The sequence below is a fragment of the Helianthus annuus genome, chromosome 16 (genome assembly GCF_002127325.2).
Source record: "Helianthus annuus cultivar XRQ/B chromosome 16, HanXRQr2.0-SUNRISE, whole genome shotgun sequence".
NCBI classification, from domain to species: Eukaryota; Viridiplantae; Streptophyta; class Magnoliopsida; order Asterales; family Asteraceae; genus Helianthus; species Helianthus annuus.
Window position 1 is genome coordinate 111,357,536 of NC_035448.2, and position 72,089 is coordinate 111,429,624.

General features: G+C 36.2%; 4 protein-coding genes and 1 non-coding gene across 11 annotated transcripts; all 5 read left to right on the forward strand.

Annotated features, from left to right (window-relative positions):
• Window positions 1-5,304: 5,304 nt before the first annotated feature.
• Window positions 5,305-16,016, forward strand: LOC110916658. 7 transcript variants are annotated; one of them, XM_035985568.1, is made up of 12 exons: window positions 5,336-5,431; window positions 5,677-5,757; window positions 6,572-6,921; window positions 7,012-7,205; window positions 7,708-7,793; window positions 7,884-8,242; window positions 8,886-9,365; window positions 10,161-10,785; window positions 11,303-11,533; window positions 12,097-12,221; window positions 12,314-12,648; window positions 15,287-16,016. In XM_035985568.1, exons 3-12 carry the CDS (start codon window positions 6,666-6,668, stop codon window positions 15,869-15,871), a joined length of 3,276 nt encoding a protein of 1,091 aa, XP_035841461.1. In that variant the 5' UTR covers window positions 5,336-5,431; window positions 5,677-5,757; window positions 6,572-6,665; the 3' UTR covers window positions 15,872-16,016. The 7 variants fall into 7 exon arrangements, with proteins under 7 accessions (XP_022017050.1, XP_022017047.1, XP_035841461.1 ...); XM_022161358.2 differs by lacking the exon at window positions 5,677-5,757 and having other exon boundaries at window positions 5,305-5,431; XM_022161355.2 differs by lacking the exon at window positions 5,677-5,757 and having other exon boundaries at window positions 5,315-5,431; window positions 6,988-7,205.
• Window positions 16,017-17,552: 1,536 nt separating this feature from the next.
• On the forward strand, window positions 17,553-17,659 carry LOC118488606. The gene has a single exon (XR_004885150.1). It is a non-coding gene; the product is annotated as a small nucleolar RNA R71 (small nucleolar RNA).
• Window positions 17,660-28,370: 10,711 nt separating this feature from the next.
• On the forward strand, window positions 28,371-30,204 carry LOC118488276. Its single transcript, XM_035985569.1, has 2 exons — window positions 28,371-29,652; window positions 29,964-30,204. The coding sequence occupies exons 1-2, from the start codon at window positions 29,178-29,180 to the stop codon at window positions 29,996-29,998; spliced, it is 510 nt and encodes a 169-aa protein (XP_035841462.1). The 5' UTR covers window positions 28,371-29,177; the 3' UTR covers window positions 29,999-30,204.
• Window positions 28,624-29,088, forward strand: LOC118488236. The gene has a single exon (XM_035985480.1). The coding sequence runs from the start codon at window positions 28,624-28,626 to the stop codon at window positions 29,086-29,088; it is 465 nt and encodes a 154-aa protein (XP_035841373.1).
• Window positions 30,205-45,001: 14,797 nt separating the features above from the next.
• LOC110919471 lies at window positions 45,002-45,957 on the forward strand. The gene is made up of 2 exons (XM_022163737.1): window positions 45,002-45,322; window positions 45,460-45,957. Exons 1-2 carry the CDS (start codon window positions 45,002-45,004, stop codon window positions 45,955-45,957), a joined length of 819 nt encoding a protein of 272 aa, XP_022019429.1.
• Window positions 45,958-72,089: the final 26,132 nt, after the last annotated feature.

Consider the following 72,089-nt stretch of genomic DNA (forward strand, 5'->3'; position numbering starts at 1 on the left):
ATTACAAAAGATTTTAAAAATCTGAAAAACAGACCTCTCGCGACCCGCGTGAAGGTTAGGCTTAAGTTGAGGCGGGCCGCGAGCCACCTCAATTACGCGTCTGATTTGTTAAACTCAGGCGACCCGCGTAAAAGTGCATGGGAACTCCCATGCGGGTCGCGTAAAGTGCCCAGATGCAGAAACATTGTAGTTTCTTGCCTTTTGAACATTGTGAACGATCAAACCTCAATAAATGAGGCATGGGCACCCTACACTTGACCCATACACCTTAGGAGACATCTACCCATCATCATGATCAGTGTAGGTTGTTGTGTAGTGATCTAGAGAGCTTTCCTTGGCTATAAATAGCCACATTATGTGCATAACATTCACACAACACAAAACACATTCATCTGATCATTTCAAGAGCTCTCTAGCATCCATCTCTGCTCTATAAGCAAGAACACACTTCTGTAAGTCGTTCATAACCATTTTGATCATACATTTCCATAGTTTTAGCCTATAAACACAACCGTCGTAACTAACGGTTGTCATTACCATAACTTGCAAATGGTTCAGTCTTATGACGGATCAAAAGTAGTTTTGAGAAGGTAATTATGTGGGTAATAAACCTCTAAAAGGGTTCCCCCTGATCACCACTCTAACTATGTCAAATATCGAGTCAAACGTGCGGTTAAAAAGTCAACAGAAAGCTATTTTAGCGATTTATGCATGATCTGTAATGTACATGTTATGAAACCTGTTTTGACACTTATAAAACATGATATTAAGTATATAAACTTGTTTGCGCTCGTTTGAATCGATCATTTGCTATATTGAACCGGTTCGGAGCCGAATGTCGCAAAAGTTTGACTTTTGCTTTGACTTCAGTTCTGACCCGTTTTAGTGAGGTATAAATATACCTTAGGACTCTCTTAGGACCAGGTCACATGTTGATATAAACCTCTGTGATCGGTTCACGAGTTATCCGAGTCTTTTGCGCATTTCCGTCATTCGCCTAAAAGTTGACCGTAACGGCCTTTTGAAATAAAAACGAGTATTTCGGACATGTGAACGGACCAGAACCTTGCTTATTAAATTATAAGCATGTCCTTAAAGTTTCACGTCAATCCGAGGTCTAGAATGAGAGTTATGCTAAATGGCGCATTTAAAGTAAACTTTAGTAATTAACGGCGCAATTAGCATAACACCTATCTAAACCAAGATTTCGTCACCAAAACTTTTACCCACTGTATTAAAATAATATTTTGGGAATTTTAAAGATTTTTAATAATTTTTACCTCGCTCATAACCTGCGGTTATGGCTACGGTTCGGTAAATACCGAATATGCCCTTTTCGGCCAAAACATGAGTTCTACAAGGTCTTTTGACCCGATTCCAGTTGCTACTGATTTTAAATAATAAATAAAGTATTTTAAGCTTTATAAGCTGTTCGGGAAACTCAGATTTCCTGTAGAACTCGAAAAGCTCTTTAAAAGTCTTTAAAATGACCGAAAAGCCCCTACGGGGCATAATATTAACTTAAACTCGTTACGGGCATCACGGGAGGTATCCTACTGATACCACAACCTCTTTAAGGCATATTGACTTAGGAAATAAGTGTACGACTCTCATGGTTAACCGTTTCGCCTATTGCGCGCACGGTTCGGCTTATGAAACTAGTTTTCATAAATTAGCCGATACGGGTCAAATTATATTATTTGAACCCCAAAATCCAGAGTGTGAACCATAAACTCATATAAAACAAGTCTCTGAACTTGTTGGGTCAGAATCACACTCCATTCTCGGTTTTCGCCTTTTCGCGCGATTAAACCATATCTACATATAACGGAACCAACCGGTCTAGGCTACGGCCATTATAACGACTCGTTAGGATTCTAAGAGGTTAATTAAAACCTTCGTTCCAGATTAGGAGCCCCAGTAAAAGCTATCGGTGATTTAATCCAAATTAAGGAAATATACTTGCAAAGGTAAATACTTTAACTTATTTCCCCTATATGGGCTTGGGTTACGGTATATTAATACCGCTTGATTGAGCATTATATTCTTCCATCGCTTAGGTGGTTAATTAAATAATATGATCGGCTCATTTAAACAGTTTTGTTGCTTATAAGCCTTTGGGGGGTTTAATGACCGTTGTCCCAGATATCCTTGGCATCATTTTACGAAATGACCACGACCATCGACATCCCGGTGTAGGCGTACACCCGGTATAAAGTGTCGACATTAAATTAAAAGACGTAGCCGTTGGTTTTTATACTACGGTTTTACGCAAACGTGGTGTGTCTATAAATCTTTAACCCGGCACGACCCGGGCTACTGAACGCATAAAAGAACATGTAAAACGTTCACAAGATTTTATTATAATTTTCCCAAGTTATAAAAGAGTTTGTGCCTTGTGCATTCAAATCAATTTTAATAAACATTTTCAAATGTGTCAGTTGAATGTATTTACCAGTGTAAACTGACGTATTTTCCCCAAAAAGATTAAGTGCAGGTACCTAAACGTAAATTGGCTGGTATTAGCTCCCTAGCGTCGTGATAAGTCTCGCAAGCTTGATTGCAGTATCTGATGGAACAATACTTTATGTTTATTTACGATCCACTGTGGATATATTCAACCCCTGTAATACATTTGATATTACAACCAGAGGTTGAAGTTTATATATTTTTCTTATGCTTCCGCTGTGCATTATATAATTGTGTGGTTTGACTATATTGTTGCCAACATCGTCACGGTAATCCCCCACCGGGCCCACCGGTGAGACACGTGGAAATCGGGGTGTGACAATTTCTCATACATTAACAGGACAAGCGATCAGGATAAGCCTACAAATCACTAATGAGAAACGCCAATGTAAGTGGCACATGGTGTCACAACCCCGAATCATTAATCATGCCTTTCAAATGTCGAGCTAATAATTATGCATGAAGTTCATGCTTATACATTGACATGACATGTAGATCATGATGACCAAGCCTATTACATGCTTTTGGCATTTGACTATAGAATTTAATATCATATAAATTATATATATATATATATATATATATATATATATATATATATATATATATATATATATATATATATATATATATATATATATATATATACCAGTTTTGCGAGAACACTTAGAACAAACCAAATCATTTTTTTTCCAATTTTGAATTATAAGAACAAAAAGGTTGAACACAATATATATTTCTTATCATTACAAAAATGAACAATTTCTGTTTATTTATTCAACCAAGACATGTGTAGGTAAGCTAAACAAACATATAAACAAATTAGTTTGATGGTTTTTATGTACATAGTATGGATATTTGTGTTTAAATAGCACAAAATATAAAAATTACGAACCATTAATATAAAAATAAACGATTTAGGTTTGTTCCTTTTGTTTTTATAAAAGTTAGTGCTTTGTAATGAACCTAAAATATAATATATATTGTTATATGACACAGTGACCGTATTTCTTTCTAAATAACAGTATTTTGATATAGAAATTGAAATGGTTAAATCAAATTGACTAAGGTAGGAGTGTTCCTTATCTAACACAGACTCAAAAAAACGATAATGGTTTAAACCAATTTCGAATATGGTTTTCGAATGTTCATAACAAGTTAGCATCTAAGCAATTTCTTTGAATCTCCGTTTTTGAATTAACCTTTTCTGACTTTTGAACCAAACGAATTTTTCAAAGTTTTGAAACTACTTTTTTCTAGTTAACTTTGAATTTCTGAGTTTTGAATCAAACGAATTTGATTTATGCCTTTCATATTTCTTTTTGAAGTATATACATACATGTATTATATACACATATCATTATTTAACCTTTCTTACGACATTCGGTTTATTTGAATCGACCCAAACATGAACCGAAACTTTAACTTTGAATTTCTGAGTTTTGAATCAAACGAATTTGATTTATGCCTTTTATGTATCTTTTTAAAGTATATACATACATATATTATATACTCATATGATTATTTAACCTTTCTTATGAAATTCGGTTTATTTGATCGACCCAAACATGAACCGAATTCCAGTTCTAGTTCAAATGTACATCCACTTTTAATTAATCAACCTACAAACATTTCGATTCGAACAACACAAAAATTTATTATTTAAATCCTCATGATAATGAAAAAAAAACTATTTAAGTTTTCTAAAAATCTACATTTTCAGTCACACGTTTTCGCATGGGATATAATCATATGTCATCTTCACTATTACAATTTTATATAATCTGATAACAACTTTACACCTCATAATTTATAAAGGAAAAAACATCACTTCAAATAAAGAGAAACATTTACTCAAATTATATAAGAAAAAAATTTGATCAGTTTGATAGTGATTAAACACACAAAAAAAATATTATTACCCCCTTTTCATTTTTTGTGTAATTATTATTTTATTTCAAATACTCCAATCCTAGTAACCCACAAAATTAATTATTTAAACCTTCTTACAAAAACTAATGAGTTAATTACTGTTTTCGTCCCTGTGGTTTGTCAAAAATCACTATTTCAATTCATTAGTTTAAAAATTGCGATTTAGGTCCCTATGGTTTCACTTTCGTAACCATTTCAGTCCCTGTGGTTTCACTTTCGTAACCATTTCAATCCATTTATTCTGTTAGTACATGGACTGAAATGGTTACGAAAGTGAAACCACATGGACTGAAGTCGCAATTTTTAAACTAATGGACTGAAAGTGTGATTTTTGACAAACCACGAGGACGAAAACAGTAATTAACTCAAAACCAATTTAATAACTTTTCAAAATTTTTGTTTAGATAAGTTGGTTTAGTGGTTAGTCACTTGGTTTCGCTTCTTGAGGTCTCAAGTTCAATTTTCACTAGGCCTCTCTGAAGGTCGCTAGTTCGAAACCTAGTCAAATCGGGTTTTATCACAGTGGGTCCTTAGACGACCGGGTTTTCGCTAAAACTGCTGGCTTGGTGGCTCGTTTATGCACCCAACTCTGACCGTTATAGAGGAGGAGATGCATTTGCTCGATCGAGAGCATTCTAGGATCTTATCCGATGATTTATTTGACGTTAAAAAAATAACTTTTCAAAATTTTCTAGAAATCTACATTTTCAGTCAAACGTTTTTCGCATGGGACAAAAAATAATATGTAATAACTTCCCTATTTTCAAAGATTACAATTTCATCTGATAACAACTTTACATCTCATTATTAATTATTTTCTTTTTCCAAAAAAAAAGAAAAAAAAATCTACACATTTATGATATAACTACAGTATTTAAGTCACATTAAACACCATCCATAAATAATAATGAAATGAATTTCAACAGTGAAATTTGGGGAAAACAATTTATCTTGAAAGCAACCAAACACTGAGTGGTGATTTTCGTTTCGTGCCCTAGTTTAGCCCTAGATTCATCGCTTTCACAAATCTGTAAGAATCAATCCTTTATCTTTCGTCATTAATTTCTTCTTCTCCTAAATCTCCATTATCAAAACACCTATTGCACCTCTTATTTGACTCTTTTGTACCTTCGTTTGCGTGTGAAATTAGATATACAAATATTAGGGCTATACATCCTCCGATTGATGATGTTTCAGTTTTACACACAGCATGATGTGAAATTGCTGTTTTGAATTGGTGAAAAGTGTTTGTGTTTGATCGGTTGTTGTTTGCAGATGGTGAAATATATACAAGGATCCGTTGATTAAGAGGTGTATAAGTTATATAATGCGATTGTGATTGTTCAGTTTTTCGAGGTGTGTTGCGTTGTGTGTTTGTTTGGTTGATTGGGTTTATCTAGTTAATTGATTGATTTTAGGGTTATTAACTTGTTATTGATTGATTTTTTATTTGTTTAGGTTTTTTTTTTGAAGGAGTGTGGGGTGGACTGATGGATGGGTTAATTTAGGTTTTTGAAGTGTGTTGGAATATGCATTTGCTAGTTTTGTTGTTTTAGATTACTATTGCTTGAAATGATGCTCTTATTGATTGGGTGTGTTACTACTTTTGTGATCCATGAAGCTTTTGATGATGCCTTTAATGCTAATAGCCTATTAGCATTGCTTGTTCTCTAATGAAGCTTTCAGTATAACATGCTTGGTTTTAAAAAGCGAGAAGCGCAAGTGCTCGCTTTGCGTACATGAGGCACAACTTATATGATAAATCTTTACATGTTCCTATAGGTTTCTAGCATCATTAACTCAATATTTAGACACAAAAAAGCTTTATATATGTTTTAACGTATCAATTACTTACATGTACAACCTGAAAAGCATGCTGTACTACATCCTGCTGCATAAAAGTATGGCATGTGCCTCAAGTTCATATTTTTGCCAAAAAAATGTGCCTTAGTGTGTTTTAGCATGGCCTACATCTTTGTTATTAAACTGCGATATTTTTTTTAATTGACATGCATGGCCTGTTAGCATAAGGCCCTGAAATTAGAAGCATTATACATGGCCTACTTTATACATCAGTTTTTGCTATTTGGTTAATATGCTATTATTTCTGGTTGTTTGGATAATAGTCTTAACTGATTTTTGTTTACTGGTGTTGTTAATGCGTGTTTAGGTGTTTTTCAAGTTGATAGAGGAGATAAGAGACTGCTAATAGTGACTTGTGTGTTGATCTGTATTCATCCTGTGTGCATGTTAAGCGAGATCCAATGAAAAAGGCTGATGTAATTTCCGATAAACTTAACGGTGTTAAAACTTTGGTTAAGGATAAAACACGTGAATACAAACAGAAAACAACTAGTGAAACAAGCAACTCAGAGAGTACAAGTTCAAGCTACAATGCTTTATTACCTGAAAATGCTAAAAATAAAGCTAATATGAAGGCTAGTCGTATAAACAAGTTCAATGATGGAGCAACCATGTCTGATGATGCTGATGACGATAACAGATTAAGAAACAATGAAGGTACATTCTTTGTTACACAGTGTTTTTATTTTCTTGATTATAAATTAATTATATTGAACTTGATAGGGTCACGTAATTATCTCCATGCAGAAAAATCTTCACTTAGATCTGATGAATATGAGAATAAAAAGGTTAGTGTAGGAAAACGCCAAGATAAAGAAGTGGGACCCATTAGTGATGGTGATGATCCACATGAAGAACATTCAAAACCTCAAGAAGAAGAAACATCTTCGCAAAGTCCTCATACAGATGGCAGTGATGAATCAGATGTTGTGGAGCATGATGTGAGTATTAACTATTAATCCTACTTTTTATTTGAGTTAAATGCCATTTTCGTCCCTGAGATTTGACCAGTTTTGTGACTTTCGTCAAAGGTTTGTTTTTCCGCATCTGATCCAAAAGGTTTGAAATCTTGCCATTTTCATCCGGCACGTTAACTCCATCTATTTTTCTCTGTTAAGGCAGGGGTATTTTTGTCTTATTTGTTAACTTTATGTACAAGCATTTAGCATAATGTACAAGTATTCAAAAAAGATGAAAATACTCATAAGTTAACAAAAAGAGCAAAATAGCCCTGTCTTAACGGAGAAAAATGGATGGAGTTAACGAGCCAAATGAAAATGGTAAGATTTTAAACCTTTTGGATCCAGATGCGGAAAAACAAACCTTTGGACGAAAGTCGCAAACTGGCCAAACCTCAGGGACGAAAATGGCATTTTACTCTTTTTTTTTTTCTGCAAAATTGTTAAAATGCATGTTATTTGATAAAACATTTGTTGATGACAGGTTAAAGTGTGTGATATATGTGGAGATGCGGGGCGTGAGGACTTACTTGCTATATGTTGTAGGTGCCCTGATGGTGCTGAGCACACGTAAGTCTATCTGTTGGTTTTTAGTGGAATTTTTTTTTGTATTAATAAAGATAGTAAATCGTTAATTTTTGGACATTTTGCCTTCTCCAGCTATTGCATGAAAGTAATGATAGATAAAGTTCCCGAAGGTGATTGGTTATGTGAAGAATGCGAAATGGAGGAAACTAAAATCACAAATCGACAAAAGAACAACACAGAGACTTCATTCGAAAAAGACCAGTCTTCCGATTCAGCAGTTGTGAAAGCATCTGGAAAAAGACGTGCGGACGAATTAGAGTCTTCTTCGTCGTTTAAAAAACCAACTCTTGAGATCCCAGGGTCAAGTAAAGACGTTGAGCGTGGGAAAGTGAAACCGAGCCATCAGTTTTCTTCTGATTCTCATATTGGTAGTGAGTCTACAGAAGGGTCACATTCTCCCGCTAAACGCCCACGGTTACAATCTTTACGAGGTATGTAACCTATTTTAAGGTCTGTTTGGTTACAATCTTTACGAGGTATGTAACTGAAAATACGTGAAACGGGTTGTGTAAACCTAACGATTTGTGTTTAAATATGTTCTTGACGGAAGTTTTAGTATAATAAACAAATTCGGTAGAAATTTTGGCTGCATAACCATGTCATCACAGATTTTATTAATACCGAAAGAGTTTACATCTTTAAACTCAGGGAGAGAACACTCAGTTCGATCTCCTCTCAAATCTAAAACTTCTAAAACTTAATACTAACAACACATGTCTCATCTATATATGGCTTAGACTCATGCGTTGGGAGCTACAACGCATGACACATGCGTTTCATATCTATCAACGTATGACACATACGTTGTACATCACACAACTTATGGCCACAAGTCAAACGCAACATTCATGCGTAATGCGTTGACTTAATTAAACTCACGCGTTACAACTATCTAACATATACATAGACAACACACTCTATCTAGCCTATTTGCACAGTAATGGACACACAAATATGTATTAACAGTAACCTATCATACCAAATGTGGCCTTGATTCTTTAGAAATTTGTATTTTATTTTCTTATATAAATATAAATTGCAGATACCGTATAGTGTACTAATATTCTCTTTCAGGTGCGTTTTCCAAGTCGAGCTCTTTCAGTTTCCCAAACGCAAAGTCGAAAACTAAACTTGTAGATGAAGCTGTTCTCAAAAGGCAGAAATCAACAAAAGAACGTTCTTTTCACGATACAATAGCACCCAAAGAAATGTCAAAATCTGTGTCATTTAGATCTACAAACTTGGGGGGGCGTTTTGGTCCAAGTGGTTCTAAAGTTAAAATGCTATCTCCAAATTCGGCTCATGTTCAGGATCTTAGAAGTCCAATAAACAAAAAAGAAAGGAGTTTCGAAAGGACTAGTTCAGTAAAGTCAAATACTTCCAGTTCTGCTGCTTTGACTCCAAAAGGTGATAGGATGTTATCATCTCGTGGTGAAACTAATTCGGTTTCCAACTCTGAAGCAAAAGTGTCGAAGGGTGACTGTAAAACTACTTCGGGATTGAAATCAAACAACCGTTTGGTTAATATAGGTGCAGAAACTTTGGTTTCTCAAGGTATGCTTTCTGTTTCTTTAAATTGGATACAACTTATGAAATAGAGACGCACAAAAGGCTCATTAAGGCCTACGCTTATGTAAATTGTTACACTCACATATTTCATTTTGGAGCCTGTTTAAATGGGCCACTGGATTTCAAAGAAAATATAATATACGTCTATACGATCCAAGAAATTACACTATAGAAGTTTTATCTTTACATATATTATGCTATGGGTTTTTAATCAGGGGTGCTAAGTGGGTCGGGTTGGTGGGTTCAACCCGACCCAGACCCGAAAATTTTAGACGAACCCGGATCCGAAAATCGTGTCATACATATGAACCCGAACACTACCTGAATGGGTTGACACGAACTCGACCCGTTTAGCTAAACGGGTTCACTGGTTTAACCAGAAACTGACCCAAACCCGTTTAGACTTTACCCAAACCCATGAATTTCGCGTTAGGTTCATGTCGTGTTAGAAATTCACACCCTTAGTTTTGATCCCAAAGCTGTTGTATCTTATCATTATTATTGTATGTCTCCTTATGATGATGATGATGATTTTATTTCTTCTGTTAAGAGGAAATATTTATTTCCGTTAATTGTCCCTTTTATGTCAATTCTTTTTTTTTTTTTTTGCAAATGAAACTATTTAATTATAATTATTTAGGGAATATGCACAATAAACATTCATTTCTGCTTACTGCCATAGTTCTGAATGCATCTCTAGCTACAAAGATTAAGTTACGTTTGCTTAATATTTCTTTTGCAGCACTTTAATGTATTTTTAATTTTTTTTTTTTGCATTAGGTCAACTTGACAAGCAGTTGCCGTCATCCCCCACTAAGGTTGTAACTGCGTCTAGTGGAGCTATCAGTTCTGTTGAAGATAAGCCTACTGACAATTCATCAAAAGCAACATCTAAAGAATCAACTAATCTTGCTGAAACGGTTAAGGAAAATACAACAGGTGTAACTGTAAACGCTGGCACATCTGGTGTTTCTGGCCAGAACAATAAACAAACGAAAATTTCAAAAGATGGGAAAAACGGAGAGAACAAGTTAAAGGACGCAATCGAAGCCGCATTGCTTAAAAAGCCCGGAATATATAGAAAGAACAAAACATCTGATCAACCTGATGAATCGTCCATCCCGACCGTGAATAATGAAGCAGCCATTGTTGACCGTGCACCACATTTAAGAAATGCAGGGAGTTTGACTTCTGCTGAGGTGTCACCACCTGATTGGCATGGACAAATTTCACGAAATTCCAGTGTTGATCATTCTAAACAGTCAAATGGTAACAACCATAAGCCGTCCATGATACTCCCTGCTGAAGGAAGGCATTCGACAACTGGACTCTTCAACTATGATAATGTGGCATTGTCTTCTCTGTCAAAGAATTCAGCTATTCCCGATCATGAATGCATCTGGCAGTATGGTTTCTTCTTCTATTCTAAAGTAAAATGCCTTTTTTCGGCCCCGAGGTTTGGCCAGTTTTGCGACTTTCGTCCAAAGGTTTGTTTTTCCGCATCTGGATCCAAAAGGTTTGTAAACTCGACATTTTCATCCGGCTCGTTAACTCCATCTATTTTTCTCGCTAAGTCAGGGTTATATCCATCTTTTTTGTTAACTTAAAGGGCAGTTCTGTCTAACGGATTCGACCAAGGGTATTTTAAACGCTTGTAGATGAAGTGAAAAAGACCACATTGCTCATTAAGTTAACAGAAAAAGACGAAAATACCTCTGACTTAACGGAGAAAATAGATGGAGTTAACGAGCCGGATGAAAATGGCAAAATTTCAAACCTTTTGGATCTAACAAACCTTTGGACGAAAGTCTCAAAACTGGCCAATTGTCAGGGCCGAAAATGGCATTTTACTCTCTATTCTATTTGTTCTTTTCTTCTTCTTCTTTGGATTGGGTTCTAAAATATGTTTTTTTTTTTTGTAGGGGAAGTTTTGAGATTAATAGAAGTGGTAAAATGGCTGAATTTTGGGATGGTTTACAGGCTCATTTGTCAACTTGTGCATCACCTAGAGTCTTTGAAGCCGTGAACAAATTTCCCCATAAAATTCTTTTAAATGGGGTATCACGTGTTAGTGCCTGGCCCACACAGTTTGAAAATAGTGGCGTAAAAGAGGACAATATTGCAATATATTTCTTTGCTAAAGATCTTGAGAGGTAACAATAAGTTTTATTCCCTATATTTAGTTATGCATGGTCGATCTAGGCTACGTTTTATATAGTTAAATATATATGGTTCAAATGGGTTAGAAGCAACCTGAAGTTTATGTTTGATGCGTAAGACCTCCTTAACCATTTTATTTTAAAAGTTAGTTATTAAATATGGCACTCCCTCGTCCCAACGCTATTATTCGCAGTAGTAAAACACAATTTTAGATATGTATCAATAAAGCATTTTTAGTTAATGGAATACCGATTTTACCTTTAATCGATTTAATATACCATTTTATTGGTATATTTATGATGAAGGTGGTTGGGGTTAAAACGAGAGGGAGGCGGGAAAACAAAACAGCAGTTGGCCTAGAATGATGACATGTGTCCCCAAACATTTTCTTTTATTATATAGTATAGAGTATTTATGAAAATAGTATTCTTTCCAACAAAATGTGCTCCGGGCCAACTTGTATGGTCTGTTCTGACCTGCCTACTTGTTTAGTTGGCTACCTGTACATGTAATCTTGATTTGTGTTTGATGTTTTATTTCTATCCTTATGACACAGCTATGAGAAAAGCTACCAAGTTTTATTAGATGATATGATAAAGGGTGATTTAGCGCTTATTGGAAGTATCAACGGGGTTGAACTTTTAATATTTCCATCCAATCAGCTTCCAGAAAAGTCCAACCGTAAGAAGAAACACCCTTTTGTAATAAATACTTATACATGTGTGTATGCACAAATGCATGTGACTTACATTTGCCATATCCATTATATATAGGTTGGAATATGTTGTTCTTCCTTTGGGGTGTGTTCAGAGGAAAGAAAAAGAATCCATCGAATCAGATTCTTGATAAATCAGAAAAAAGTTGTGTTCCTCAATCTGTTTCGTCAATCTCAACTGATAAAATACCAGTGGCTGAGAATGCAAGTTTGATCGGGCTGAATCAAATTCCAAATAATCCAGCAAAAAGTTGTGCTCAGAATGCAAGTTTGATCGGGCTGAATCAAATTCCTAATAATCCAGCAAAAAGTTGTGCTCAATCCGTTTCATCAACCGCAACTGGTAAAATACCATTGGCTGAGAATGCAAGTTTGATTGGATCTATTGAAAAGGTATTATACGTCTTTAGAAAAAAAAAATTAGTTCACATACAATAAAGCAAGCATTGGGTTATGTTGTACGTCTGACAGGTCAAGCGTGTAAAGGAAATGGGTTGAACCGGTTGAAAGTTGCCTAAAGTGTACTTTCTAATTCACAGAGTAAAATGCCAAAATCGTCCCTAAGGTTTGGGCTGATTTGCCTGTTACATCCCAAATAAGTTTTTTTTTTTGTATCTGGACACCTGACGTTTTGATTTTGTTGCCATTTCCATCCAAGTCACAAACCCAGTTAAAATGTATAGTTAACTCAGAGACGATTTTGGCAATTTACCCATTTATTTTTCTGTTTTTAATTTTCTTTTTTACCTTTAAATAAAAAATTAAAATTAATTATAATTATAATATATGTACACATACACGCACATTTATATATACACACACACATTTATTTTAATTTTCTTTTTTACCTTTAAATAAAAAGGTGTGTGTATATATGTACACATTTTTTTACCAATTTGGTACAACTCTATATGCAATGAAATTTTACACTAAAGTGTAATACCAACTTATTTAACATAGATAATTGTATATATACATTTCTGTTTTAATTTAGTAAGTTATTTAAAATAAATGGATTCATTTATAAAATTATCACCAACATTTTTTTAACATAGATAATTGTATATATACATTTGAGTTTAATTTAATAAGTTATTTTATAGGGGCAATTTCATATCTACCCCTACAAACTTGCAAAATATCATATATACTCCTGCAAAATTGTAAATATCATATATACCCTTGCAAAGTAGTTGAAATATCATATATACCCTTACAAAGTAGTTGAAATATCATATATACCCAATTCATTAAAAACAATTTAATAAAAGACAGTTTTATCTTTATTTTTTATAACTTTGAAATCTCATATATGACCTTTAACTTCAAATATTATATTTACTCTTTTCTAGCTTAATTTATTTAGCTTAAATATTATATATATGGTGAATACTATTGTTTATGGAAAGAATAAAAAGTAAAACAGAAATAGGTAAAAATAAATTTAAGCTTAAAATGTGTTATATAAAAATATGAAGTTAAAAGATAAGCATATATGAAAACTTAGAAGTTAAAAAAATAAGTGTAAAATGATTATTTATTAGATTGTTTTTAATAAATTGGGTATATTTGATATTTTAACTATTTTTAAAGGGCATGTACGATATTTTTAGTTTTTGTAAGTGCATATATGATATTTTTCGTTTTCATTGGGTATATATGAATTTTTTCAAGTTTGTAAGGGTATATATGAAAATATTCCTATTTTATATATAGAAATAAATAAATTTATTTATAATATTAATCATAAACTGTAACAGCTTCAAATATTAATCATAAACCATAACTGATTCAAATATTAATCCTATATAATTAATACTCTTGCAACAATAAATAAAAACTGTACGCTTTATGTCCAAAAGATACTTGAAATTTAGTTGTGTCCCCTTTAATTAATGTAACTTCATATTGTTGTTTCAACCATAGTTTAAAAGCCATGGCCTCTTGCGCCTAGGCCCATTTTTCAGGCGAGGCGAGGCAAATGCGCTTTAAGTCGAGGCAATTGCGCTTTAATTCTCAAAGTTATGGTTCAGACGTAGATTCCAGCCAGATTTCTACTTTTATCTAATGAAAACTACTTTTCTACATCGATACACTAATATTTTAGAACTTTTGGTACTAAATAGATGATATTAAATTTTAACATAATAACTTTTGCTTTTTTATTTGAAGAATATTATTATATTTTAATACATAAAATATTTTTAAATTCTTTTTCATTGTGCGCTTTTTCTCTCAGGCCCTCGCTTTTTTTGCACCTTGCGCCTAGGCCCCAGGCAAGGCCTATGCGCCTTGAGTGCGCCTGGCGCCTTTAATGACTATGGTTTCAACTACATTGTTTATAATATTAGTGTTAGTTATTAATGTTCTAGTTTGTTTTAATTTCACAATTATTCACATAAGCTTTTTAATTTACCTAAAGTTTAACAAAAAATATGTGTGTGTGCGTGTGCGTGTGTGTGTGTCGGTATATAACTATAATTGTAATTATTTATATTGTTTTTAATTTAAAGGTTAAAAACAGAAAAATAAACGGGTAAATTGCCAAAATCGTCCTTGAGTTAACGATACATTTTAACTGGGTTTGTGATTTGGATGGAAATGGCAACAAAATCAAGATGTCAGGTGTCTAGATACAAAAAAAGTTATTTTGGATGTAACAGGCAAATCAGCCCTAACCTCAGGGACTATTTTGGCATTTTACTCTAATTCATAAAACCATCCACATCATATCTGACATTATTTTCTAAAGAGCCAGTTTTTGTTTGGACAAAAGTGGTTCAGGTCGACCGCAATCGTGCTAACTGCTAAATATAGCTTAAAAGGGGATGGATCAGTGTTCATTAAGAAATTCTATTTTCTGGACATCAAGTGTTTCTGGCCTACGTGATGACTCATTTGACCTATACCTAATCCATCTTGACCTGTCCATTTTGCCATCTTAAGTACCCTAGTTTCATATCTGCATGTTTAATTTGTATGAGGACTTATCCTTTAAGATGAATTATTTATAGGATTTTTTCCCCTACAGGATAACCATGTCGATTTGGAGTCAAAAGTCAACTCAAAGTTGCAAAACCTGTCGGCCGATAGTGTTAATGTAGCTCCAGCTAGTAGCAAAGAGATAGTTCCAGAAATCCATTTGCAAAAAAACGAGCCAAAAAAACGTCCATTTATTGATCTTTCAGATGATGTTGACTTTGATGGTACAAGTCAAATAAACACATGGCGTGATGTGAGTGGTCGGATGGCAGAAGAGGGAAACTTTAGCAAGAAGCAAAAGAGTGATTTCAATGGACAAGATAGTGTTTTAGATATTGGGAAGACCGATGCGGGAAATAGTAATGGTGAAAGATATTTCTTTCCTATAGAAAGAGGAAAGGACCAACAAAAAAAACCCGTGTTCACTTTGGATTTAAATGAAGATGTTACTACATATTTAGGTGGAGATGATGATAATATAATAATGCCGGAAAAGGATGATGATGATGTGGCGTCTTTATCACTCTCGCTTGCATTTTCACCGCCAGATGAAGATAACGAGGATAACAGGGGTAAAGGTAAGTGGCAGTCGGGTACTTCTATGGTTCGTTTTAGAGATATGGTAGATAAGTAAGTAGCGAACGGTGATGATGATAGATACATATATGATACACAGGGGTTTGTGAATAATGGTTTCTTGCCAGCCCTTTTGGAAGGTACTTTTATAGATGTTTTTGTGTTTGTTACTCATGAAATGAGTTTTTGCCTTTTGGTTAGTTTTTTAGTTGAAAAAGTGAAAATTAACTTGTTGGGCAGAGGGGTGTTTGTCAAAGATTAATCCCCTCCCTCCTGTGAGAGCTTAGAGAAGTTTGAAGAATCTGAATGCTTCCCTTTTGATAGCCTTCGGATCGTTTGACCAACCCCCATTGATATCTGGCTTAGCCCATTTATTGTCCCTCCCATTCAAGATTGGTATCAGAAGAGAGCAGAAAACAAGCACGAAATTCCAAGTACAAAGTTATTTGGCTAAGCACCCCTAACGTTTATTATTCACAAAAGCTTACTTAAATTACAATCCTTATTCCTTGACTCGATTATTTATAGCCTAACCTGTCACGTTTGACTACAATTATGATTGCTAATAAAACCTTATAATTTGGACATGATAATTATCACCTATAACTCAATCTATTCACATGCAATTATCAATAATTATCCACTCCTGAATTACTTCCCTTGGCTTGCACGCAAAGGAATTGTTCAATTAGAAAATTTCAATAATCACCCCCGGAATTTTCAACTCGTATCAAACTCCAAGCTCTTTTCGATCATCTCCTTGAACTTGATCTTCCCAAGAATCTCCATCAAAATATCCGCCTTTTGATCAATGTCATTAACATGCTCGACAACGATATCTTCACGATCTACACATTCCCGAATGTAGTGAGACCGGGTTTTATGTGTTTGCTTCTTCCAGGAAACAACGAGATTTTTCACGAGAGCTATTGCTCATGTATTATCAACACATAACATAACTGGTTGAAGTTTCTAGTCAAGTAATTCACTTATCAGTTCTTTTAGCTAAACCGTCTGACACGCGGCTACACTACCTGCCATATACTCCGCCTCACACGATGATAAAGCAACTGTACTTTGCTTTGCTTTGCTTTGCTTTGAGAACACCAAGTAATTTGGTAAGACCCAAAATAAATCACGTGTCCCATAGTACTTATTCCATCATTCGGATCTATGTTGTGACTGCTATCAGTAGCTTCGATGTATATCTTCATTATGTCCTCTAAATCAGGCCTTGGATCGTCCGCTGCATCTCTTTGAGTGAATCCTGGTGGAGCAGAAGTTGAAGGGTTCCTCCAACTAAAGTTAGGATGGCTCCTACAGGAAGGGGTATACGTTCAACTATATCAGTTGTTTTGAAATTCCCCTTGGTTGTTAACATAGGATGCTTCTTAGTAGCTTCAAATGGGTACACTGTCACCTTGTGCTTTCCTCCACATGTCGTGCATTTTTCATCTATATCTCCTCCTTTCTTCTCAAACAACTTCGCCATCTTCATCGTGAATGCTCCAACCTTTGCCTGCAAGATAACATCATCCTCCACTTGGTATAATCCTGCCTTTTTCTCAGAGCTAGATGCTTTTGATGGTTCGTAACCATTTGCAGTTAACTTGTCCCTCGGTGCGAAAGCAGCAGTTGGTGTTGAGTCTGCAAAGACTCCTTTAGCGATTGTATCCAGGGTTTGCCTAGATTATGAGAATAGACGCTCATAGAAAGTTTGGCAGACTAGCCATGACTCCACTCCATGATTTGGACATTTGCATATGACTTCTTTGTATTGGTCTTATGCTTCAGTGAATGATTCCCCATCTTGTTGATGAAAATCAAGGATTTTGTTTCTAAACTTGTTGATTTTAGAAGCTAAAAAATGTTTCTTAAAGAATTTATTAACTAAGATGTCCCAAGCAATGTTTTAAAAACCAGTTTTTTTATTCATGCCGGGTTAGGCTTTGAAATGGTTAACCGGTAGAACCAGGTTGTACCGGGCGGTTCAACTGGGTTAATAGTTAACACTATAATTCCATAAAATACAAATTAATCTAAAAAAATAATCCAATCTCAATTAAGATTTATATAACTGATTATGGTTTTATCTAAAAACAATTATTTTCATGTAAAATGTTATGCATTTTAAGAGGATTTTTATTACTTATAAACAATATTACATTGGATCATGTAGGTAACAGTTTCAATAGCGATGAAATATTGGAATGGAACGCACTAGGTTAATTACCAACAATGGAAGGTCGGTGTTACCTTAATATCATATTTTATTATAATTAAAAAATCAAATTTTAAGATAATGCAAACCGGTTCAATGGTTGAACTGGTAGAACCAGATTTATCGGCGGTACATAAAACATACCATATTTAGGTTTTCCCGGCCTTTATCATACGAGGCTCGTGTCTGGTATCCGGTTTAACCGGTATAACCGGCCTGTTCATACTGGTATTTAAAACATTGGTCCCAAGTGGTTATGTAACCACCTTCTTGGGCGAAGCTAACTTTGGGCTTTTCCAACAAGTGAAAATGGAAATAGCCCCAGTTTGATCGCTTTTGGCGAAACACCATTGATCTTGAATGTATCGCGACAATGTGTGAACATGTTAATGTGCACATCATGAACATGTTAATGTGCACATTTGGATCCTCATCCCCATGGCCCTGAAAATTGACAACTTTTCTAAATAAGATTTAGAGTTAACTTCCATTTTACTCCCTGTGATTTGGTCATTTTAACGGTTTTGCCCCAGTAGTTTAAAAATAGCCATTTTCCTCCCTGATTTTTCTAACTTATCGTCATTTTGCTCCCCGCCTCTAACTCCATCCAAAAAATCCATTAACTAGAAGGGTATTTTGGTAATTTTATAGATAAAAGCAAGGGCATGTAAGTCTTTTCACCTAAATAAACCTATAACTTGTTTATTTACATGTATATAAGTAATTCTTTTCTGATCCCCCATCTTTCCAACCACTCTTTCTACCGGCCACCAACATCCATAACCATCCACCACCACCTGCAACTACCACCTGCCGACCACGACCACCGCGACTTTTAACTAAACGCTTTGATTGAGTTAGAGCCAGGGAGTAAACTACCGAAATACCCCTACTTTTAACTGAATGCTTTAACTGAGTTAGAGCCAGGGAGCAAACTGGCGACAAACTCGAAAGATCAAGGAGGAAAATGGCTAATTTTAAACTATTGGAGCAAAACCGTTAAAATGACCAATCCACAGGGAGCAAAATGAAAGTTAACTCTAAGATCTATGACTTGAGGTGGGATTGTGAATGTCGCTGCGCGCGTAGCAGGACGAGTGATACTAGATGGAACAGAGGTGGAAAGTCGAATATGATGTAAAATTGAAAGCTCAGTGTCTGGTTCTCCCATGGCGGTTAATACTTCAAGCTCTTCCGTTGCTACTTCTTTGGGTTTTGTCCTTCTTCTTCTTTGGCTTCTTGGGCAACGATCTTTCTGGCGAAGAAAGTCGTTCTATTACTCTACCAAATCGTGTTGTACACATTAACAAATAATTTCCTAAGTATACTAAGAAAGCAAATAACAAACAAAGTAGATAAACGATAATACTACTAAAACAAAGTCTTTCCTAATAGTACCATGTCCCCACCAATGGTGCCAAGAACTTGACGTGCTTAGATAGTAACAGTAAATTGACACAAAACACAACCGAGTTTATAGGAAAAAACACTAATACTAACTACACACGTTCTAGATGAGCGTATATATCAGTATATAGTATAGTCTAGGTAGATACCCAAGAATCAATGCGTAGACACTACAATCTACTAGTACTAAACTTGTTACTTAATATGTAATCTGTGAACTAGAGTAAATTAACACTTAAGATCTAACAACCTGCATTACAAAGAATTACTACCAGGTATTGAGAATATATAACCATCCTAGACTCGAATCAACACAATTTGCTTAGATTGATGACATATGATCCTACTAAACCACTCCAAGACCTAACTTGCTTATGGCGTATGAAGTGCTAAAATAGATTAGGATCGCGTAAGGTTAATCTTATCAAACTAGGGTTAAGGCTATAGACACACTTTTAGATCTATTTCAATATAGCTAATGAGAGTATGAATCCTTATAATTTGAGGTTTCTAGCCTAGTGCTCAGGGGCGGAACCATAGGAGGGTCAGGTGGGTCAGCTAACCCTCCGGCCAGCAAAATTTCCAGTTTACTGGAGTACTTAACGAATATGTTTTTTCTATAGTTGACCCTCTCGATTGTCTTGCGCAAAGCATAAAAACTAGAAGAAAAAAGAAATCTTCGCAGACTTTCCGAGCGGCGAACGACAGTCCGACGGCGGCGAGCGGTGATCGACGGTGTCAAGCGGTGGTCTGTAATTATTTCTGAAGTTAAATGAAGAAGATAGAGAGTTAGGCCTTTTAGAGGGTAAAACACGTGATATGTAGTATTTTAAATGGGCTTTAGAGCGAATCAGACTTTATTTTTTTTTATTTTTTTTTTATAAAAAGCTAAGTTTAGCAAACATAATTTTTTAGTGTTATAATTTAATATTTCAAGAAAGTTATAGCCATGTGTTGGCTTTACTCTGCCACCAATCTCAGAAGTATGTATTTTCTTCTTTGAAAAAGTCTTTATCTCCTTATTCTTGAAAATTTGAGGTGGACAAGTAATAGATCCACCATTCTCTTTTCTATTTTGGATTTAACATAATGAAGTTTTATTCTTTTTTCAATTATTAATTGTAATTTATATTCATGAAATTAAAGTGTTAGATGTGTACTATTTTCGATTATAATTATACAATTTTATATTATATTTTTTATTGTAAACTTGAATTGGCAGTTCGATATTTTATTTCATATGAAAATTTTTGTCCTAACTTATTGTTATTTTTATCATAGAAATGCAGATATAAAAAGGTATTCTAACAAAAAAATCCCAATCCAATTATCACAACATCATCAAATCCATTAAACTCTAATGAAAATAATAACAAAAGAAGTCGAGAGGAACTTGAATATTTTGAAGATGAAATTGTTGGTGACTCGGCATTGCATAAACCAATTAATAGTTATTCAACTAATTTATAACAAGAATTAAGAAAACGGTACTGAAGAAACACTGGTTCAAATGACCGGAATCAATTGGACCAGGGGGTTTGGATCTGCATAAAATGGTTAGGTCTTCTCGTTTGACTCTGGGTTTGGCTTATCTTCTTCTTCGTACGATAACTGCAAAACGAACAGCCGTTAGACTCGCCACGGGGAGAATTGGGGTTCTCTCCGTGACCACCCTCCGGCGTGAGAATAAGTACTGGTTTCAACGAAGAAGAAGAAGTAATAGTGAAAGTGAAGTGAATGTAACTTGAGAAATGATACCTGAGTTGTCCTTATTTATAACCGAATTTGGGCGGGAAAGTTTGTTGATGGAAGAAGTAACGGAAGGCATTTTCTGTAAGCGGTTATTATCTCCACCGTTAATCATTAACATGATGTATAGGCACACGGATCGTGGGCATGATCAACGGCTGGGGGGATGCCACGTGGAAAGTGGGCAAGTGTGGATCCTTCTCCAAGTTAGTGCCATCACCGTGATCTTGAGGGATGCTTAGGATGATGCCACGTGGCCATTCGGTTATAACCGAATGGTTGTGCACGATAAAGCCTTCTAGAAGGATTACAGCTGTAATCCTATGTGGCTCTTCCTTATGCTAATTCAGTTGTGACAGAAGGGTTACTTTCTGTCCAAGTCTGGGTGATATTTGCGCGGAGATGTTGTTAGGGTTTTATCCTAACTGTTTTTTTTTTTGGGTAAAGATCCTAAGTGTTCTGTTGTATGAGAGCTTGCGCAAGAATGTGTTTATTAGCTCTATCTTGGCGCGCGGATGTTGGAGACTGCTTTCTTTTAAGTTCTCTTCTTTGGAACCAGTGCACTGTCGCGCAAGGTTCATTGGTGGTGAAGTTGTGGTATGGTCCCAAGCACCTGCGCAAGGTTTTTGGGACCTTACCCCTTCAGGTACATAATGGAAGGTCCTTGTCAACCAAGAGATCCTATTAGAATTTTTTAAACAATTCTATTACGACCCCCCGGCCACAAAGTTCTGGTTCCGCCATTGCTAGTGCTCATGAGCGAATTACTATTACCAAGGTAAGGCATTTAGAAAACCATATTTAGTTTCTAGATCCTTTTAATCAAGGGAATATGCCACAAAATAGTAATGAAGTTTTAGGAGTGTTCCAATTAAGTCACTGATAAAATTTATTGTTCCAATTAGATCATTCTACTTTATTTTGGTGTTCTAATGCTAGAGATTTTACCTGAATAGCAGGTCATAGTCCTACATGACATTTATTTAACTTAAAAAAAAAACATGATGACATGAAATAAAAAAAAAGAAATATAATAAATCAAAACCCAAAAGGATCAAATATTACAAATCGTGAAATTTTATCGTTAGTTGTTTATCTTCATTTATAACTTTTTAGATATTTTGAAAAAAAATAACATTTTTTAATTTTTTTCGTATTTTTTTAACTTTTCTACAATTTTTAAAAAAACTTTTAAACCTATTTCGCATTTTTTTCTAATCCATTTGGCATTTATATGCCATGTCAACAAATTTTTTTTAAATAAAAAACCTAAATAAATGCCATGTAGTATAGATGACCTTCTATTTAGGTAAAATATCTATGATTGAAACATCAAATGAAACTTGAATGACCTAATTGTAACAAAAAAATTTATGAGTGACCTAATTAGAACACTCTTGAAACTTGGTTACTATTGTACAAAGTTAACCCTTTAATCAAACCCTTCCCTTAAGCAGTACATATGTCTAACCATTTATGATGATTAGCTATCTATTACCGATTAAAGTGTCAAGCCCTAGGCTAATGGACGTCGATAAACCCTAGAGATAGTAAAAATTGAATCAAGCATGCATAACTTCATAAAAAGACCAATATCACCACAAAACTAACATCATAGCCAATTTCAACATAAACACATATGCATCATAAGAATTTTACCATACTACACAACTAAAATCATACAAATAGGAAATCAATCATCAACCATAAACAATCGCCGTATCATCTCATTTGGACAATTATAACTAAGTTTAGCCAAAAATGATAAACGAATTCAACATCAAAATCAAAATCAAATTCATCATCATTATAGAAAGTTCAAAGACTAGAAAACTATAAAGAATAACCCGTAGAATTAATCTAATGCTTCCCAGTGCCTTCAATCTTCAGTCTCATCCTCTTTTCTCTTCCGGTTTTGCTTCTTCTCTCTTCTACGACCATTTTCTCGCAAGTTCTAGAATTTTAGCCCTTAATATAGTTTCCAATCACATTCCTTTTATATCACGAACAAAACCTTAGCTTTGACTTGTTTACAGGCTGTAAACATGGACTAGGCCCACGACTCATAACTAACTGAAATCCACTCTGGCCCACTTCCCAATGCAGATCCTGTAATTTGGTCACTTGGCAGTGCATACGATTCATAACCCTTGATCGGGTATGGGTCGTGAACATGTCAGTCTTCGTATCAGTCTCTGCTTTTCACTTGTTATTCCAATTATACCCTTGTTTTGTCCAAAACACCCTCTTTTCTGTATTTACTTGCAAATCTCAACAAAACGTTAATTCATATCTATTCTTATCAGATTTGCCCCAATTACCCCTTAGAAATGGGTCTTTTAACATTAGAACATTATGTATCCTACAACTACATCAAATATCCCCACACTTAAGCATTGTTTGTCCCTAAGCAATACATTTTATTTTAAAACAATCTTGACAATCAACACAACCTTCAAATTTCAAAAACATGCTATATCTTACCCAGTCCTCAAAATATGCTCCCAAGACTTACAAAGGTAAGGGGTTGACATCTTAGACAAGTCATTCAAGTGTTACATCTTAAAAACAAAGAACTTACCCGAACTCATATTGTCCACCTTATAGAACAACTACACGGTTCGTACCCCTCACAATTTTCACTCCTCTCGGCTTATTTCTGAAAAGCTGGCATATAATGTGCTAGATAAACTACTAAAATCACCACCTGGATAAAACTATCATTTTCATAGGCTTATACAGAAACTGCTTATATCCACAAATAACACTAACATGTCATACGAACTTTTTATGGCTTTTGGCTTAAGGGTAAATAGGTATTAAATTAAACAAACAAAATGGGTTAACAAAAAGGTTAAACAACCATAATTCGACTTCTTTTTCAGCTCTTTTGACAATCTTCAACTTTTTTTTTCATTTCGTGGCTTTGGATCTTTCTTTTCAAATTTTGAATAGAATCTTTGATCCCCACACTTATTACTTTCTTTATATCTTTCTTTTCTTTTTATTTGACATTTTCTTTGATTGTCATCTCTTCATATTTCTTCATTGAATTATACTTCCAAGGTAAAGAAACGAATATGGTAACAAAGGGTAATCTTGGCTCAAATGATAGGGTAAACAAATGAATAGGTTTAGGCTTAACATGGCTTCTAATGAAAATTATAAGGTAGGTAAATGAAATGAAAAAGAGTAAACAAAGGTTCATAATATCCTAATTTTTTTGCCTTAATCATATCTGTATAGTAATTACCGTATCTACTGGCAAATTGTATAACATGCACAAGTTCTGCAATGAAAAGTTATACTAGTATCGCTCAACAAACGAAAAATATATACAAAGGCTCAAACACTCACATAAACAAAAGGAATAAGGGTTACCGGTATGAACTAATGTATTTGACTAATAGGCTTCTTAAACTAATCAGGCATTCTTTAACATTTTTTTTTTCAAAATCTGACTTGTTTTTGGAAAACTCTATCCTAAAACTCACAATCGAAGTCAAATTTTCAATTCATAGACTCAAATGTTGCATATCTTAAACATTCTAGTGGTTATGATTTACGATTGCATGATTTTTTCTGAAGATATAGGGAAGTTTAAAGAAAAAAAATTTATTTATATTTTAAAATATGTCACAATTCTCCCTATCCCCACACTTAAGATGGACTTTGTTCTCAATGTGCAAACTGACATAAATAAGAAATAGGAATTGTGACACTTCCCTTGACAAGCAACATGGAACAAGATATAAGCAACCAAAGCAGCTTCCACCTGTTGTGCTTCCTGTATAGACCTGTTTGCATTCTATAGAAAAATTGGTACAACACACTAATCATCATCAGATCATAAACACTAGTTACAAGAGATATCACGCAATATTCCATACATACATGCATGGTATAATTTATAATGTAGCGTAGCAACTATAATAAATACATATAAAAAGAGTGTTAAAATGTATGGAACAACGGCAAATAAACATAATAGATAATGTCTGGGTGAAACAGCAAACAACCACAAATAAACAACTGATGAGGTGGAGATGGGTAGATTTGAGGCATCGAAGGAATATTTGTCTTTGTCCTCTCAGCTATCCTCTGAACTGAGTGCATAAACCAGCTCATAGTTGTCTCCATCCTCTGCATGAAACCTATAAAACCTCCCTAAACAGCAACCCCACTATCACTCCTCAACCGATGGTAGAAACATGGAAGCGAGACGTAATAGATTGCTCAAAGACATCATAACACTAAATTGCGATATATATTAAGATTTAAAATTTCATTTTCATATCATCGAATCAAACATTACATTGTTCAAGAAGGATATACAACAATCGGAAATTTCATGACTAAAAACATCAAAATGCATAAATAAATTAGGGAGTATCTAAATCCACCTTAAGTAGTTTTCTCGTGATATCATCTCAAACGTTTCTTGCAACATGTATAAAATATCCGTCATCGCAAATTATATCGGTGAACATACTAGTTTGTTTACATATCATAGATAGAATAAGTCTCAAATTCACATGTTTATGGCATACTAAATTATGTATTACGAAATACAACAATTGGAAATTTCATGACTAAAACATCAAAATGCATAAATAAACTAGGCGAGTATCTAAATCCACCTTAAGTGGTTTTCTTGTGATAGCATCTCAAACGTTTCCCGCAACATGTATAAAATATCCGTCATCGCAAATTATATCGGTGAGCATACTAGTTTGTTTACATAACATAGATAGAATAAGTCTAAAATCCACATGTTTATAGCATACTAAATTATGTATTATACGAGTTGACCATATCCCGCGCGTTGTAGCGGGTTGTTACTTATGAAAATCTTTGGGTTCACCATATGAGATATAGATATACTTTTTGCAAACCATTCTTTTTAATTTTCTTTTATACCTACCTTAAATCATGGCACTATATTATTTTATAAGAAAAGTCTTAAAAAATTAATAATGAAGTTTTAAAAAGAATTGGTCAAAAGCAAATGAGTAAATTGCTAAAATAGTCCCTAACGTTTGTTCACATTTGCTAGATCCATCCAAAAAAAGATTTTTTCTCATATGAACCACTGAGGTTTCAAAAAAATTGCTAAATTCATCCAAACTTCAGGGACGATTTTAGCAATTTAATAAAACAAACTTTTTTTGGATGGATTTAGCAAATGTGAACAAACGTCAGGGACGATTTTAGCAATTTACTCTATTTTTTTATTTTCACCTTTTTATTATATCTCTTAATTAACATAAAATCTCTGGAGTAAATGCACTGTAATAGAAAATTCGGGCGTACTCCGCGGGTTTCGAACCTGTGACCAGGCCTTCACCCAGTATTTTTTTGTTCATTTATAAAATAAAATACACGTTCTTGCTAAACAGGTAACAAATTAAACCGTTGAAAAGATTTTGTCGTATAATTAACTTTATTAAAGGATTAGAAATGAGTAAAATGTTTACATTTTAAAAGACTTGGTTAGATGGTTAGATGATTATAAATATAAAACCGTATTCATAATTGTAAAATATAAATGATTAATCTTTATTATGAAGTGGGTGAAGGCCTGGTCACAGGTTCGAAACCCGCAGAGCACACCCGAGTTTTCTATTACAGTGCATTTACTCCATAGAGTTTTCGGCTCTTGTGGAGGGTGCAACTACTCGCATATGGCAGTAGGCTGGAAATTTTGTCGGGGAGCGCCAAGCCAAACTCTGATGCCAAGCGTGAGTTCGGTTAAGACAACATAGTCTTCGCCAGAGTGGGGTGGAGGGCCTGCAAAAGCAGGTGCGAATCTATCGCCTGTTGTAGAAATTCGTCGTTCAAAAAAAACTAGTAGATTTTATATTAAATAAGAAATTTAATAAAAAGATGAAAATAAAAAAATAAATAGATTTTATGTTAATTAAGAGATATAATAAAAAGATGAAAATAAAAAATAGAGTAAATTGCTAAAATCGTCCCTGACGTTTGTTCAAATTTGCTAAATCAATCCAAAAAAAGTTTGTTTTATTAAATTGCTAAAATCGTCCTTGAAGTTTGCATGGATTTAGCAACTTTTTTGAAACCTCAGTGGTTCATATGTGAGAAAAAATCTTTTTTTGGATGGATCTAGCAAATGTGAACAAACGTTAGGGACTATTTTAGCAATTTACTCAAAGCAAATTATATATAAAAGTACCACACAAACAAAACACAAATTACCAATCTTGCAAATGGCATGTGATTAAATCTTTTGGGTTAAATCATTTTGCTGATTAAAAATAGAAAATATACTTTCTTATTAAATTATCAAATCACCTTAAACGTAAATAATGACACATGATGGAATTAGGCTTTATTGGTTTTTTTTCTTTATAACACGTTTGTTTTTTTTTTTTTTTTTTCTAAACCACTTTGTAAATTTACTAATGCATGCTTATAAAAAATATCAATTATTAATTAGTTTCTCGTTCATTTAGGGATTCAAGCATATATAAAAACAAATTTATCAGAATAGAATAAGCATATACTTTCTTTCAAATCACTTTTTAACCACTCAATAAAAAGCAATCGTCACTATATTTTAATAATTCAAGAAAAACTCTGGACGTGGTTTTGTGGCGTTTATGTCACATCACGCCGCACACACCACCCCGAGAACGGCGTTGTTCATGGCGTTTATATTGGGCTTGGGGTTTTCCACCAACGTGGGGGGGCATTTGGGTTGTGAAGCGGAAGCTCTTGATCGGTGTGTGAATTTTGGTTGTGTTTTAATTGGTTGATGTCTATATATTTAAAAAAAACGCTACTAACCACGCCACTCCCACACCGTCTGTTTTAACACCACACCACGTTCTAACGTGTGGTCCACGTGTTGCATAATGCCCCATCTTCAAATGCTCCACACCGTGTGCTCTTATGCATCAAGTAATGATGATCACTGTATGTCTAAACAAAATGGAGTTAATGGTTTACATGTCTGAACAAAATAAAGTCAATGGTTTATTTACTCAAAATAATTAAAATCAAAATTTAACTACAATAAATAATGAAGTAAGGTGCAGTGTGTTGGTTTTAGTTGAGATAGTCATCACGTGCTTCTCACGTGTTTAGAATAGGTTGTTTATATTTAACAGAGTTAGTTAGATAGCCTAGCAGATTTTGTATATATACTATATTTGTTTTCATTTTACAATCAATGAAATCAGTTGTTCAATTCTCACAAAATGACATGGTATCAGAGCATAACCGCTCCGATCTGTTATTTCTGTTAAAGTTCTGTTAGCTTTCCGTTCATCGGAGATTTTTCCGGTCATCTTCTTCATTTTCCGTTCATCTTCTTTCTCTCTCCGTTCTCTTTCCTTTCTTTCGATCTTTTCATCATCTTTGTTTCTTCTCGTCTGTTCGTATTTGTTTGATTTCGTTTCTCTAAAATCATGTCAACTCAAACTTCTCCTGAAACTAATCTCATCGATTCTTCAAATCCTTTGTATCTTCATCCTTCCGATCATCCTGGTTTGATTCTTGTCTCTAAACCATTTGATGGAAATGGATTTGGTGCGTGGAAGAGATCTATGTCTATTGCTTTATCTGCGAAGAACAAATTGAGCTTTGTTAAAGGTGAAATCACAAAACCTAATTCTGCTCCTCAGCTTGATTTGTGGCAAAGATGTAATGATATGGTGATTTCATGGATTCTCAACACTTTATCACATGAAATAAGAGGTAGTGTGATATATTCTGCAACAGCACAACAGTTATGGAATGATCTATCTGAACGATTTGGTCAATCAAATGGAGCAAGACTGTATCAATTACAAAAGAGTTTGGGAGAGATTTCTCAAGGTAACAGTGATATAGCCTCATATTTTACCAAATTAAAAGTGTTTGGGATGAATTAGGGGTTTTAAATCTTCTTCCATCATGTACTTGTGGTGTTTCACAAGATTTTGCAAAAAGAGAAAAGGATCAAAGATTGTTTCAATTCCTTATGGGTCTAAATTCAAACTATGATAAGGTTAGAGGTACAATTTTGATGATGAAACCTCTTCCTTCTATTGGACAAGCATATGCCCTGTTAGTACAAGATAAAAAACAAAGGGAAATTCATTCTAGTACTCAATTTGTCAGTGAATCAGCAGCCATGAATGTTAGCGACACCAACAGATTTCAGAATAATAAGAGTGTGGTTTGCCCTAATTGCAACAAAGTAGGGCACCTGGCTAACAAATGTTACAGAATCATAGGTTTTCCTAAGGATACCAAGTTCACTAAAAATAAAAAGTTTGCTGCTAATGTTTGTGCTGAAAGTCATGGTTCTGGAGATGATGTTTCTAAATCTACAAGTCCTAATCAAATCCTCACACCTGCGCAATACAAGGAGTTTATTAGTCTTTTGCAAAAATTTGCCAACATCAATGATAATGCTCCAACAACAAATGCTATCAACTATGCAAATTTTGTAGGTATTATTACTTGTAAAGTTTTAGGGACAGTTTTCAAATGGATCATTGACACAGGTGCTAGTGATAATATGTGTCATGATGAGAACATGTTTTCAGAACTTCATATTCTTTCAATACCAGCTTTCATTTATCTTCCTAATGGAAACTATCTTACTGTTCACAAAGCTGGTACTGTTATTCTTAATCATGATTTGACATTGAAGAATGTCTTCTTTGTACCAGAATTCAAGCATAATCTTCTGTCAGTTCCTACATTATGTCAAGATACAAATGAACTGATATTCTTTTCTTTCACATCCTGTGTTTTGCAGGCCCCTTCACTGAAGAGGCCAGTGGTTCTAGGTAAACTCTTGAATGGGCTCTATCATTTACACATCAATAAGGATGTTTCACCATCTCATGTTTTCTCTAATTCTGTTTTTTCTTGTAATTCTGTTGTAACTAGTGATGTTTGGCATTCTAGATTGGGTCATTTACCTTTCTATAAACTCAAATAGTTGAATCTTTGTTCAAATGATCATATTAAATCTCTTGCACATTGTGATGTTTGTCCCAAGGCTAGACAACATTGTCTTCCTTTTCCTGACAGTCAAAGAAAGTCAACTAAAATTTTTGATTTGATTCATATTGATGTATGGGGACCTTATAATGTTGCTACCTATAATGGTTTTAGGTATTTTTTGCCCATAGTGGATGATTACAGTAGAACCACTTGGACTCATTTGCTGGCAACAAAAAATAATGCTTTTACCATTTTGCAAAGCTTTATTGAAATGGTCAAAACTCAGTTCAAAACTGAAGTCAAGTGCATTAGATCTGACAATGCCTTTGAAATAGGATCAGGCTCCAAACAGGCTGAATACCTTCTAAGTAAAGGCATCATTCATCAGACTTCTTGTGTTGGAGTTACTCAACAGAATGGCATTGTTGAAAGGAAGCATACGCATTTGCTTGAGACTGCAAGAGCTTTGCTTTTTCAGTCAAAACTTCCTATATTTTTTTGGGGAGATTGTGTCTTAACTGCAACCCATTTGATAAATCTTTTTCCCACAGATGTTCTTGATGGGAAAACTCCTTTTGAGCTTCTTTTTCATAAGCTTCCTTCATATAAACATTTGAGAAGTTTTGGTTGATTGTGTTATGCATCCACTTTAAAAAATGGCAGGGATAAATTTCAACCAAGAGCTAATGCTTGCATTTTTATTGGTTATCCTATGCATAAAAAAGGTTATAAACTTTATAACCTTCATTCTAAAAGAGTTTTTGTGTCCAGAAATGTGGTTTTTTGGAACATATTTTCCCATCAATTCCTTGAAATGCATCTGAGACTTTGTTTCCAGTTTCTGATCAGATTTCTCAAATCTTTGATGATTTTCATCTCTCATCTCCCACAACTTCTACTTCATCTTTTGAACCCAACTCTTTTTTTCATGATCCATCCTCTTCATCTACTCCAATTATTCATTCTTCTTCTGATCCAGCACCTGCTACTGATCCCACTCTTAGAAGATCATCTAGACATACTCACCCTCCTTCCTATCTTCAAGACTATGTTTGTAACCAAGTCACTGCAACATCTGACCCATTACAGTCCTGTTTTCATACTATCACTAGTGCTTGTGTTGCTTCTACCTCTATTGACACTCATAACCTTTCTTTTCCTACTCAAGTTCTTCTTCATAATCTTGATACTATTTCTGAACCTACCTGGTTCAATGAGGCTTTTCAAATACCTGCCTGGCAGGAGGCAATGCAGAAAGAATTTTCTGCTCTTGAAGCTAATAAAACCTGGTCTGTTATTGATCTTCCTAAAGGAAAGAAACCAATCAAATGAAAATGGGTTTATAAGGTCATATACAAAGCTGATGGGACTATTGAGAGGTGTAAAGCACATTTGGTTGTTAGAGGTGACACTCAAAAAGCTGGCATAGATTATTTTGAGACTTTTTCACCTGTCATAAAGATGACAACCATCAGAGGTTTGATTTTTGTTGCTACTAAAATTGGTTGGTCTTTACATCAATTGGATGTGAATAATGCATTTCTGCATGGTGATCTTGATGAAGACATATATATGTCTCCTCCTCCTGGGATGAATCTACCATCTAACAAGGTTTTAAAACTTCAAAAATCCTTGTATGGTCTTAAACAAGCCTCTCGGCAATGGTATGGCAAGCTGTCCACCGTTTTAAAAACAAAAGGCTATGTTAGATCTCCAAATGATTATTCCTTCTTTACCAAAACAATGGGTTCTTCCATTGTTCATGTTGTTGTGTATGTGGACGATATTCTTGTCACAGGAAATAATGTTGAAGAAATTGAATCCTTAAAGGCTTTCTTACATTCGACATTTCAAATCAAGGATCTTAGTAAATTGAACTATTTTCTGGGCATAGAGGTTTTGCAAGTTCCAAATGGTGTTATCATGACTCAAAGAAAATTTGCTTCTGAAATGATTCAAGAGTTTGCAGATTCTTCTTTACCTACTCATTCTGCTCCTTTACCTGCTCACTTACAGCTTACAAACACTGATGGTGAATTGCTGAGTGATAGCTTGGTTTATCGGAGACTAGTTGGCAAGCTGAATTACTTAACTCATACTCGTCCAGATTTGGCTTTTGCTGTTTAATTTTTGAGTCAATACATGCAGGCTCCAAGGGTTCCTCACTGGCATGCAGCCTTACATACTCTTGGTTATGTTAAGCAATCTATTTCCCAAGGTTTATTTTTTAACAATAAACCTGTTTTTGATCTTGTTGCTTACTGTGACTCTGATTGGGCTTCTTGTCCCAATACTAGAAGGCCTGTCAGTGGTTTTTATGTTTCATTGGGAGGATGCTCGTTATCTTGGAAATCGAAGAAACAAGCTACAATGTCTTTAAGTTCTGCAGAAGCAGAATATCGGTCTTTAAGGCGTGTTACTGCTGAGCTTGCTTGGCTTACTCGTCTTCTTTCTGAGTTATAAGTTCCTAATATTACTCCCATTGCTGTAAAATGTGATAGTCAAGCTGCTATATATATTGCTAAGAATCCTGTATTTCATGAAAGAACAAAGCATATAGAGCTTGATTGTCATTTTGTTTGGGAAAAGCTTCATGAAGGTTTGATCAATTTGCAACACACACGTACTGCTGATCAAGTTGCTGATGTTTTTACGAAAAGTCTTGCTTCTCCTGCACACAAGAGTATTCTGTCCAAGTTGGGTCTCTCTGAGCCTCCAACTTGAGGGGGGCTGTTGGTTTTAGTTGAGATAGTCATCACGTGCTTCTCACGTGTTTAGAATAGGTTGTTTATATTTAACAGAGTTAGTTAGATAGCCTAGCAGATTTTTTTATATATACTGTATTTGTTTTCATTTTACAATCAATGAAATCAGTTGTTCAATTCTCACAAAATGACACAATGTCCTATTATGCACACTATCTCCCCAGCGTATCCCAACGTTTTTACAAAGTCAGATTAACAGTCCAATTCATAACAAAGATGGACAAATATTATGCCCTGTCCGTCATAATACAACATGTGAAGTCCTAACTTTATTTTATTCTAAACTTCCATGCAAATCACGATTTTGCGAAGAAAGTTCAAGGAAACTTAAATTCCGTTGATGCGGCGATTCAAAAAGCTTAAAATTAAATCCGGTAACCGGCGCCAGCGTTGGCGATTACTTTCTCACCCATGTGTCACCAGAAACCTTGTCAGATCACGACGCCGATGATTCCAGTTTAGAGTTCGTTAAAATCGACCCTTCTGGAAGACAATTCAAGGAAAAAACGAAAATTATGGAAAAAGAACATATGTTTGAACCGAAAATTTAATAAACGAACCTTTGATGTCAAGCGAAATTGGGGGAAGGTTTTGAGATTATTTAGAAGGGGATTTGAACATAATAAACATGCTGGATTTAAAGATTTAAAGATGGTGGCATTTAGGATTCCGTATCAAGGAAGCTGTGTGAAGAAACACGGCAGTTATTGCGATTCTTTGACAAAGGTGGCTAAATGTAACATGTGTCCAATAGTAATGAGTGGCAATTATTTTGGTTGCCTAAAAAGTTTTTTCAAACCGACGCAATTTATTAAAAAAAGGTGTGGCCTTATTTAGTAGCGATATTTTCCGGTCACAACGTTTCTAACCGACGCCATTTCTATGCGAAAGGGTATTCTTCGACCTGAAAGGGTATTAATTGACGTGAGTTTTAAACCAAATAGTATGACCCCTTTATCTAAAAGGTTGTGTCCTTTCAATGTACCCCAAGTTAGTTTTTGTAGGGTTATATAACTAACAAGCAATAGCTAAAAATCAATCCAAAGTTTAGCACTAGCATAACCTTAACACCAAAGCTTTTAAGGTCGTAAAGAATAACTTAACAATGACCCACAAAACGGGGCGGTGTGTTAGTCCTATAGTGCTATACATGTTAAGGGAGGCTTGCAAGGTTAATGATAGATATCTAAGCATAAGAATAATCTATCATGTATTCACAATTAGTTTAACAAATAAGCATGTTTAAGTATTGAGTGTTTGAATAAATTTGTTTGTATGTGTATTTAGTATGGATACAAGTTGCAAACCAAATAGTGTTTAAAGCGTAAAGTGGGTCTAGTTGGAACTCACAGTTTTGCAAAGAGAAATCCACAAAATATGAGGGAGCGAGTTTGAGGGATGGAACACCAAAGTCACCCTAAAATGGTAAACAAAGGTGTATGAGTATAAGGATTTGGAGATTGGAAAGTAAACGGATTTTACGAGTATGAAAATATATAAAACATATCCTGCCTAGACATTTATTTAGACACTATTATTAGTGTGTGTTTTTTCATGCGTGTTAAACACCCATTAGAAGTCCAAAATAAGGAATCAAAGTCTAGGACATATTCCACTTTAACACATAACATTCAACCATGGGTTGGTTAATATTATGGTTTGGTTTTGGAGTAAGTATTATTTATAGACTATTATGTATATATTCAAGTATTAGTCAATCATTAGAGGTAGGGTAATCCACTAACCTCAAGAATTTCATCATTGCACAAAAACATTAACATAGTTAATGATTCAGATGGTCATGAATACAAGGAATGAAATGCATAGAAACTACTATTTTTCTAAGTAACCAAGTGAGGGATGGTGGAATTTTAGTTGTAGAACGAAGGTCCTCAACAACACCATTCATCCCTTAACACAAGTCTTCCAACATTTCTTGATTGGAGACTTGGTTTGGTTTCAATCACTTAGATGATTGTGGGTTACTTAGAGACTTAGAACATATAAAATGGAGGCATATGAACCTCAAAGTTCTGTAAACATACCTTAACACAAGTCCTTCAACATGGAAGTTTGTTGGTAACTTGGCTTGGTATGAAGATGTTCCAAATAAAGAAAAACATGTATGAAAAGTCTAATAAAAACCTTAACTTGGACCTCAAAAATGGTGGTTTACCATTCTCATTTACCTTGGTAAACAAGAGACAATACTCCTAGAGGTGTTCCAAATGTGGGGGAAAAGAAAAACAAGAAGAAAAGTGCATAAAGAATGCCAAAACTCACTGTTTTGGTCTTTGAATTTTCTGCCCAAAGTTGGAGAATTTGAAGATTAGAGAGCGTTTGAGAGAGATTTAGAAGTGGTGAAAGTGTTTAGGAGGTGTTAGGGGTAGATATTTATAAGTGGGATTAGGTTTTGGGGTAAAAAAGAAGGTGGTTGGGAGTTAAAAGGAGGGAAAAGATCAAAATTCGTAGTTGGTTGCGAGTCTGTTGTCAGGGGCCCCATTGTAGACCGCAAGGAGTTGAATACGGTCCGCAAGGACTGTCTGATTTACAAAAAGAAAAAAAACATTTTTAGTCCTTTAGGTTGTTTTTCTTGGTATATTATGCTATAAACTCATTGTTCTACATGTTTTGGGGTGTTTAAAGTGTATGCAAGCATGTAATTGATATTAACACTTATGAAATAACATTTCCAAGGAAATAGAATCTTTATGTGTTGTTCGGTTTTGAATTTGAATGTGTATACGTGAGTGTTTATCAGTTTATGCAATAATTAGGCAAAAATAGTATAAAATATAGTTTCCATTATGATCAAATCTCGAAATTACAAGGAATTGGAGTATGGATACGAATTACATTAAAATGAAAAAGAACAAAAAATATGGAACGTTACAACCAACAACATAAACACCATGAGCAGCCTCTCCCTAAGCAGCACTAGGGGTACTAAACGGGCCAGGTTCACGGGTTGGTGGGTTCAACCCGACAGGAACTCGAAAAAATTACACGAACCCAAACCCGAAAATTTTGCTTGAAATATGAACCCGAACACGACTCAATTTTTCATGGGTTAACCCGAACACGACCTGCTTAACCTGAATATTTAATTTTCTGCTCTAAAATTCGAAAAACAAACTTAAATATAATATAACATCAAATAAGTTCTTTTGAACCAACATGATAGGATGTCAAAATTAAAAACTACCACAAAATACATTCTCCAAAATACTTTAAAGTATCAAAAGAAGATAATATGTCAACAAACAAATGATGCAGCTTCAATAAAACATAACATGTGCTTGTTTTCAATCTTCAGATTCCACCACATCTTCATCACCCCTAATGTGTTGAGAAATAACATCTTCGATAATAGCATCCATTGCTTCTTTGTCTTTTGTCGACAATCCCATGACAAGAACATAAATACATTAAAATTCAACATTGAACACCGTCATAACACGAGATACAAAAAGAAATACAACATTACCCGAATCTCCAAAAAGCCATTCCCGACTGCATATCAATGACTCAACAATTTGCGGGGTCAATGTGCATCGATATTGATCAAGAATTCTTCCAGCAATACTAAACGAGCTTCAGAAGCAACAGTTGATATCGGAATAGACAAAACATCTCTTGCCATTCTACACAAATTTGGATAACGATATGCATGTGCTTTCCAAAAATCAAGAACTTAGGTATTTTGAGATAAATCAATTCTTTGCTCATCTAAATACATCTCCAGGTCACTCTTTTTCTTCTTTGAAGTTGTATTAAGAAAATCAAATATTTCAAACTCCTACAAAATATAAATAACAATCAGAAAACACTACTATGTAGAAAATGATAAACAATACTATGCAGAAAATGGTTTGTACCTTCCAAAAATCCATTGATTTTTGGTTGACTCTTGTTACATTCTTCGACTTATCCACATCACAAGCAAGTTTAGTTGCTTACCAATGTTCTTTTTCCAAATATTTATCATAAATGCCAAAAAGTGTGCTTTTTACCTTTGTTAATTCAACTGATTCCTCACCATATAGTCTACTATATGCTAATTCTAACATGCGCAATTTATATCGAGGATCAAATATGACAGCCACAACTAATACAAGATTAAATTCAGCCCAATGTTTGTTAAACTTAACAAACATTTGTTCAGCTATTTGTTTCATAAAAGTATCCGAACTTCTACATCCTTCAACCAACTTCATATGGATGCGGAACACATGAGGAAAATAAAGATTGGATGTAGTATAATATGATCGGGAAAATGCTTTAGTTGCATTGTTAAAGATTTCAAGATTGGATGTAATATAATATGGATAACTTTTGAAGTTTGAATCACTTAATTCCAATTGACAGAAAAAAGTTGATAGTACAAAGCACTTGAAAGCATATTATATGTTGAATTCCATCTTGTAGGAACATCTTGAAGTAAACCATTTTTTATCATCAAGAGAAGTTTGCCCAACACATTTTCTAAAACTGTCTTTTCTTATTTGTGAACCCTTTATATATTTGACACACTCCCTGACTTTGTCCACTGGTACATCTGTGACAACTGTCAAAAATCCAGGTATCCGTACAATTAATTAATCTTGATTAGTGCTTAATGACTGTGCTGAATTACAATTAATTGCTTTCCGATTACTGCATCACACTTACATGTGCATCACATTTCATACTGTCAGATCATTTTTACATACAAACTTTGGTGACATAAACAATGCACAAGGCACAGCTAGCACAGTTAGCGGATAACTCAGAAAAATGCTGACGATGTTCAGTACATAGACAAACAGTGTTTTGAGACCCTGTAAGGGGCAGAGACAAGGTACTACACTAGTATGGTGTGTAGGGAAGTAAGGATCAAAAACTGCTTCACTAGGTGATAGTTTAAGTGCCGGAAAGTGCCTAAAACCCACTTAAAATGCTGAATTCCGCATTTTTCAGCAAAAATCAGCAATCTAACAAGTTTGTAACATGCAAAAATATGACAAAATGGTCCTGAATGCTTTCCTAAGTGTCGGGAATTAAAAGTGTCACAAAAGGGTGCATAAAGAACACTAAACGAAATAGTTTGACATTTTAGCGAACCGGTATCTAACCGAACAACCGGACACTACCCGAAACACCAAAATTATACTAGAAGCATTGTTTTAATGTTTCCAAGCTAGTTATGATCCCCGAATGTCACACCCCGACCACGTAGGACAACAAACCGTGGCGGAACCGTCGGGGAGTGTTGTAACAGAAGCCATTGTTTCATAACCATGGATACAAAAAGTGTTTCGTTTTATTGATAACATTAAATATTAATATTGTCTTATCACATAACAAACAAGTTTCTTATTGACTATCATAGTTATTATGTCACTAAGGCCTTGTCCAGATCCTACGTGACGCATGCATCCTAGAAATCAAGCATCAACACCTGAAACATATGTAAAAACTTAGTCAGCAAAGAAATGCTGGCGAGTACATAGGTTTTATAAGAGTATCGGAATCATGGCTCGTTTTATATATTGCAAGACTTTATTAGACTACAAGAGTCAAAATACAAACCTTATTTTGAAAAATGTATTGCAACATAGTTAACCAACTCAAATCAAGTTGATTATAGTTTATAAAATCTCGTAGCCATGCTTCTTAACCCCAAAAACATTTGTTTTAGAAAACCAACTTGTAAAACATCTTGTAAAAACTCGTATGGTTTATATTATTTCGAAAACCTCGTTTGTGTGATATCGTTCCAAAATCGTTTACCCAAGTGAACTAAATAACGCCACGTTATGTAATATGTTGAAAACACTTATATATAGGAAGTACCAGCGGCGTATCCACCATGTTTTCACCATATCACACCCGTCCCGTTATCTAAACACTAACCAAAAACCAATCGTTTACCCAAATAGTTTAACTTGTTAAAATCGTTTTCCAATTCGTTTCCAAATCGTTAACTCATTCAAATCGTTTAAATCGTCCTCGTTTTAATTTGTGAAAAACTATATATGGTCGTCTCGCTAACAACATTCAAACCTTTGTGACTCGATCACCTCGCGTCTCGCTTCTCGCGTTAACAAACCACCAAAGGGTAAATTAACTAACATCAGATTCAGTCGCTACCCACAACCCCCACACATAACCATGGGTGTAGTAAAGTAACGGGATTTGTCAGATCCTATGGTACCATAACCTAATACTGGTCGGCTTGATCAATGCTAATGAATGTCATTCGTTATGTAACTACAACCAACAAGTTTGTTCACTTTATCGAAATCGTTCTTAGTTTAGTAAAAATCGTTTGAAATCCTCGTTTAAACTTTGAAAACATTTCGTACATATGAATCACCCCAAAACATTTAAAAACAGTAAAATAGGGGAACTATGTACTCACATGAAGTGCAAAGTATCCTCGATCAAATAGAATTCCAACAAACTCAAGCAAATCAGAGAAATCAAGTAGCACCTAGTAATCGAACCACTAGTCAAACAATAGACGCCTAAATCGGAAGATCGGACAGAATGAGGTCTTGTAAACCAAGTGAGTGTTGGAACTCATGTGATATGGTTTGACAAAGCCTACATTCTAAATTGAAACCTAACCCTAGTGCTTTCGACCCATCGTGACCCATTAAGGTAGCTTACGCTACTTTAACGCGTCGTGCGTGCAATGCGCGTTCGAGATGTCTAACTAGTCCTATGACAAGTATTATATGCCCATACATGTTTAATTATGTTACATAATCAGTTACGTGTCAAAATTTTAGGTTACATATGCTTAATTACCAATTATGTATGAAAAGGGTATTTTGGTAATTTACCAAAGGCATATAAATTACTTATCATGCGACTAATCAAACCTAAGTGACCATAAGGTATAACCTCGGAAGGCTATTCCCTACGCTACTATGGTCACTAAACATGTTTGGTCGGATCCTAATGATCGACCAAATGGGTCGTGTTCGAAAGTCTAAGCGGGTGTTTAGTCCGCTTGACTTACGACTCTACACAAGCACTAATCTAAAAGTGACGAGCTAAACATGTCGAAACATGTTTAGTTAAGTTAGAAAACAGGTTTTGATATCAAAACAAACGGTTTTGACATCCTAGAGTAGTTTGGTTACAAAATACGCTAGAAAACGCATTTTGGCCGAAACTACGACTCGCCACTGAGCCTAGATAACATGGTAATCAGTAGGTATAGCTACTAGGGACTATAACCATCATGATTACGCTCACGTTATGAAGTTCAAACAAACTTCGCGTTGACCATAAACTGGTCAAAGCAGAAAGTCAAACACAGTTTGACTTTAACGATAGAAATGAATGAAAAGAACGAAAGAATACTTACAGAAGGTCCCCGCAAGCTCTTGATCCGATTTACTCTCAGGTATGAAGCATAAACTTCAACTTAGAGAGCAAAAATCAGATTCAAGTGTGCTTTGGGAGTGAAATGGGTTTGGGTATTTATAGGAATTCAAGTACCGTTAAGATCGTTCGTCGAAAAACGTGCTTTGATCTAGACCTTACATGTGGGCACATGGTTTTCAAAACCATGGGAATACTTAAAACCATCAAATGGTATTGCAAAACAAGGATCAAAACCACCCATGTGTGGCACATTGTTTTGAAATACCATGGGTGCCTAAAAAAATGGACCAAGTTCAATGTATCTACCAGAAATTTCAAAAATGGTCCCTACACTTGTAAAACTTGATTTTTTGGCACTTTTAAACCCCTTTAACCTCATTTAAAGGCTCTAAAATGATATTAAAGTATAGGGAACTTAAAATATGCTCAAAGACATCACGGATGTCGGTTCGTTTGGCCGTACGGTTGCGTATTCGGTTAATTACGACGGAAGTCGTAACGAACGCAAAAACGATCCAAATTAAGAGACGAATGGAATTTTATCATGCCAATCACTAAAATAAAATATTTTAATGATTACATAAATTTTTGGATGTCCGGATATATACAGGACGTAAGATATGCGCAAAAATGCAAACTTATGCACTTTTGACGCTTTTAGTCTCTATTGATCAAATACGTTCATTTTAGCATACCGAACCCCTCAAAGCCTATTTCTAAGCTATGTAAAGGATATTTATGGTATGTTTAACTTATGATCAAGTTCCGGAGTGTTCGTTACTACACAAATCGGTATAGTTTCACAGTTTGACACAAATAGTCCCTGCGATCGAACAAGGTTGATTTTAACACACCAAACCATCCAGAACTTATTTCTAAGTTATGTGGAGGTTGTTTAAGATATGTTAAGCCTATTTCACTATTCCGGAGTGTTTGTTGCATTAAACTGGTTATATTTACGCATCAGTGCGCGTATAACCTTCCAGAAAGCGATTTAAAGCTTGAAATTGGAATTGAATCGAATTGTAAAATCACCAAACACAAATACACACAAAATAACACCAAAACACATATAATAACACCAAAGCACATTGTTTTATTAATAACCAACATTGTTTTATATCGTACATCGATTACAGAGCACAGTTGTCACACCGAACACCCTAACATGCTATATAACACATCATATGCATGGACACTAACTAATACACTTAACTTCCAACTAAATAACTTAACTTATCATTCAACACTAACCAAGACCCCCCCCCCATGGTGGACGGTCACCTAAGTGGCTCCACCTTTGATCTTGTGTAATCTTACTTGATCTTCCTTAGATATGATCAAGATCTTGTATTGTACTTACCAGACATATTAACCTTTGGATAATACCCTAAACTTGGTTATAAGTTGCACATGATGGATTAGAGCTCTCACACTTCACCCCACTCATCTCCCTCTCCTCCCTTGCCCTCCTCTCGGCCGAAACCCACCCAAACACCACCATCATTTTCATCCATTTTTTATCCATTCCAAGATCATCCTAAGGTGTAAGAAGGTGTTTAAGGAGGTTTGGAGCTTGTGGATCTTGAAGGACCTCTCCCAATAGCTTTTATCCAACACATTTGTCATCTACATCTTCTAGTGTTCTTCCCTAGCCCTTGCGCTAGTGGTAAGCTTCATATCACTTGAATTTACTTCATATTTTGATGATTAATAGTTGATGAACATTGTTAATCTTGATGAACACTAAAGAACTTGATCATGAAACTTTAACATAAGCTATTTAACATATGAATACATGTTGATTTATGTTTATTTGCTTCTTGATGATTGACGATTTATGTTAGTGATGTTAGACATCATAAGAAACCTACTAGATTGTGATTAAACACATGATCTAGTAAGTTAAGGTGGTGATCTTGTGAAAGACAAGATCATCATGCTTATTGTTTTCATGAACTTGAAAAAAAAATGAAAATGATTTTTGTGAATGATGTAGTATGTAACATGTTTACTAGACATAAATAGTTTTCCAAAGGAACCAAGTTAAATAACAAGATTTACATAAACATTGTTTTTAAAGAAACTAACCATGTTTCTAGTGGTGAAACAAGTATAAGAATACATTGTTTACAAGAAAAATTCAAAAGAATGATTTTTGGAAAAATCATCTAGTAAGTTGTAAACACCTAAATCCTTTAAGAATGAGATTTTTAAAGAAATAAACACACTTTAAAGGGTAACTAAACTTACTAAACACACTACCAAGTTACTACAAGCTTTTATGAAAGTTCAAGTTCATGATTATTATGTAGATAGCATTGTTTTGGCACTCGGTAAGTGTAGATTGATTGTTGATTGTTTGTGATGATTTTGAAAAGAAAATGATATGCTTTGATAGTATGGACACCTCCATTTTTAGGGGAAACTATGGCAAAATTTTCTAAAAATATAAACACTTAGAAAAATATTTTCTAAACAAATATTTACAAGTGTGTTTTAACTATGGTTTTCAATATAAACTTTGCCATAGATTTTGTTACAAAAATACAAGTATTGGAGGTTGGTTTTTATAAATAAAAATGGAAAAATATGTATTTAGAATATATATTTACACTAAAGACACATTGTGTGTGATTATTTGTATACTTTGTGTATTAGTTATAGTATTTTAGGATTTAAAATAATATGACTTAACAAATACCAAGAAATTTACAGTCCAAAAATATTACCAAAAATCACAAGGAACAAATATATAAGTTACACACTTAATATTGTGAAACCGAACGCAAGAACGTAACTTACAAAATATACCGGAAAATACCGTTATAAATATATTTTTGGTAAATACTATTTTGGATACAAAAGAAATGAAAGTATGATTTTTGTAAATATTACCAAGTTATATCATATTTTCGACAAGGAGAAAATATATTATTTTTGGAAGTAAAAATATATTTTCTTAGAATATTAGAAGACATATGGTTTTTGAGAAAAACATATATTTCCTTGAAATACATTATTTTTGGACAAAATGAGTTATATATATTTTCTAAAGTGAGACTTGAAAATATATTATTTTGAGACTACAAATACAAGAATACGAAAATACCTGTATGAGATACCCCCATCCTTGGGAAAGAAATACGAAAATAAATACTTGAGAGGTGTTGTTACAAGAATATTGTTTAACAAATTATTCCAAAATTTGATATAATTTAGAGTTAAAATATTTTTATTTTAACAAGTAATTATAACTTGGAATAATATTGAAGACACAAAAGTAACGTAACTCAAAAAAATAAACACTAAGGCAAGGCACGGCTCGTTCGTCTAATAGACCCTAGTACATTGTAGGTAGTCGTGTTTGCTGAGGAGATTTGGGTTAAGAGTACCGAAGACGCAAAACTGTGAGTTCATGTCCCCCTTTTCTTTTAACTATTTTCAGTTTTATAACTCCGGTGGTGAAATACATGTTACAATTGTTTACAAACATTTTATACATGGTATGGTTAGCTAAGGAAGGTTACTGCTTGATCACGTGAAAGGTGGGTACAACACTTAAGGCCATTAATCCTCGTCGTAGGACCGAGGGACATGGGTGATAGATCTATTTGGATGTAGCGAGCCCACACCCATGAGGATCAGGGTGGCCCATGTGGTGACTATGTCCACATGCTAATGCCGTGGCAAAATTCCGCTAGGTTTGAGTTTTCCTGCACCATTTCACACATGCCATTGGCCTTGCAAACCATTGGTGATCTGTTTTTCCTTATTGCTACATACCAGGGACATACATACATACAGACATACTTTAAAGGTTTATTCATACACAAACACATGAACTCGCTCAACTTTTGTTGATGTTTTCAAATTACATGTATTTCAGGGAACTAAGTGGATCTGGCAGGTGTTTGGATGTTTTCAAGCTGCGTCATGAATAAAGGATGTCATCCGTGGTCGTAGGGTTTGGGAGATGTATCTTATTCCTGGACGGGATACATGTTCCTAAACTCGGTTTTATTTAAGGTCTTTTGTTGAGTCTTTGTGAACTCATTTAAACATGTTGTGGTTTGTAACTTGAATTTAGTGTCAACGTTTCAGACAAGTATGTTATGTTGTTTTTAAACTTAATTAATGGATGAACATCTTATGGTTTTATCATATAGCGTTGTTATGATTGAATGCTATGGTATTAAGAAAGTCACACCAATAATCACGCTTCCGCAAAAGTCAGGGTGTGACAGCCTGGTATCAGAGCTTCGATCGTAGCGAACTAGGATTCTTTCTCGAGTCTAGACTACGATCATTAGGGCTCTCACGAAAATGTTTTCAAACATGTTTACATTGCATACACAAAACGTCCAGATCCAGGAGACAAACATTTTTACAAACAAAAGGCACAAAACACATTTCAAGGTTATGTTTATGGTTCAGTCTAAGAGACTGGGGAAATTGAGTCTAAGAGACTGGGGAAATTGAGTCTAAGAAACTAGAGAAGTTTAGTCTGAGAGACTGGGTAGTCAGTTTGAGAAAGTGGGGAGGTTTTAGTCTGAGAGGCTAGGTAGTTCAGTCTGAGAGGCTAGGTGGGATAGTCTGGGAAGACTAGGATGAGTACATGCTTACATTGTTACTGTTTACATGCTTATTTGATGATGGTTGATATATGTGCATATGTTGTGATTGGTTTGTTACAGACACCATGTCCTCATCTGAGAGTGAGCTGTCAGATACCATAGACCCTATGGCCATAGTTTCAGACGATGAGGTTGTCCCGGACCCTGAGATTTTGACATCTGACACTGAGAGTAGCGATGACGATGATTTTCAGCCGTTTGCTTTACCTGACCTGGGCGACATTATACCGCTAGCTGATGGTTTTCCTGGCGAGGATCTACTTCTTGTTCCGATCCCCGCTCCTCTCCCTCTTGCCGCATTTCCTCTCGAGGATCTGCCTCTTGATGCTTTGCATAACGATGATATCGATCTTTTTATTGAGGGCCTCCCTGAGGGTGTGCCTAGGGTGATGGAGCTCCAGTCGATGATGTCGTTGCTGTTCCGCTTATTGAGATTCCGATCATCGAGATTTCGTCTGACCATTCTGGTCCTGATTCATTCGAGTCTATGTCATCTACTACTTTGCACGCATTGGGATTGCAGCGTTATCACACTGATTCTGGTTCTGACACCGTTATGTCTGCTGCACCTGTTCAGGACTTCAAGTTTGATGATGAGTTTGATCCTAACATTGATCCTGAGCATGAGGTTGACTTCATTCCTGATGATCAGCTTTTTGATGTACCCGCTGATCTTGAGCTAGCACCAGTCGACCCTGAGCCTATGATTGCACCCGAGCCTATACCTGCTCACGGTCCTCTGCCTGAGCATGACCCTGTACCTGTTGATATACCAGATGTTGCACCACCTTTACCTGACCCGATCCCTGCACCTGTTGACCATGCTCCTTTTGCAACCCAGATAGATCCCTATTATGCATTCACCCGTAATGGGTGGATAGAGGACGACGATGACTTGCCTCCTTTTGTTAGGCCTGTTACTCCCCCACCTGCACCCACCCATGCACCTGTTGATATCGCCCCAATTCATCCACATGTGTCTGCCACACACTGCACCGATCTGTCAATCACGTTCTTATAGGATATCCCTCCACCTCGTCCGGGGGAAGGACCGTCGAGCCAGTCGTCTGGCCATATTTCTCCTGTGTCAGCAGCTTTTCCCTTCATGCCACAGTTTTCACATACAACTCCTTTTACTTCTGCACCATCGGGCGAGCCACTTATTTGGTTTCCGCCTAACACGATGCCTGTTTCTGATCCATACTATCCTTCACATTACACTGGTTACACAAGGGATGATATGCTTTTGTCGTTACAGCTCCAGCAGGAGTTGTTGTGCCGTAGAGTCATGGAGTTAGAGAGGATTCCACGTCCTCCACCTTGTCCTTGTCAGTCACCGTTTGCGACTCCACTTGCTCCTCTTCTGCCATACCCAGATTTTGACGTTCATTTTCTTACTATGGAGCAGCAGATTAGTTACCTGCTGCGTACCGTTCATGCTCTTGAGGAGGAGTTAGCGCATGTGCGCAGTCTACTTTTCGTCCCTCCACCTCCTCCTCCTCCACCATCAGCATAGCAGTTTTTGGTTTTATGCAGGTAGCATACTTTTGGTGAGAGTGTAGCTATTGAGCCCACTTGCACAACCTTTTTGAAGACCACTCTTTTTACTTTTGACTATTGTAGTTTGATAGACGATGTGGACAAGGGTGATGTGACCCTGTAGTCCCTTTTGATGTATGGTACATTGTAGAACATGTAAAATTGTATTTGTGGCCATTGATATATGAAAGCTCAATCGCAACATTCTCATTACATACATTGTTGAATTACTTGTTTACGTTATGATTGGGATGTTATGTGTTTACTTGCGTTGATAAATATTATTACGTGTGCATGCCATGTACTTACTATACTTATTATGACCTGACCGACACAATCTTCTTTTAGAAGATGTCTCCACAAAGAGAAACACGATTGCCCACGACAGAGGCCGAACTACAAGATCGGATTTCACAAGTGATAGAACAGCACGAGGCCCTGCGCCCTGAACATAGCGGGGGCGGGGTACCTCAGGGAACAGCCCACCTCATGGCTATACCTACTGGAAGTTCCTTGACTGCAAGCCTCCGAATTTCGACGACACTGGAGGTGCCATAGCCTTTGTGAAATGGACTGAAGACATGGATTCTGTTTTGCGAATGAGCAGATGTACGCCAGAGCAACAAGTCCCATATGCATTAGGATCGTTTCAAGATGGGGCCCTGTCATGGTGGAACTCTCAGGTTCGAATAAAGGGCAGAGCTGCTACGAATGCTTTAACATGGGATGAGTTGAAGGAAATGATGCGAGGGGAGTTTTGCTCCCAGATGGCAATCCAGAAGCTGGGATTCGAATTCTGGAAGCTAATGATGGAAGGACCAAAAGTGGCGGAGTACGTGCAGAGACTTCACGATTTGTCGCGAGTTGTTCCATACCTAGTAGAACCAGAGATGGAAAGGATGGAGCCATTCATCTGGGGACTGGCACCTCAGATCCTGCGCTTAATGACTGTAATACCCGAAAATTTGAAAACCCAAAACTAATAAATATCGATTAATTATATCAGTTCTAAACGAGTGTAATTAATTTCAAATTCAACAAAAGGATTATTATTATTTTTAAAACAATAATTAATAATGTTAGGGTTCATTTTTCTACTTCTTTGAGTCATAATAGCCTAATATCTTAGGGTAAAACATGTAAAAAGAAAATTGAATTAAGTCCATATGACTTTTCTTTAACAGCTACGTAACCTCCATACTTCCATTTAGCAACCATTCTAATTTCCATAACTTGCGGTGATGAATAGAACATTTGTTAATTAAAGATAATAATTCATTTGAATATTCATTTGTTTGTTATAATTATTATATAGATACATGAAAATCTATTTATTAAATAAATTTTGTGAGAGCCTATTATCTAACTTACATGTTGATATAAATCATCCTTTTTTTTATTCAAGATTGCCATTAAAAGTGTAACACCCCGTGTTTTCCCAAAAGTCAAAGTCAAAGTCAAGAGTTGACTGTTATTGGAATTAAAGATCAATAAAGATTAATTTTATTTTAGTTTCATTTTGATTTTCATATTATTTGGAGTAAGTGTTGTATAATCAAACTAATCGGCCGATAATCGAACTGGGAATCAACGACCGACTGTGAATGATAGGAAGTAACAATGCAATAAAGCTAGTCAATCAATAATCAAGCTAATCAAATCAATCATCGAACTCAAGTGTGGATAATTTTAATGCTTTTATACGTGTGTGTGTGCCTTACGTGTTACTTGTGCATGTTACTTTTATGTTAAAGAGTGTGGTGAATCAATCAAATCAATCGAGACTCGAAGGATAATCAAACTCAATCGAAACCGACTTTGAAAATAGGTTGTAAGGATGCTTGTATGTTAGATATAGTAGTTGGGACTGAAAGTAATCTGAATAGAAACTCTATCCTACTCTACTCCTCAACTATCGAACTCGAAATATCAAAAATCGTCGCGAAACACTCAAAACCAGGCAAGCCGATCGAACAGGGCAACCTGATCGAACAGGCTAGCCGATCGAACAGGCTGTTCGATCGGGCAGCCGCTCGATCAGGGATGCTGTTCGATCAGCCAACCCTTTCCACTTTTGGAAGCCTATAAATAGGGCTGTCCTTGTCAAGCTTTCCACTTTTGGAAAAGCTCTGACCGACCAGCCTTCTATTCTCGCCATTTCTCAGATTTCTCTCAAACCTGTAAGTATTTTACTCCAATCTTTGTACGTTTTTGATCCTTAAACGATTCTCCACCTTTCTATCTTTCAAAATCTGAATTCCAACCGTGAAATCACCAAGATCTAGGTGTTCTTGGGTGATGTCATCATGGTGTTCTTCAAGAACACTAAGTTTGGCATCATTCCACCATGAATAACTTAGATCTAACCGATTTCCACATGAACAACCTAAAATCTACCAAAGATCTTAACATTTCACGGTGGAAAAGGATTGAAAGACGGGTTTCCATCTATCTTTCAACTCTTTTACACTCAAACCGGCGAAAACGAAGCTTGAACCGACCCATAAATCATTCTAAACAAACACATGGTTCAAGATTCGGACTTCACCACGAGATTACCGATTACGAGTTAAACGTTAAACTTAGGTCCTTGAACGCTCCCTGACCGAGCTTGGGTGATTCCAGCCGAGTCAGTGAGTAGAGTAAAGGCTGAGGTTTTTATGGTTCAACTTGTGGTCAAACTATCTTTAAAACATCAATAAAATAACGGGAAATAACCAAGTGCTAGGTGACGGACTAACCAGGTCAGAAGCTGGCCGAACGGTTAGGCTATTCGAACGAACAGCCCAACCGAACGACTAAGCCAGCCGATCGACCGGGCTAACCGATCGACTAGCACTTAGACCCACCAACTCACAAAAGTGTAGTATTGACGAGGTACTGTTCGATCGACTACGCCACTCGATTGAACATTACTGCTCGAATCATGAGATACTATACTTCAACACTTAACCTCTTCGAAACATTGGAATGTCACCCGACCGAGCATGCCACCCGATCGAGTGACAACTTACCAAGTGTGCAATGCTAACCGATCGGTTGGACCAACCGATCGAACGGACTGTTCGATCGGCCAACTTGAAAGGTAATGCTGCAAAAACTTCAAAAGTACAAACCATCATACACAAACACATCCTTCACATCAAAGGAAGAAACAATCCACTTGAAGGAACCAGCCGATCGAGCCAGCCGGCCGATCGAACGGGACGTTCGAACGGACTTTAACCCAATCGAACAGCCCACTCGATCGAACAGCCGTCCGATCGAATGGTCTATCCGATCCAGTTTCCACTGTTCACTTTTTCCGCATTACTCATTGTATTGTTATCGAACTATTCAGGCTAACCTATTCTCAGTGCTCCTCTCAATCCACGACCAACCACTGTGAGTATACTCGATCCCTTTTTGCTTTCAGCACTTTTGGGTGTTACATACGTAATCTATCAAATTCACAAACAACACAAACTATTTGAACGCTAACCTACTTGCATGTATTACTTGTCTAAATGATTGCTGTTTATTATGTTCACACGTGGAGTGCTATCTGCCTGCTTTAGCAACGTAGTACTATAGTTTGGACTCAGCACCCGTTCACACGGGGGTTGCTAAGGACAATTACTTGCATGGATTACAGTGGTAATCATGTATTGCGAACTGTCTCGGACAGTCAACTCGAAGTCATTGGTATCGATGGTCCCATGTTGATAATTTACATGCATCGTTTGCCCTTGTGTACGTGCTTGGTTATGCGTAAACTTTTCGAACCTTATATGCTATATCAAACTTGTGTACTCACCTTTACATTATATGTATTGACTTTTATTTTAACGTATGTGACAGGTGTTTAAGCTACTAGCGTGCTAGGGAAGCGAGGCAATAATAAGCTTCTAGGAGCCTGTGACCTTAGGACAGTGTCCACATACCTGCTCCAGGGCCATAATTATCTGTAGATCTTGTACTGGCACCTGTAGTCAGTAAGATCTACAGTTAGCCGTCTAGAAGTCTTAAAACAATATTTAATTCGGTCTGTAATAATTAAGAATCTGAGTTGTCGGAACAGTTCCCATATTGTTTAGTTGATTTCTATGATAACTTGTTATTATTTGGGACACTGTATGGGACGTGTTATATAACTGAATTGTATGATAGTTGTTGTGGAAACTTCTGGACAATCTGTTTCGCTCAGTGCCGCGCCCCGATGATTCCGCCATCGGTTGGGGTGTGACAAAAAGACCATCAATCGTTCAATTCCTTAATTGATTCAAACGAATCTGCGAAGAAGAGGGATGCGATATCTTTTAAGTTTTACCACCAATCTCTTATAAACCTTTGTAACGTCAACCTTCCCTAATCGCAATCTGAATGTGACCACTCCATTTAACCGGAGATTGACTGGCACACATCCGCAACTCCACCTCCGATGTCATGAGCGCTGCAGCACCACCGTCTATCGCCACGGCCCAGTTCATTATCGCCACCGCCATTGAAGGTGTTTGGTTCTTTCTTTCACCTCTGTCTTGATCAACTATGAGTTCGACCTCGATTCAGGTAACTAAAATTTACCTTCCGTTTTTTTTCGGTCACGAAACCTGTTTATTTGGTCATTACTCGAATCTGAGTATGAGGTTGTCAAAAGCGAGGAGTTGTCTCTTATAAAGCATGATATAATGTTTTCTATTGATTGATTCTTCATAAACAGAAACTTGGAATGAATATAAAGCTTATGGCTATTCTATGAAAAGTGTCTACTTTCATGCATAGTAAACGTGTGTGGGTTTCTTTGTGCACATACACCAATATTATATAAAGTATTAGTCTTAAGATTTCTAAGGATGCTTAATAGGCAATTCGTTTATAATAATATAATCAAATAATTAGAGTTTGATTTGTATGAATTATTATTATTTATTGAAATTCAAACAAGTCATGAGTTATTTGCAACATCTTTATATCACGTACATGTATATATATAGTGTGATACGTTAAATGAAATAATGAGATTGAATCCAACCACTAATTTTAAGCAGAAGCTGGTGATGACCTCATAACCAGAAACTCATTAAATGTCCGGTGCTAAAAGTCTAAGAAATTTTATATTTAGGTTGACATGTATAAATTTCAAGTGAGACGTTAACGTTTTGCCAAGTTGGACATACGCATAAGGTACGGATTCTGTTTTTCTTTCATCGTAGTATACTTTTATTTTCGTTACTCGTTGATACGGATTCTTTGGTATTCTCATCATAGTATTCATCTTTATCGTATCCGTTACTTTGTAGTGTGGATCTTTGTCTCTCTCCCAAAGTTTGATTTTCATGATTTGATATTAGTACTCGTTTGATATGTGATACATTATATGAGTCAGTTTGTATATGTTTGTTTACTAGTGAGTTGTAGCATGCCATACCTCAGATTTGTACTCGTGGTCGCATGTTCCTGTCATTATTATTTCCAGTTGCGTGTAAATTATTTACAAGACCTTATTATATGTACTCTGTCACCCAAGCATGTCTGGCTTGTCGTTTGGGCGTCAACGGCATGACACTTATCGTGAGGTGCGTAATAAAAGTTCACGGCGTCTCTAGCTTGTGCTTGTGTAGCACCTTGGCCACTAGAGGCGTATAGATCGATCTTAGCTCTGAGTTTGAGTTTGTTTGTCTGGAGATGGAATAATGGGTGAAAGCCACACTCACCATCTCATAGGTGCATGGACTAGCTAGCTGTGTACCAGTCCGTTCTGTTTATGGCTTTGGGTGCTTCTGTGTTACACAACTTAGTTTGTTGATATATCTATCGTGTAAGTTAGTATACGTTTCCGTATGTGAATATGTTCAGTATTTGTTCTGATATATTTGATATGTTTTGTACGCATCTGATTATGCTTCCGATCGTGTATGGGGTTATGATTCCGATTGTGTTCAGTATATGTTCTGATATGTGTACGCATATGGTTATATTTCCGATCGATATTGGGTTAAGTATGCTTCTGACTATGTTCAGTGTCCAATTCTGTTATGTATTAGTTATGTCTGTCTCGACTCAGTATCTTTACCGGTTAATATCAGTTTCATCTCAGTATCAGTCTTGAATTAGATTTAGATTCGGTGTTATACGCTTAGTTTATATCTGTTAGTACATGTATTCAGTATTTGATTCAATGTCTGTTCTATTCTTGTCGTTGGATCTGTCTTTATTTTGTGTCGTTTCTCTCAATTGGTTTAAGTAATTTTGTTAGGATTTTATTATTCTACATATAAACTTAGATTATCTAAAGTATTTTCTTTACTAAGGAATAATCTCTAAAGTTATAAAAATAGTTAGTTTGACTAAATAATAACATATGAATATTGGTTAATTAAAATATATGAATTTGAATCTAAACGTGTATTTAAAAGATAGTAGTTCGACAATTCTTTTCTTTTAAAAGATCATGAGATTTTAAATGGTATTCAAAACGTTTTGGCTTAGCTATTTGTTTTGTTTCTGTTTCCTATGTCGTCTTACGGAATGGTCGAAAGTGTTTCATTCGGAAATCCAGATTATTTAAATTATTCTTTTTTTAGAATATAACTTTTCAAAGTTAGAAAATTATTTCTTTTTGTCCAATGATGATTTGCTATGAAATATGATAAACTATTTTATGTTCAAACATTCAATAAGAAAATAGCTTTGCCAAGTATCTTGTTTTAAAAATATTAGCATTATTAAACGTTGTTCAAACTATCCAATGGTCATTACTTTTTGATTTGTTCAAACGTTTCATTTACAAACGAAAGGTTAGAATTTTTCTCTTTATACGAATACTAGATCATTTAAATGGTGTTTTAAAATAAGTCCGTTTATACAAGATAAAATGCTTTTTATCATCATGGTCAACCATGTATCAGTTCTCTACGTCGGTCTTGTGTCGGGTTCGATAGCAGTTATGCATCTGAATGACTTTTGTTTCCATATCAGTTTCTGTTACAAGTTCAGATCGGTTCGTATATCAGTTTTTGTATCAGTCTTGTGTCTTCATCAATTTTTAGCACTCATGTCAGTAACCTTTTCAGTTCAGTCTCAATTATGTTACGTTGTGTTTTGCTTCCGCTGATATGACTTTACTTGTACTTTTGATTTCTCCGTTACTGAGCAATTTTTGGCTCAGCCGTATTTTTCTTTTTGTGTTTTTCCTATTCGTTTTACAGGTAATATGGGATGATCTGGGATTTCAGTGAGGAGCGTAGGAAGTTGCTGGCCAAGATTCCTAATTTCAGTAATGTAATAAATGTAATTAGGATCTTTTATTTAATGCTATGGATTGGTTTTTAGTTTTGATATCTGTAAGAGTGACACGTCAGCCCTAGCGGGGTTGGGGTGTTACAATGACGGTATCAGCCCCGCCAGTAGCTATCGATGTGGTCGAATTAAGTGTGGCACTCAGTAAAGGAGCGGTTAGATTGGAAAAGCTTTCAAACCCTAACGAGAAGAAGGAAACTCAGGTAGAGTCATCGAGAAAGGACAAAAGGAAGCTCACTGACTTCCAGGAGGATATCCGAACGAATAAAGCCAAATGGAGAAAGGAGTACATGGGTATCCTACCTAAGTGCGATGACTTGCCCCTCCATCATGCTGAGCCATGTAGGCATGGAAGAAGTAATAAAGTGGGGCATGTCAAAGAGACATGCAGAATTGGAACGAGACATGGAAACGAAGGTCACGATGGTAGCGGAAATCACGGAGGAAGCAACGACAACAATAGGACCAATGATGAACAAAAACTTGCTCGAGGTTGTTTCGACTGCGGGGACAGGAGGCATTTCAAGAAAGATTGCCCTAATAACAATCAGGCCGAAGCTAAGATTTATTTGGGAGATAAGTCGAGAAGTGATAAGCGCAAGTATCACCACAAATGTCAACGTCTGAAGCCTAAGTACGGCAGGTGCAGAAAGAAAGGACACAACAAGGATGCCTGTTGGGCGAAGAGTCCCATAAAAGGAGGAAATGATGACAACAACCAAGGCGGAAATAATAAAGATAAAATTCCGGGCTGCTATAGGTGTGGGAACGTGGGGCACTTTAGGAAAGATTGCCCAAGAAGGATTGACCAAGACCATGAAGGGGCATCCAACATCGGAACTCGTGAAGCATGCCAGGATCCAGATATGGTTGCTGGTACGTTCTCTATCAACCAAAAATTTTGGACCTATGTTGTTTGATGCCAGTACCGACTATAGCTTCGTATCTCATAATTTAGGAATATACTTGGTTTAGTAAAGGGGTAGGTTACATAACCCATACCCGTTAGAACTAACTAAAGGGGAGCCTCGATGTGGTAATTGGATGGACCAGTTGTCGAGCAATCAAGCGGAGATTGTTATCCGCATCCCGATGACGAACGACGAAGCAATCGTGATTCATAAAGCAGGATACGCCTCTATAAATTATTAGTGCTTGGAGGTACGAGAATTTCGCGCAAAGGATGTGTTGCCTTCTTGGCTCATGTCGTGGACAAAGAAGCCGAAGACTTGCCTGAATTATCTCTCCAAGGACAAGTTGAACTTCGCATCAATTTGATTCCAGACGCCGCGCCTGCAGTCAATGCACCTTAGCGACTTACACATTCGGAGATGCAAGGATTGTCAGTATAGCTTTAGTAGTTGATAGAGAAGGAAGTTAACAGACCAAGTTTCCCGTTTTGAGTAACCCCGGTTCCGCTCATCAAGAAGAAAGACGATGATTTTCAAATGAGCATCAATTACCAGGAGCCGAACGAGCTAACCAACAAGAGTTGGCAACTCTTGCCGAGGATTAACGAGTTATTTATTTAACTAACCATGAGGACCTAACTACTATTTTAAGACTGATCGATGATTGAGTATCATCATATGTGAGTTCAGGAAGAAAGTATACCGGTGAATTGTGGGACAATTACTTGTTTTAAACGTACACAAAAATTTTGTTTCCTGCGCAACGCGCAAAACAGTTTTACACAGAACACGAGACTTTGAGAACCTAGAAAACATGTGCTTAATCCTTTGGGAACCCATGTCAAAACTCGTAAAGGTTATCACTTAGGAACCACACCTGTTAATTCAAACAAACCGCATTATCCTGTCATATATGCTAATTCGGTTAACCAAACAGAAAGTACTCAATTTTCTTTTGTTGAAATATCCACTTTTGCTTCTAGCAAATGGATATTGCATCTCTACTCCCCTTAATGGTAGTTGCATTGCGTTAATTTTCTTCGCTGAGAGCGAACACACATTGCTTCAATACTTGGTCATTTTTTTATACTCATTGTTTCAGTACTCAGAAACTTATATGTCACACATGCACCATTTGCTATGCATGTGGTTTTGTTTTAAATGAACGCTTCATTAAAATTCAAATCTTATTTTGCTAAAGCTAACTATTGGTTAATGATTCGAATAACCTACACTATCGTAACCATTGGCTCCTTTGCTGTCAAGTCACACATTTTCTTGAAACTTCTTTTCTTTCAAGTTACATTCATGGTTTATCTTCGTAACCATGCTGAGATTCCCTTGTTAATACATACGTTTATTGTCAAGTTACGCTGAAACCAAGTTCAATTGCTTGAACTTATCCATTTCGCATATCCAATTTAAGACACCATATGATGTATTGAGAGCATCATATTCAAATATTTTTGAAAAGGTTCTTTTGTTTCAGGTCGTAGTAGACTTGGTTGGTCTGCGACTCCACTAAATCGTTTGTTGGTTTTGATACCTTACGGTGACACTCTCACAGAATTGAAGCTTGCGCTAATTTGGTTACGCACCTCATACACGGATTTGGTTGTCTATTCATTTGTTCTAAATCCGTTTTGTTTATCACGATTAAAGCGGTCTCAGCACAGTTGTGTGTTAAGACAATGGTACCTAGATTCGTTTCATATCACGGTGTACCTCCTAACGATTCTTTCGTTATAAATTGATTACCTTGCAGTATCTATTGCTTTCCATCTTCAACTAGAAATGATAGTTCTTTGATGTTCCACATTCGACTGAAAACCCCATGACACTGTTTAAATCAAATCCTCAGAGTTGTTTCAGTACATTTTCCTTTGATTTCAAGTACGGTGAACTTGTTCAGTCACCACTATTGTTGAAATATGTCAGTTACAACACCTTATGGTGTCATTACAAATTTGTAGCTTGTGCTAATCATGGTCGACCATTTCACACAAAACTACACATACTTTTGTTTGGCTTGTTATTTAAACATTCCTGATGCAACTACGAATCAAGACAATGATACACCAGATTCGCTTGTATTTCATTCGTTGTATTTTCGCAATCCAAGAATGTCAACACACTAATCCTTACCATTTAATTATTCGAAAGTTGACAGATCATTTTCATATTCAAGTTGTTGATTTTGAGATCATATAGCGGATGCTATGGTTCGTGAAAAACTCATTTGCATATTGTGACCGATTGTTTGAAGAATCCATTGGCCAAAACTCCTCTTTTGTGGAACCCCTGTTAACTGAGTTACGCTAGACTATACATCTATACTTCTCGTGTCCTTTGACATCAAATGCTAGAACACATGCCTTGTAATCATTGGGTTCTTGTTGTTGAAATATATCCCTGGAAGTTCACCTGATGTGAATAAGATTAGATTTGGTTTGGTAGTTGTCTACCCAGTATTATTCATATACATACACGCGTAATGAAACCCTAAGGAGTTAAGGTAGTACAAATTTTGAGGACGAAATTTTCTTAACTGGGGGAGAATGTGACAACTGTCAAAAATCCAGGTATCCGTACAATTAATTAATCTTGATTAGTGATTAATGACTGTGCTGAATTACAATTAATTGCTTTCCGATTACTGCATCACACTTACATGTGCATCACATTTCATACTGTCACATCATTTTTACATACAAACTTTGGTGACATAAACAATGCACAAGGCACAACTAGCACAGTTAGCGGATAACTCAGAAAAAATGCTGACGATGTTTAGTACATAGACAAACAGTGTTTTGAGACCCCGTAAGGGCCAGAGACAAGGTACTACACTAGTATGGTGTGTAGGGAAGTAAGGATCATAAAACTGCTTCACTAGGTGATAGTTTAAGTGCCGGAAAGTGCCTAAAACCCACTTAAAGTGCTGAATTCAGCATTTTCAGCAAAAATCAGCAATCTAACAAGTTTGTAACATGCAAAATATGACAAAATGGTCCTGAATGCTTTCCTAAGTGTCGGGAATTAAAAGTGTCACAAAAGGGTGCATAAAGAACAGTAAACGAAATAGTTTGACACTTTAACGAACCGGTATCTAACCGAACAACCGGACACTACCCCAAGCACCAAAATTATACTAGAAGCATTGTTTTAATATTTCTGAGCTAGTTATGATCCCCGAACACCCTAACATGCTATATAACACATCATATGCATGGACACTAACTAATACAGTTAACTTCCAACTAAATAACTTAACTTATCATTCAACACTAACCAAGACCCCCCCCCTCCCCCCATGGTGGACGGTCACCTAAGTTATATTACCAAGTTATATCATATTTTTGACAAGGAGAAAATATATTATTTTTGGAAGTAAAAATATATTTTCTTAGAATATTAGAAGATATATGGTTTTTGAGAAAAAACATATATTTCCTTGAAATACATTATTTTTGGACAAAATGAGTTATATATATTTTGTAAAGGGAGTGAGACTTGAAAATATATTATTTTGAGACTACAAATACAAGAATGCAAAAATACCTGTATGAGATACCCCTATCCTTGGGAAAGAAATACGAAAATAAATACTTGAGAGGTGTTGTTACAAGAATATTGTTTAACAAATTATTCCAAAATTTGATATAATTTAGAGTTAAAATAATTATTATTTTAACAAGTAATTATAATTTGGAATAATATTAAAGACACAAAAGTAACGTAACTCAAAAACATAAACACAAAGGCAAGGCAAGGCACGGCCCGTTCGTCTATAGACCCTAGTACATTGTAGGTAGTCGTGTTTGCTGAGGAGATTTGGGTTACGATGTCACACCCCGACCACGTAAAACGACAAATCGTGACGGAAACGCCAGGGAGTGTTGTAACAGAATTATTGTTTCAAACCATAGATACGAAGAGTTTCATTTCATTAAATATTAAACATTGTTTTAAAGTTAAACAAGCAAATCAAACATAGACTAATATCATTATTAAATCACTAAGGCCTCGTCCGGTCCTAAGTGAGCATGCTTCCTATTCGCAATCAACACTAAGCAACTTCACCTGAAACATATGTAAAAACAAAATCAGCAAAGAAATGCTGGTGAGTACATAGGTTTTGTGAGAGTGTCAGATTCATGGCTCGTTTATACGTTGGAATAAATTGTGCAACCTCGTTAATTGTCATTAGAAAACCTTGTTTTATAAAATGTTTGTATCGTAAAATGAATAACCGAATCAAAATAGTTTGATTATAATTTATAGACCTCGAAGCCATGAATCTTTACCCAAAACATTTGTTTTTCGTAAACCAAATCGTAAATCATTCTCGTAATAAAATTCGTATAGTTTATATCGTTTCGAAAACCTCGTTTGTGTGACATCGCTTCCAATTGTTTACCCAAATCGTTTAATTCGTCATACATCGCTTTAGTCGTTTAAATCATTCTCGTTTTAGATCGTGAAACTACTTTTGGTCGCCTCGCTAATAACATTCAAACCTGTGTGACTCGTCTATTGTTCAACTCGTTTTTGCATTAACAAACCTCCAAAGGGTAAGTTAACAATCATCAGATTAGGTCGTTACCCACCTAACCCACACATAACCATGGGTCCGGTCTGATAACGGGATTTGTCGGATCCTATGGTACCATAACCTAATACTGGTCGGTTTGGCCGAAATTAATGAATGTCATTTGTTATGTAATTACAACCAACAAGCCCGTTCACATTATCGAAATCGTTATTAGTTTGATATAAACCATCTTACTCGTTGTGAAACCATCGTTAAAACATCGAAATCGTTTTGATACATATGAATCACCCCAACACAATTGAAAATAGTAAAATAGGGGAACTATGTACTCACCTTCGGGTGCGTTTTTAAATGTTAACACAATCCCTCAATTGTTTATCCGCCCTAAATTAAATAAGAATGATTTTTAATAATCAAAAACCACACTTTGACATGCAAAATACTACTTATGTCATTTCTGTTTTAATATATATGAAACTGGTCTGTTTTCGGACATTTAAATAAAATGGTTAACTTATTCTAAAAATTCCCAAGAACGTCTTACATGAACCAAATATTATTGTATAAAAATATCGGGGTCTAGTTCATTATCAATATTTTATAAAAATTCATTTTCCCAGACTGAAGTCAGATTTGTTACTTTCTAACCGCAGTCTACGGAATAATTCACTAAAAATTAATCGTAAGTCCGATTGAAGTAATTCCCATTGGAGGATCATGGAGACAACAGTGACCATCTACAGTATAAGTTTCATGATCTAACCCTACACAGAATTCAGGTTATGACTGAAAACAGGACGCACATTTTCAGCAGAAAAATTCAGCTTAAGCTGCTGTTACGGAAAGACACTTTAAAAATAGTAAACAGAGTCCAAAAATTACGATTCCGGTGTCATTAGAACCGTATTTTATAATAACACATTATAGACTTAAGAAAATCAAGTTTTTGTTAAGTTACGATGCAGTTACAACCAGTTAAAGGCGGCTGGAAAAGCAGATCAGCATGCTGTTTTCAGTCTTTTATCATCATAAAGTGCGTTCGATTGATTCCATTAACATGTTTAGCGATCACAACAATAATTACAGCAGATTATTACTTATATATATTAGATTTATCAAGCAATATCATATTTCATTCATCATTTTAGCACTACTTTAACCATACTTCATCTTTAGTTAGTTACACTTCAAGACTTGTTTATGTTCATTAGGCTTTCTATCTTTTTGATCTTTAAACATCATTAACCACATAAAAACATGAACAAGATGAAGATCTAAGGAACTTACTACCAGCACAAGGCTAGGGGAGTTCGAGTGTAGAAAAGTGGTGGATAAAAGAAAACGAGAGCGGTCCTTCGACTTCCGAACGACCAAGCTTCGTTGTTGACCTTCTTGCACCTTTGTGTATGTATGGTTTGCTTGCAAGAAGCTTGAAGGTGGGTGTATAATGGTGTGGTGATGGCTGCCGAATGAAGAAGAGAGGAGGGAGAAGGCAAAGTTTTTGAAGTGTGGTTTGTGAATGAAGATGATGGACTCTTGTGTGTATTTATAGACCAAAATTCATCTTTATCCAACATGTCTTATGTTCACTAGATACTAGACACAAGGATTAAAATAATCAACAAGGACAAAGGTGTGTCACCCTTGTGGTGATCGTTCGGTTAGGGGGGGGGTCATGGTTCAATTTCAATGACATGGTTAGTGTTTAGTTATGTTAAGTTAGGAGTTATGATAGGTTATTTGTGTGTTATAATTTATAATGGGTGTTAGGGTGTTCGGGGACCCTAACTAGCTCAGAAAAGCAAAAACAATATGTTTGACAATATTTTTGTGTTCCGGGTAATGTTCGGTTGTCCGGTTAAACACCGTTCCGTTAAAGTGTTTAATTATGTACCGGGTATTTTATTTAGCGTTCAAATCCCGATTTATGGCGTTCTAATTTATTTTTATTATTCTAAAAAAATAAACTCGCCAAAATATTACTGAAATAAATTTCAGTTGCCAAGACTGGCTGCGTTGTCCGCATTTCGCAGTAAAAGCACTGTGTCGCGCAGAAACACGCGGTACGCGCTTAAACATGAGAAATAACGTTTTTGAGCGTTTTAATTTATTTTTCAACACGAACCTGATTAAAATAAGATTGTAATCATAACAGAATATTCGTGGGACATAAATATTATCCGGGTGGTCACCAACGTTCGTTTCGCAGTTTTGTCGTAATTAGTTCTTTAGTTTAAATAAACATGTTTTCGCCATACCGAATCCGTCGAAACTTATTTCTAAGTTATGTAAGGGATATTTAGGGTATGTTTGGCTTACGTCACAGTTCCGGAGTGTATGTCGCGTTAAACTGAATGCGTTTAAGCACCAGTTTGCGTATAATCTTCTAGAAAGTGATCTAAAGCTTGAAATCGGTATCGAATCAAATTGTAAAATTAATAAACACAATTGCACATATAGTAACACCAAAATACACATAATAACACCAAAGCATATTGTTTTATTGATAACGGGCATTGTTTTACATTATACGATGATTACAGATCACAGTTGTCACAGTCTCCCCTACTTTAGGAAATTTCGTCCCGAAATTTTATTTAGAGGAATCTTGTGAAAACAAATGCGGATATTTCTCCTTCATCTGGTCCTTATGTTCCCAAGTAAACTCGGGGCCACGTTTGGATTCCCAGCGAACCTTGACCAAATGAATCCGTTTGCCTTTCAACTGTTTGTATGTACGGTCCACTATCTCCACAGGTTTCTCGACGAAGTGCATCGTTTCATCGATTTGAATCTCGTCGAGAGGGATGTGAAGATCAGCATCAGCTAAACACTTTTGCAAATTGGACACGTGAAAAGTCGGATGAACATTTCCAAGCTCTGGAGGTAGCTCTAGTTGATAGGCAACCTTTCCAATTCTTTCAACAATCTTAAATGGTCCAACATATCGTGGTGCAAGTTTTCCTTTCTTTCCAAATCTCACCACTCCCTTCCAAGGTGACACCTTGAGTAGGACACGGTCTCCGACTTGAAATTCTATGGGCTTGCGTTTCAAATCCGCATAACTCTTTTGACGGCTTCTAGCTGTCACAAGATTATCACGAATTTTCTTGATTTTGTCTGTTGCTTCCAGAATGATCTCAGGTCCAGCAAGCTGAGCTTCACCGGTCTCATCCCAACAGACAGGTGAACGACATTTTCGACCGTAGAGAGCTTCGAATGGTGCCATCTTAATGCTAGCATGATAACTATTATTGTATGAGAACTCGATCAATGGTAAATGAGAATCCCAATTACCACCAAAGTCTATCACGCATGCTCTAAGCATATCCTCCAAAGTTTGAATCGTCCTCTCAGATTGACCATCTGTTTGGGGATGATAAGCAGTGCTTAGATTCAGTTGGGTTCCCAAAGCAAATTGCATGGTCTTCTAAAAATGAGATGAAAATCGAGCATCACTCTCGGAAATGATATCCAAGGGAACACCATGTCGTGAAACAATCTCGTCTACATAGATCTTGGCAAGCTTTTCAGCAGAGAAATCCTCACGGATTGGTAAGAAGTGAGCAGATTTTGTCAAACGATCAACTACGACCCAAATAACATCGTGACCTTTAGACGTACGCGGTAACTTGGTGATGAAATCCATTGCAATGTTCTCCCATTTCCAAACCGGTATCTGTGGTTGTACAAGAAAACCAGAAGGTCGTTGATGTTCCGCCTTGACTTTGAGACAAGTTAGGCATTTCGATACATACAAGGCAACATCCTTCTTCATACCAGGCCACCAATACTGGGTACGAAGATCCTTGTACATTTTATCAGCACCAGGATGGATAGAATATCGAGACTTGTGAGATTCATCCATTACTAAGGTGCGAAGATCGTCCTGATTCAGAATCCACAAACGATTCTCAAAATAGAGTAAGCCATCGTCTTTCCTTTCGAGTTTAAGCTCAAGTTGAAGCGGTAGCTCATACTTCAATAAGTCTTTGATCACACAAGATCGTTGAGTTTGAAGAACACGAGATTGAAAATCAGATAGAGTTTGAACAGAATGAAGCTTGACTCGTTCCTTTTGATAAGCGCATCGGCTACGACATTCGCCTTGCCAGGGTGGTAGCGGATATCGCAATCATAATCGTTTAAGAGTTCAACCCAACGTCGTTGCCTCATGTTCAGTTCCTTCTTATTGAGAATATGTTGGAGACTTTTGTGGTCTGTGAAAACCACACACTTCATTCCATAGAGGTAGTGTCTCCAGATTTTAAGCGCAAAAATCACAGCTCCTATCTCAAGATCATGAGTCGTATATTTCTTCTCGTGAATTTTTAATTCTCTAGACGCATAAGCTATGACTTTACCGCGTTGCATAAGAACGCAACCAAGTCCTAGATTCGACGCATCACAATAGACAACAAAATCATCGTTTTCCTCAGGCAGAGATAAAACAGGAGCATCATAGAGCTTTCGTTTCAGCGTTTGGAACGCTTCTTCTTGTTTAGGTCCCCACTCAAAAGGCTCATTTTTCTGAGTCAAAGCAGTGAGTGGAACCGCGATCTTCGAGAAATTAGAAATGAATCAACGATAATAACCAGCAAGACCAAGAAAAGAACGAACTTCTGTAGGTGTCGTTGGTGTATTCCAATCCTTAATCGCAGCAATCTTGGATGGATCTACATGAATACCCTGCTCATTGATAATATGACCCAAGAACTGAACTTCTTTAAGCCGGAATTCACACTTGGAGAATTTAGCAAAAAGTTGTTCCTTCTTTAGGAGTTCCAACGTCAAACGAAGGTGTTGTTCATGATCAGCTCGAGACTTTGAATAAATAAGAATATCGTCGATGAACACAATAATGAACTTATCAAAATAAGGTTTACAAACCCTATTCATTAAGTCCATGAAGATAGCTGGGGCATTTGTCAAACCGAAAGGCATGACAGTGAACTCGTAGTGCCCATATCTTGTACGGAAAGCAGTTTTGGGAATATCTTCTTCGAAAATACGAAGTTGATGATACCCAGAACGCAGGTCGATCTTGGAAAAGCATGAAGCACCTTGCAGCTGGTCGAAGAGAACATCAATTCTAGGTAGGGGATATCGATTCTTGATGGTAAGCTTATTAAGCTCAACATAATCGATACACATTCGAAAAGATCCATCTTTCTTTTTCACAAAGAGGACAGGAGCTCCCCAAGGCGAAAAGCTCGGACGGATGAATCCTTTATCAGACAACTCTTGAAGCTGTTTTGATAACTCTTGCATTTCCGACGGTGCAAGACGATAAGGTGCTTTCGCAACCGGGTTGGCATTGGGTACAAGGTCAATATGAAACTCGACTTGACGAACTGGAGGCAAACCAGACAGTTCATCGGGAAACACCTCTGGATAATCCCAAATAATCGGAATATCCTGAATACTCTTGCTCTTGCCCTTCTCCTAGGTGACATGTGCCAGGAAAGCGACATATCCTTTTTGCAAATAACTGTGAGCCTTCGTACACGACATAAGCTTCAAACCACCTGATGGCTTCTCTCCACGAACTTCCAGAATATCGCCAGACGGAAGAGGAATACGAACAATCTTATCGAAACAAACCACCTCAGCATGATGTTTGGTTAGCCAATCCATCCCCACGATAATATCGAAACTCCCAAGTTGCATTGGCGTGAGGTCAATGGGAAAAAGATGGTTATCAAGGTTTAACTGACAATCACGAATAACAGAATCGAGCACAAGAGGTTTACCAGTAGCAACTTCGACAGATAAGGGTTTCCTCAGTTTAGTTCTAGGTATAGCAAGCAAAGGCTCAAAAGATAACGAAACAAAACTTCTATCGGCACCAGAATAAAAAAGAATGGATGCAAGTCGATTGTTAACAAGAAACGTACCATTGACGACGAGGTTGTCAGCTCGCGCCTCGTTTGCATTCAGATTGAATACTCGTCCACGAGCGGGATTCGCATTCGCTTTAACATTGACATTCACGTTCGGATTTGCATTCGCATTTGCCAACCTTGGACAGTTGTTGCGGAAGTGACAATACTCTCCACAGTTGAAGCATGAACCCGGTGGGAATCTAGCAGCATTCCCCTGAACTGGGGCTTGAACCTGAGCAGCTTGATTCTGACCCAATCGGCAGACGTTGGTCAGATGCCCAAGTTTACCACACGTTGTGCATTGCCTACAAGCTTGTTGTGCAACATGATGACCGTTGCAGTGAGCACAATGAGGTGCGGTACCAGCATACGCTTTCTTTGCAGGAGGTAGAGCTGGTGGGTTATGAGGGTTCTGAGCAGTTTGTGCAGTTACTGCAAAATTCTGAGCACCCTTTCGCTTTCTCGACTTCTTCGAAGACTCACCCTTCTTACCCTTACCCTTTTCCTTGTCTTTAGCAGAATCAGTTGACTTCTTCTTATCACCCTTGCAGGTAAGTTTACGCTTCCTGACTTGCGACTCAGTCAGGGTAGCAGCTAACTCGATCGCTTGGCGAACAGTAGTAGGATTAACACCGGTCACAATATCCTGAATGGAATCGGGTAAGCCATCGATATACCTCTCTATCGCTTTCTCCAACGGGGTAACCATAGTAGGACACAAAAGACTGAGTTCCTCAAATCGATCCGAGTACGCACGGTGTTCTCCCCCATCTTGTTTTAGATCGTCAAACTCTCGTTCCAAAGCTCGAATTTCGTGACGGGGACAAAACTCTCTCATCATGAGAGCTCGAAGCTCTTCCCAGGTTTGTGCCAACGCTACTTCAGCACCCCTATCGCGCATCACTCCGTTCCACCAAGTAAGAGCACGCTTCTCGAACACACTTGATGCAAATTCAACCTTACGCCCATTCGGACATTGCACATGTCTGAATGTGTTCTCGATGCTTTCGAACCATTGCAGGAGTGCAGTCGCTCCTTGTGACCCAGAAAACTTTAGCGGTTTAGCGGAGTTGAAACTCTTGAAATTGCATTGTGCATTGTTATTGTTGTTGTACAGCTCGTGGATTTGAGTCACAACGCTTGGAAGCACAGCAGCCATTTGCTGAGAGACAAGGGCTGCGATTTCTTCAGCGGTAAAAGGTTGTGCATCACGTCGAGGAGGCATCGTCTAACAAGGAAATATGAGAAACGAGTGAGGTCGACGATTAGGAAAAACAAAAGAGGTTTTGAAAATATCGACGAAATATAAGGAAGGCGATCATTTGTTCGTTACCTCGAACAAACAAACGACACGCAGTGACTAATCAAAGTAATGAATCAAAATAATGTATCGCGAAGACATGCTCGCCTATAAGTGAACACTCACCCCAAGAGTTCCCAGGTAAGAGTGACTGGTCCGATTATGTGGATTTGTACGAACACTCTAGCCTTAGACAGAAAACTCAGGGTACAGACATTCACTCTTCCAGTTTGCACGTGTTCACATTATTTAGACCCAAACTTTGACGAGATTTTGAAAACTCAAAAGGCACTAAGCCAAAAATGAGGCAAACTAGAAGGGTTCAAAACCTTATAATGGAGGGTTCAAAACCTAGTAATCAATCATCCTAGAACGGATGATTAATTTTCGAAGCAGATTCGGATTTCGCTTTTAAAATTCTATAAGCAAATCAACTTGCGTTGGGGTCCTAGAAAGTTATAGTCTAGGTCGAAATTTTACTAATAACCTAATTCTCTATAACCATTGGCTCTGATACCAACTCTTCTGTCACACCCCGACCACGTAAAACGACAAATCGTGGCGGAAACGCCGGGGAGTGTTGTAACAGAATTATTGTTTCAAACCATGGATACGAAGAGTTTCATTTCATTAAAAACATTGTTTTAAAGTTAAACAAGCAAATCAAACATAGACTAGTATCTTTATTAAATCACTAAGGCCTCGTCCGGTCCTAAGTGAGTATGCTTCCTATTCGCAATCAACACTAAGCAACTTCACCTGAAACATATGTAAAAACAAAATCAGTAAAGGAATGCTGGCGAGTACATAGGTTTTGTGAGAGTGTCAGATTCATGGCTCGTTTATACGTTGGAATAAATTGTGCAACCTCGTTAATTGTCATTAGAAAACCTTGTTTTATAAAATGTTTGTATCGTAAAATGAATAACCGAATCAAAATAGTTTAGTTATAATTTATAGACCTCGAAGCCATGAATCTTTACCCAAAACAATTGTTTTTCGTAAACCAAATCGCAAAACATTCTCGTAATAAAATTCGTATAGTTTATATCGTTTCAAAAACCTCGTTTGTGTGACATCGCTTCTAATTGTTTACCCAAATCGTTTAATTCGTTATACATCGCTTTAGTCGTTTAAATCATTCTCGTTTTCGATCGTGAAACTACTTTTGGTCGCCTCGCTAATAACATTCAAACCTGTGTGACTCGTCTATTGTTCAACTCGTTTTCGCATTAACAAACCTCCAAAGGGTAAGTTAACAATCATCAGATTCGGTCGTTACCCACCTAACCCACACATAACCATGGGTCCGGTCTGATAACGGGATTTGTCGGATCCTATGGTACCATAACCTAATACTGGTCGGTTTGGCCGAAATTAATGAATGTCATTTGTTATGTAATTACAACCAACAAGCTCGTTCACATTATCGAAATCGTTATTAGTTTGATATAAACCATCTTACTCGTTGTGAAACCATCGTTAAAACATCGAAATCGTTTTGATACATATGAATCACCCCAAAACAATTGAAAATAGTAAAATAGGGGAACTATGTACTCACCTTCGGGTGCGTTTTTAAATGTTAACACAATCCCTCAATTGTTTATCCGCCCTAAATTAAATAAGAATGATTTTTAATAATCAAAAACCACACTTTGACATGCAAAATACTACTTATGTCATTTCTGTTTTAATATATATGAAACTGGTCTGTTTTCGGACATTTAAATAAAATGGTTAACTTATTCTAAAAATTCCAAAGAACGTCTTACATGAACGAAATATTATTGTATAAAAATATCGGGGTCTAGTTCATTATCAATATTTTATAAAACTTCATTTTCCCGAACTGAAGTCAGATTTGTTACTTTCTGACCGCAGTCTACGGAATAATTCACTAAAAATTAATCGTAAGTCCGATTGACGTAATTCCAGTTGGAGGATCACGGCGACAACAGTGACCATCTATAGTATAAGTTTCATAATCTAACCCTACATAGAATTCAGGTTATGACTGAAAACAGGACGCACATTTTCAGCAGAAAAATTCAGCTTAAGCTGCTGTTACAGAAAGACACTTTAAAAATAGTAAACGGAGTCCAAAAATTATGATTCCGGTGTCATTAGAACCGTATTTTATAATAACACATTATAGACTTAAGAAAATCAAGTTTTTGTTAAGTTACGATGCAGTTACAGCCAGTTAAAGGCGGCTGGAAAAGCAGATCAGCATGCTGTTTTCAGTCTTTTATCATCATAAAATGCGTTCGATTGATTCCATTAACATGTTTAGCGATCACAACAATACTTAGAGCAGATTATTAGTTATATATATATCAGATTTATCAAGCAATATCATATTTCATTCATCATTTTAACACTACATTAACCATACTTCATCTTTAGTTAGTTACACTTCAAGACTTGTTTATGTTCATTAGGCTTTCTATCTTTTTGATCTTTAAACATCATTAACCACATAAAAACATGAACAAGATGAAGATCTAAGGAACTTACTACTAGCACAAGGCTAGGGGAGTTCGAGTGTAGAAAAGTGGTGGATAAAAGAAAACGAGAGCGGTCCTTCGACTTCCGAACGCACCAAGCTTCGTTGTTGACCTTCTTGCACCTTTGTGTATATATGGTTTGCTTGCAAGAAGCTTGAAGGTGGGTGTATAATGGTGTGGTGATGGCTGCCGAATGAAGAAGAGAGGAGGGAGAGAAGGCAAAGTTTTTGAAGTGTGGTTTGTGAATGAAGATCATGGACCCTTGTGTGTATTTATAGACCAAAATTCATCTTTATCCAACATGTCTTATGTTCACTAGATACTAGACATAAGGATTAAAATAATCAACAAGGACAAAGGTGGGTCACCCTTGTGGTGACCGTTCGGTTAGGGGGGGGGGGTCATGGTTCAATTTCAATGACATGGTTAGTGTTTAGTTATCTTAAGTTAGGAGTTATGATAGGTTATTTGTGTGTTCTAATTTATAATGGGTGTTAGGGTGTTCGGGGACCCTAACTAGCTCAGAAAAGCAGAAACAATATGTTTGACAATATTTTTGTGTTCTGGGTAATGTTCGGTTGTCCGGTTAAACACTGTTCCGTTAAAGTGTTTAATTATGTACCAGGTATTTTATTTAGCGTTCAAATCCCGATTTATGGCGTTCTAATTTATTTTTATTATTCTATAAAAATAAACTCGCCAAAATATTACTGAAATAAATTTCAGTTGCCAAGACTGGCTGCGTTGTCCGCGTTTCACAGTAAAAGCACTGTGTCGCGCAGAAACACGCGGTACGCGCTTAAACATGAGAAATAACGTTTTTGAGCGTTTTAATTTATTTTTCAACACGAACCTGATTAAAATAAGATTTTAATCATAACGGAATATTTGTGGGACATAAATATTATCCGGGTGGTCACCAACGTTCGTTTCGCAGTTTTGTCGTAATTAGTTCTTTAGTTCAAATAAACATGTTTTCGCCATACCGAATCCGTCGAAACTTATTTCTAAGTTATGTAAGGGATATTTAGGGTATGTTTGGCTTACGTCACAGTTCCGGAGTGTATGTCACGTTAAACTGAATGCGTTTAAGCACCAGTTTGCGTATAATCTTCTAGAAAGTGATTTAAAGCTTGAAATCGGTATCGAATCAAATTGTAAAATTAATAAACACAATTGCACGTATAGTAACACCAAAATACACATAATAACACCAAAGCATATTGTTTTATTGATAACGGGCATTGTTTTACATTATACGATGATTACAGATCACAGTTGTCACATACATGTACCGAAGACGCAAAACTTCATGTCCCCCTTTTAACTATTTTCAGTTTTATAACTCCGGGGGTGAAATACATGTTACAATTGTTTACAAACATTTTATACATGGTATGGTTAGCTAATGAGGGTTACTGCTTGATCATGTGAAAGGTGGGTACAACACTTAAGGCCATTAATCCTCGTCGTAGGACCGAGGGACATGAGTGATAGATCTATTTGGGTGTAGCGAGCCCACACCCATGAGGACCAGGGTAGCCCATGTGGTGACCATGTCCACATACTAATGCCGTGGCAAAATTCCGCTAGGTTTGAGTTTTCCTGCACCATTTTACGCATGACATTGGCCTTGCAAACCATTGGTGATATGTTTTTCCTTATTGCTACATACCAGGGACATACATACATGCAGACATACTTTAAAGGTTTATTCATACACAAACACATGAACTCACTCAACTTTTGTTGATGTTTTCAAATTACATGTATTTCAGGGAACTAAGTGGATCTGGTAGGTGTTTGCATGTTTTCAAGCTGCGTCATGAATAAAGGATGTCATCCGTGGTCGTAGGGTTTGGGAGATGTATCTTATTCCTGGACGGGATACATGTTCCTAAACCCGGTTTTATTTAAGGTCTTTTGTTGAGTCTTTGTGAACTCATTTAAACATGTTGTGGTTTGTAACTTGAATTTGGTGTCAACGTTTCAGACAAGTATGTTATGTTGTTTTTAAACTTAATTAATGGATGAACATCTTATGGTTTTATCATATAGCGTTGTTATGATTGAATGTTATGGTATTAAGAAAGTCACACCAATAATCACGCTTCCGCAAAAGTCAGGGTATGACAACATCTATTTTTTAAACCCTCTTGGACAATTAAATTCAATATATGTGCACAACACCTTATGTGAACCAAAACACCATCATACACTAATGCATCTTTCAACTTTAATTGAGAGTGAAGAATATTGGCACAACTATCATTCGTAGATGCATTATCTAGTGTGAGAGAAAACAATTTCTTATCAATACCCCCAACAAGCAACCAAAGTATGAATTTTTTCGGCTAAAGAGACTCCATTGTGAGAAGGAGGCAGACATGCAAAGTTAAGAATTTTCTTATGCAATACCCACTCGCTATCAATGAAATATGTTGTCAAACTTATATAACCATCAGTAACTATAGAACTCCAACAATTAGACATCAAACAATTTCGACCAGGACATACACCTAATGCTTTTCAAACCTTACTAACTAATGAAGCATGCATTATCTTTACATCTATTCTAGCAGTGTGCCTACTAAAAAAACTAACCTTCAGTTCCAAATACTTTAACAGATTTCTAATTCCTTCATATTCCACAAAACTAAATGGTAAATCATGTCTAATAAGAGCCTGAACTAGAAACTCCCTAAACTTATCTTGACTAAATTGAGGACTTCTAGAAAGAAGCGAACCTTGAGTAGAGGATAGGAGAAACTGGCCAATGTCTTTAGTTGTCATTTTCACACAGTTTTCTATGTGTCGTTTTAGATTGCCCGTGCCATTCTTGCTATCAGCAACAACTGTGTAGATCCAATTCTACAACGGTCACCTGTTAACCCAAAAGCACAAACCACAAACTCATGACCCTGACCCAAATGAAGCAGCCGTGGGTTAATCTAATTCGGTTTTAAGCCTTTCCATACCAAGAACCTAAATATAAACAAATATTAATGAGGGGGCCACTTTTACAAATTAATTACATTCGAATTACATATCCGAATCACATATCATTTTTCTTAAAAGTAAATCACTATCCGAATCACATATCATTTTTCTTAAATATAAGTTTTCTCGATTAGAATTTAAAATATAACAACATACAGCCTGAAAAACGATCAAA

Coding starts and splice junctions, on each gene's coding strand:
- LOC110916658 (XM_022161355.2), top strand. CDS start 6,666: ATGAAAAAGGCTGATGTAATTTCCGATAAACTTAACGGTGTTAAAACT. Junction 6,922..6,987: donor CAGATTAAGAAACAATGAAG/GTACATTCTTTG, acceptor TGAACTTGATAG/GGTCACGTAATTATCTCCAT. Junction 7,206..7,707: donor CAGATGTTGTGGAGCATGAT/GTGAGTATTAAC, acceptor TGTTGATGACAG/GTTAAAGTGTGTGATATATG.
- LOC118488236 (XM_035985480.1), top strand. CDS start 28,624: ATGTCAACTCAAACTTCTCCTGAAACTAATCTCATCGATTCTTCAAAT.
- LOC118488276 (XM_035985569.1), top strand. CDS start 29,178: ATGGGTCTAAATTCAAACTATGATAAGGTTAGAGGTACAATTTTGATG. Junction 29,653..29,963: donor CAACTATGCAAATTTTGTAG/GTATTATTACTT, acceptor TGTGTTTTGCAG/GCCCCTTCACTGAAGAGGCC.
- LOC110919471 (XM_022163737.1), top strand. CDS start 45,002: ATGTCCTCATCTGAGAGTGAGCTGTCAGATACCATAGACCCTATGGCC. Junction 45,323..45,459: donor TCCCTGAGGGTGTGCCTAGG/GTGATGGAGCTC, acceptor TTGGGATTGCAG/CGTTATCACACTGATTCTGG.